Consider the following 72,089-nt stretch of genomic DNA (forward strand, 5'->3'; position numbering starts at 1 on the left):
GCATCAGTCAGATAATTCTCCCCTTTTAGAGGTTTTAACTTTTTGTGATTTTTCCAACAAAATGATCTCTACTGACATGGCGGGATGATCTCTATAGATGTGGCTGGATGATCTCTTTTAACAGGGCTGGATGATCTCTATAAACATGGCTGGATGTCCCCTATAGAAATGGCTGGATTTCCCCTATACACATGGCTGGCTGATCTTTATGAACATGGCTGGATGTCCTCTATAGACATGGCTGGATGTCCCCTATAGACATGGCTGGATGTACTCTATAGACATGGCTGGATGTCCTCTATAGACATGGCTGGATGTCCTCTATAGACATGGCTGGATGATCTCTATGAACATGGCTGGATGTCCTCTATACAGTGGCATAGCTACCATAGAGGCAGGGTAGGCAGTTGCTATGGGGCCCGTGCAGGAGGGGGGTCTGGGGGAGAAGGTAAGAGCGTGTGTCCTTCTGCTTAACCCGTTATGTACTGCAATATGTAAGTGACCCAATGTTTACTTACATGCTACAACATAAAAAAGGGTTAACAAGCAGAAGACAAAGATCTCTGCTTCACTGCACTGATAACCTCTGTTCTCCAGCTGCAATCAAGTAGGAGAGGAAAATGTGCAGAGCTCCCTGCAGAGGTAAGGGGTTAGCAGTGCACCAGCAGTAAAGCATATATATACACTCACCGGCCACTTTATTAGGTACACCATGCTAGTAACGGGTTGGAACCCCTTTTGCCTTCAGAACTGCCTCAATTCTTGGTGGCATAGATACAACAAGGTGCTGGAAGCTTCCTCAGAGATTTTGGTCCCTATTGACATGATGGCATCACACAGTTGCCGCAGATTTGTCGGCTGCACATCCATGATGCGAATCTCCCATTCCACCACATCCCAAAGATGCTCTATTGGATTGAGATCTGGTGACTGTGGAGGCCATTTGAGTACAGTGAACTCATTGTCATGTTCAAGCAGAAATCGAGACTCATCAGACTAGGCAACGTTTTTCCAATCTTCTACTGTCCAATTTCGATGAGCTTGTGCAAATTGTAGCCTCAGTTTCCTGTTCTTAGCTGAAAGGAGTGGCACCCAGTGTGGTCTTCTGCTGCTGTAGCCCATCTGCCTCAAAGTTGGACGTACTGTGCGTTCAGAGATGCTCTTCTGCCTACCTTGGTTGTAACGGTTGGCTATTTGAGTCACTGTTGCCTTTCTATCAGCTAGAACCAGTCTGCCCATTCTCCTCTGACCTCTGGCATCAACAAGGCATTTCCGCCCACAGAACTGCTGCTCACTGGATGTTTTTTCTTTTTCGGACCATTCTCTGTAAACCCTAGAGATGGTTGTGCGTGAAAATCCCAGTAGATCAGCAGTTTCTGAAATACTCAGACCAGCCCTTCTGGCACCAACAACCATGCCATGTTCAAAGACACTCAAATCACCTTTCTTCCCCATACTGATGCTCGGTTTGAACTGCAGGAGATTGTCTTGACCATGTCTACATGCCTAAATGCACGCCATGTGATTGGCTGATTAGAAATTAAGTGGTAACGTGCAGTTGGACAGGTGTACCTAATAAAGTGGCCGGTGAGTGTATATATATAGAAGACTTTTACCAGATTGATTAGATATATGTCCCTCAGGACATGGAAGACAATCATGGCAGCAGGAGTGATAGCTTTCTATTGAAGATCGTTGCGTTCCTGGATTACAAGCCTCAGAACATAAACCTGTAGGAATCTGTGGGCGAAAAAAAAAATAAAAATAAAATATATATATATATATATATATATATATCGTATTTCCCGGCGTATAAGACGGAAAATACGGATTTAACCCCAAAAAATCTTGTCGGGGGTCGTCTTATACGCCGGGTATGGTCGCCCCATATGGTGGGGGGCTCAAAAATGGCCTGCATACGCCGGAAAATACAGTGTGTATATATATATATATATATATAATATATACAGTATATATATATTCCAAGAACATAGTGGCCTCCATCTCCATAGTTGTTCCATAGACTTACACAAACTCTTCCTAGAAATGCCGCCCACGTAATCCACATGGAAATGGGCCTAGGTAAGAGAAGTGACCAAAAACCTTATCTATGAATCAATCTGATAAATATCTTCTCTCCCCACCCATAAACCTCAGGGTCAGCTGTCCCTTGTGTACATATCAGTGTACCTACTGCTGTTCTCTCTTTAGCTTCTCAGTAGCAGCAAAAACAGCATCTCAGTGCTTAGTGTAACCCTTTCCTTGCTGGGATTCTGCTGCTTCTGTTTCTTTCCTTTCTGCTCACATAGCACATTACAAGCTGCTAGGGTGGGAATGAATAGAGTTTAAATTCAAATAATATAACGGTGTGCCGCACAATAATCGTCCCTTGTAATAGGGCCTTACTTTTTTGACCCCATTATCTGTATACTGGTATATATCTGTCTTGTGGTGTCAATAAACGGCCAGTTTGGTGCAGTGGGATGAGAAGATGAACAAGTGCTCCTCTAGCGTCTGAGTGTTCAGAGACTGACCGATCATAAGATCGAGTCAGCAGAAAAGCGGTATATAATGTTTGGAGTTTTCTCCTCACCTTTGCGTGCCTCCATGTTATCTTCTGTGGGAATATAGACAGCTGTTTATCTTCTGGCACTAATGGATCAAATCCACCCACATTAACCCGATAGATAATATACTCCTCACAATTCAATTGCTTTTCTTCTTTTTTTACCCAGTTCATAATATCTAGATTTTCAGGCAGTTCTCCTTTCTCATTAAAGGTTAAATATGAATTGTCCTGGCCGTAAAGTTCAATTTTATTCAGAAAGGTTCTCAGCTTGGAAAAACAAAACATTTGGCTAGAAATCACTAACTCCAATGGTCTGAGACTCCTTAGTCTATAACTATTGCCAGGACCAAACCTGGTTTATTCTACATTATCTGTACTGACCACATAGCATGCACATTATTGCCGGACACAGTTGTGAATTTTCTTTTACACTTTTACACTGTTCAATTTGCAGTATATATGTTAGACGTTATCTTGATTTTTCAGGTCAGTACAATTACAAAAATACTCAAACTTTTTTTACAAAACTTTTTTTTCTCTCTTTTTATAATGTACTACAGTGTTTCTTCGAAAATAACCTAGGGTCTTATGTTATTTATTTCTCTAAAAAAAAGGCAATTGCTTATTTTCGGAAACACATGGTATTTCCCTACCCCCTCTGTAGTTGAGCGTATACTATCTCTAGTGGCGCCGTAGAAAACTGACATGTCAGTTTTCTGCGCCCGCTATTCATAGCTGCCTATTAATCGATAGCTACTCTGCCTATTGCTGTTCGGACATCACCCATTACAGACTTAGGCTATGTTCACACAACGTATATTTTCGTAAAAGTACGGCCCTTGTTGACGATTGCAACAACAGCCATGATTAATACAAAAATATACGTTAATTTGCCATCTATGGAATCCCGGTTGGAGCGTATACTATCTCTAGTGGTGCCGCAGAAAACCCTGTCAGTGCACATTATGGAGCGAGCGGCTCCGGCGCTAAAGATCATCCGGCCAGTACTGCAGTACAGGCCGGGATGATCTTTTCTGAGACCGGCCGTTCTGTGACCCGGCCGGATCACGGAATGGCCGTTCTTATACAATGTGTGACCATAGCCTTAACGCACAGTTCTGTTACCTCCACTCATTTATCCATTTATTTCTTTTCCTGCCAGGACCCGGCGTAATTTTACTAGTTTCTGTCCTTTTTATTGTACTGTATTATTTCCATGATCATTATATGTGATTTTTTTATATTACAATTAAATCTGCATTTTGTATTGTTATTTTACTATGTTTCTTTACCATATGACATAGCGATGCTGTGACTTAGAGGACTATATCATTTTTGTTTGCATGTGCCAGGATGAGTTGCTTCATTTTATTTTTTTGGGACCCTGTCTAATCTGAACATGACCCTGAAAACACTCCGGTCCTCTACACAGAAAGTAATTTACAGTCTCCAGTAGCTCTTTCTGTCTACTGCATGTAATGACTTGCTTTATCCATTTTAGTTATCTGCTAATTTTCCTTTAAATCTTAATTATTTCTCATTTTCGGATGACATTTTGGGGGATTTAGAACCAATTACCAGATTTCCATAGAGTTTTTTAGTCTCAACATACATTGGTCATCCTGGAACCAATTAATATCGTATGTTGAGGGACGACTGTAACTGGTTTACATATTATACTTTTTTTTTATCTTGTTGCACTCACTTTATGATGGAACCAAAATGAGTTCCATTGTTTTTCTCCAGTTCTCTTTAAGAAGATGAACAATTTGTGGAGAGCGAGAGCCAGACTCTTGACAGCCACATACACATTGTAGGTTCTTGAATCTCCAGTGTAATCCAATAGCCCTCCATATGTCTCCTTCCCGGTACAGTTATGAAGAGGTAAATTATCAAATTGTGAAAAGAGATCATTTTTGTTACGATTTTCTGAGAAGCATTGATGGAAATAAATCCAGATGTCTTCCAGTAACTTATCATCTGGTCGGTTGGATGGACGATAAGTAGATAAATGCTCCTGTAATCCAGGGATTTGATGTAATGTAGGAGAAAACACCAAACTGCGATCCAGTAAACCATCCAAACCAGGGTGCATGAGTTCCATGGCAATTGACCATGATGCCATAAGGATAATTGTTCTTTGCTTAAGAATAGAAACTACAGGACCAAGTGATCTTATAAAATGTATTGCCAATGTTCCACAGAAAATAACAATCTTAGAAGATGGAGATTTAAGGACTAGGAAATTTGCAGAATACTCTATTGGATCAATTTTAAGTGTAAATTCAGTACAAATCCCATATTGGCTTAATCTTCGGGTAAGATGTTGAGCTTCACGTTCTCCAGGGTCAGTGCCCGCGGCTATGATCCCGACCCAGTTCCATCCAAACTTTTTAACTAACTTTGCAGTGGCTACATGTTGTGTCTCATAGTCCTGGACCGTGCGGAAAAAGTTTGGATACAGCTTCCTATTGCTCAGAAGTGGATCTCGGGCTCCATAACTGATCTATAAGTGTAAGATTAAATAAAACATAACCGTTGAATATAAAAATAAGAAAAAAGTTACAATATAATAAAGATACAGTACAACTGCCTCCTTCCTCCTCCAAGGAGGCAATATGCAAAGCACACACAAAAAGATTTTTTCCCAATGCAATTTATAATTGAATTCCAGTCTTAAAACAACAAGACATTTCACCACAGTGCATCATAGCAAGAACGAGGAAGGAAAGTTCATAGTCAAAGGCTCATTACTGAGCTCATGTAGTCCTCATTGGATAGGTATCTTGAGAGAACGTCCACGTTCACATGCTGTGTGACGTTTCGAGAGCAATCTCTCTTATTCAAGCATACAATGTGAGATACCACTACCACCATTAACCCCTTAAGGACCGGGCCTAAAATGGCCTTAAGGACCGAGCCAAATTTTATGAATATGACCTGTGTCACTTTATTCATTAATAACTTCGGGATGCTTTTACCTATCCGGCTGATTCTGAGATTGTTTTCTCGTGACATATTGTACTTCACATTTCTGGTAAATTGGAGTCGATAAAAAAGACCAAAATAACATGAAAAATTGTGAAAAAATGCATTTTTCCAACTTTGAAACTCTTCTGCTTATACAGAAAATGGTTATGCCACATAAATTATATATTAAATAGCATTAGCAACATGTCTACTTTATGTTGGCGGCATTTATTAAACTATCTTTCTTTTTTTTTAGACAATAGGAAGCTGAATACATTAGCAGCAAATTTCCAAATTTTCAGTAAAATTTCAAAATCAGATATTTTTAGGGACCTGTTCAGGTTTAAAGTGTATTTGAGGGGACTGTATGCTAGAAAGTCCCACAAAGCACCCCATTTCTGAAACTGCACCCCCCAAACTCTGCAAAAGCACATCCAGAAAGTTTTTTAACCCTTTAGGGGAGTCACAGAAATAAAAGCTAAGTGCGTAAGAAATTTGAAAATTTAAATTTTCTGTGCAGAGATTTTATTGTAATCCAATATTTTTCATGATTGTAAACCTATTAGCAGAGAAATGCACCCCAATATTGATTGCCCCATTTCTGCAGTTTATAGAAATACCCCATATGTGGCCCTATTGCGCTATTTGACACAACCACAAGCCTCAGATATAAGGGAGCGCCTAGTGAATTTCAATGCCTCCATTTTATTTGGTCATTTTTGACTGTACCACTTCAGGTTGGCAGAGGCTCTGGGGTGCCAAAACCTAAAAAACACCCCTAAAGGGACACCATTTACAAAACTACACCCTTTGATAATTGTAACAAGGGGTGCGGTGAGGATCTGGACCCCACAGGTGCTTCACAGATTTTCAGAGCAATATGGCGTGAAAAAAAGAAAAAAAATGTTTTTTACACTAAAACGTTGTTTTAGCCTTCAATTTTTCATTTTCACAAAGGGATAAAAGTAATAACAACCCAATAAACGTGTAGCGCAGTTTCTCCCGAGTATGGAAATACCCCACATGTGGACATAAAGTGCCAAGCGGGCGCAGCACGAGCCTCCAAAGGGAAGGAGCGCCAATTGGCTTTTGGAAGCTGGATTTCACTGGAATGGATTTCAAGGGCCACGTCGCATTTACAGAGCCCTTGTGCTGCCAAAACACTGGAAACCCCCCACAAGTGACCCCATTATGAAAACTACACCCCTCAAGGAATCTAACAAGGGGTGCAGTGAGCATATGGACCCCACTGGTGACGGGCACAAATATGGAACAATGTGACATAAAAGGGAAAATTTTCATTTTTTCACTTTCACGGCACAAATGTGCCCGTTATCAAGGGGTCCATATCCTCACTGCACCCCTTGTTAGGTTCCTTGAGGGGTGTAGTTTCCAGAATGATGTCACTTGTGGGGGGTTTCCAGTGTGTTGGCAGCACTAGGGCTCTGTAAATGCGACATGGTGTTCATCATCCATTCTGGCCAAATCCATCCTCCAAAATCCAAATGGCGCTCCTTACCTTTGGAGGCTTGCCCTGTACCCACATGGCGCTTTATGTCCACATGTGGGGTATTTACGGACTCAAGGAGAAATTACTCTACACATTTTGTGTGTTGTTTTCTCTTTTAACCCCTTGTGAACATGAAAAAATCAAGGCTAGACCAACATTATAGTGTAAAAAATGTAATATTTCATTTTCACGCCACATTGTTCCACATTTGTGCTTGTCACCAGTGGGGTCCATATGCTCACTGCACCCCTTGTTACATTCCTTGAGGGGTGTAGTTTCCATAATGGGGTCACTTGTGGGGGTTTTTACTTGCTTGGCAGCACAGGGAGTTTGTAAATGCAACATGGCCCTTAAAATCCATTCTACCCAAATCCATCCCCAAAAAGCTAAATGGCGCTCCTTCCCATTGGAGGCTCGTCTTGCGGCCATATAGCGCCTTAAGTCCACATGTGGGGTATTTCCGTACTCAGGGGAAATTTCTCTACATGTTTTGTTTTGTTTCTTCTCTTTTAACCCCTTTTGCAAATGAGAAATGTCAAGACTAGATCAATGATGTTGTGTAAAAATTACAGTTTTTACACTTAAACATTGGCCTAGCCGTGAATTTTTCATTTTCACAAGGGTTTAAAAGAGAAATAAAAACACAAAACGTGTAGAGCAGTTTGTCCCGAGTAAGGAAATACCCCACACGTGGACATAAACAACATGCGGCCGCAAGACGGGCCTCCGAAGGAAAGGTGCGCTATTTGGCTTTTGGAGGCTGGATTTGGCTGGAATGGATTTCGAGGGCCATGTCACATTTACAAAGACCCTATGCTGCCAGGACAGTGGTAAACCCCCACAAGTGACCCCATTCTGGAAACTACACCCCTCAAGGAATCTAACAAGGGGTGCAGTGAGCATATGGACCCAACTGGTGATGGGCACAAATGTGGAACAATGTGACGTGAAAGTGAAAAATTTCGTTTTTTCATTTTCACAGCACAAATGTGCCCGTCATTAAGGGGTCCATATCCTCACTGCACCCCTTGTTAGATTTCTTGAGAGGTGCAGTTTCCAGAATGGGGTCACTTGTGGGGGGTTTCTAGTGTCTTGGCAACACAGGGCCTTTGTAAATGTGACATGGCATTCCCCATCCATTCTAGCCAAATGGCGCTCCTTCCCTTCGGAGGCTTACCCTGCACCCGCATGGCGCTTTATGTCCACATGTGGGGTATTTCCGTGCTTGCAGGAAATTGCGCTACATAATTCTTGTCTTTTTTATCTTTTAACCCCTTGTGAAAATGAAAAAATAAAGACTAGATCAATGATTTAGTGTAAAAATTTTAATTTTTTTTACACTTAATGTTGGTCTAGCCTTGATTTTTTTTCAGTTCCACAAGGGGTAAAAAGAGAAAATAAACACAAAACGGGTAGGGTACTTTCCCCTGAGTACGAAAATACCCCACATGTGGATATATTGTGCCATATGGGCACAGGGCAAGCCACCAAAGGGACAGAGCGCCATTTAGAGGCTGGAATGGAGGATGGAGGCCATGTCACATTAACAAAGCTCCTGTGCTGCCAGAACAGTAGAAACCCCCCACAGGTGACCCCATTCTGGAAACTACACCCCATAAGGAATCTAACAAGGGGTGTAGTGAGCATATGGACCCCACTGGTGACGGGCACATATGTTGAACATGTGCTGTGAAGATGAAAAATACAATTTTTTTCACTTTTACAGCACTAATGTGCCCATCACCAGGGGGCCATATCCCCGCTGCCCCCCTTGTTAGATTCCTTATGGGGTGTAGTTTTCAGAATGGGGTCACTTGTGGAGGGTTTTTACTGTCCTGGAAGCACAGAAGCTTTGAAAATGCAACATGGCAAGTCTCTAATGAGAATGGTGGCCATGCCTATTTAGTTAAGGAAAAGGGACAATTTTAATTTATTTGGGGGTATTAGGCCAATTATTAGTTTATAAGGTTGAAAAGGACAGGATTCCATCAAATTCAATCTGTGTTGATCCAGAGGAAGGCAAAAAACCCTCGTGAGGCAGAAAACAGTAGCCTCATCACAGGGGAAAAATTCCTTCCCGACTCCATATTTGTAATCAGAATAAACCCTGGATCAACGTGACCCCTGAAATAAGAATAAGGGACAGAATTTAGAAAATTTAGATCTCCAATGACGTGTGGTACACCTTGAAGCAATCCTTTATGCAGAGGCCGGGGTGATTAGGACAGGTGTCACACTGGTAAATGGTGTCCTTCCTGATCCCCCTTTTGTGGGACACTCTGCACTTCTTTTGGGATCTCCCCTTTTTTCCAGTGTGTGAGACTTCACCTGGAAAACGTCCCTGTACGATACGGGGTCCTTCATATCCAGAAGCGCTGGGGCCCGCTCCGTGGCTGCCGAATATCAGGGCTTTGATCACTGCTTCCTGGAAATCAAGGAATTTCCCCGGGTGGCCGGCACATCGGTACAGCACAAAAGCGTTGTACATCGCTGTTTGTACCAGATATACGGCCACCTTTTTATACCACGTTCTGGTTTTTCTCGTGGCGTTATATGGCTTGAGGACTTGATCTGAGAGGTCAACTCCTCCCATATACTGATTGTAGTCAAGAACACAATCAGGTTTGTTTACCACGTTTGTGGTACCACGTACAGTGACAGGGGTGGTGCTATTCCTGTGAATTGTGGTCAAAATAAGGACATCGCGTTTGTCCTTATATCTGACCAACAATGTTTTCACAGGCATAGGCCTTGCTCTCCCCCCTTTGCATTAGTTGTCTAACAGGGTGACTTGGGAGGCCCCTTTGATTTTTTTCGGATCGTGCCGCAAGCTACAGTAGCTCGGGCAGCGAGGGACCGAAACAGGGGGATGCTGGTATAAAAGTTATCAACGTACAGGTGATAACCTTTATCCAGCAGTGGGAAGATCAGCTCCCAAACGATCTTCCCACTAACTTTGAGGATGGGGGGGCATTCTGGGGGCTGGATTTGGGTATCCCTACCCTCATATACTCTAAATCTGTAAGTGTACCCTGAGGTACTCTCACAGAGTTTGTATAGTTTCACGCCATACCGTAATCTTTTATTGGGAAGGTACTGGCGGAAATGGAGTCTTCTTTTGAAGCTCAGGAGGGACTCATCTACTGAGATGTATTTCTCTGGGATATACATCTCAGTAAATTTGGCTGAGAAGTGCTCTATGACCGGCCGTACTTTGTACAGTCGGTCATATGAGGGATCATCTCGCGGGGGGCACCTTGCATTGTCATTGTAATGCAAAAATTTTAGGAGGGCTTCAAATCGAAACCGTGCCATGGCCATACTGTAAAGTAGGGTATTATATATAATATCCCCACTCCAGTAATGCCCAATTGTGGGTTTTTTTTACTAGGCCCATGTGCAGCAGGAGCCCCCAAAATTTTGACATTTCGGCTGCATCAACAGGGGTCCACGCCATGGGCCTAGCAAAAGAAGAGGAGGGGTTCTGGGCTAGAAATTGGTGCAAGTTTGTTTGCGCCACCATCAAATTTACAAGGTCATCAGAGAAATAAAGCTTGAAAAAATCTATTTCTCTGAGACCTGTGGGGTTAATTTGGATTCCTGCCGTTGCCATAAAGCCAAGAATCTGGGGCTGATAATTTTGGGGGTCTGGGGTCCAGATGGGGTCACCTGTCTGGGGGGCAGGGGGCAGGATGGGGTCACCTGTATGGGGGGCGGGGGGCAAGATGGGGTTACCTGTCTGGGAGGCAGGGGGCAGGATGGGGTCACCTGTCTGGAAGGCGGGGGGCGGGATGGGACGACGTGTCAGGGGGGCGGGGGGTGGGGTGGGACGACGTGTCTGGCGGGAAGCCCGAGGTGTCCTCCTTGGACGCTTAGGTCGATAGTCATCGTCACTGGATGATAATGATGATGAGGATGAGGATGAATGGAGGAAAGAAGGATCCCCCCATTCTACTGGCCGTTTCGGTGTCGGAGGCAATAAGCGCGTATGCCTCCTCTGCCGAAAACACTCTCTGGGACATTATTATACGGGGATTGGTGTATGGGGGGTATGTAAATGTGATGTAGTGTAGTGGTGTAGTGTAAAACTTTATTTCAAGTAGTGTAATGTGTAATGTAGTGTTTTATACGTGTTTTTCACAGTAAGGGAGGAAAAAAAACCTACGCCAAAAAAGGAGTTGCTGATAAATGCCGCACTTATGTGCGGTACTTATCAGCAGACAGTGGCGGTAGGATATAGAAAAAAAAGGGGGGGGGGGAAAGGGGCAAAAAAAAACCTACGCCAAAAAAGAGGAGTTGCTGATCAGCGGCGCACTTACGTGCGATGCTAATCAGCACTCAGCGGTGGAAGGGTGCTAAAAAAAGGGAAAAAAGAAAACTGGGGGAAAAAAAAAAGACCTCTTTACCCCAAAGCCACTGAATAGTGTATTATATACACTAATCAGCCACTAGGGGGCAGTACAAGGTACCTGGCCGAAGATCGACGAAAAAAGCCAACGGGAGCCGAGCGGAGCCGAGGGGAGCCGAGAACCACGACCGAGAACCATGAGGACGCCGCGGGACCGCAGAACTTCCGTCCGGACGCCGGGATCCGGTGAGTATGGTGCCTGCACACCACACACAACTTCTCTGCACCTCTCAGCTACCTAGCTGAGGGGTGCAGAGAAAAGTAATAATATTTATTTTTACTGTGATCGCCGCCATTGGCCGGCCGGGGCTGGCCGGCCAATAGCGGCGATCTGGGGGATGGCACCGTGGCCTCCTCCTCTGTAAACACTAATGGTGATTGGTGCTGTCTCGGACCGGAAAATCACTGTACTTGGCTGATTTGAATAAATCAGCCAATTACAGCGATCGTCAGCAAGGGGGGTGTAATCCACCCCCCGTGCTGACAAGCTACGATGGCCTGCTGTATGTTACAGCAGCCATCATTACCCGATCGCCGTGTGTTTACACACAGCGATCGGGTAAACCGCGGACGTAAATGTATGCCCGTTTGCGTTAAGGCACGGGTTTTGGGGGCGTACACTTACGCCCGCGGTCGTTAAGGGGTTAATAACCGGGAAGTCTGGCGAGACTATTTCCCATGCTGAAAACAAATCTAGATATAGGTCAATTAGAAACTGTTGCACTATAGATGATCAATACATCCAATGGTTTTTAACACCTTTTAGTACTAATTTATTTGAAAACTAAGCCTAAATATGGGTAAGATGACATCAATACAACCTCATTACAGAAATACATTATAGTTACATTGCTCATTGAGCCCATTTGGACTCAGCATTTCCAGTGACTGTAACCAAGATATTTCTCTACGTAACAGTCTTAATTTAATCTCTTCATCTTTGTTACTTTAGATCTCCTCCAGCACAGTCCATCTGAGTTCACTAACGCCATGTCTGAACTAAACAAAATGTTTAGACTTTTCTGATAGTGGCAATGTGTTCATTTAACCTCACCTTTATAGATTTCTAGTTGTGGCCCACATAGGCCAATCCACATGGCATATTATCTCCGTGGTTGGGAGAATAACAGGCCAAAATTTGGGTTCCTGTCTGATAATTTTTCAGTATTTGCGAATCACATTCTCATCTTAGAGTCCCAGTCAAATGTAGAAATGAATATGGGGCAGTCATCTTGTTTTCTCTTTTCTCTCTCCTGAAACAGACTACTCCTATCAATACACCCTTCTTCTTCACCTATCCTTCTCAGCTCTTCATTATCATACCCTCTTTTAGTATATTTCTCAAAAAGGTTATTTTTATGGATATGGTATTACTGATTGTTGCTACATAGTGTATACCACACGCTCTGATGAATTGGCATGGGGAATACCTTTCAAAGTCTGGGGGCCATGTCCACTACTACACATAAGGACATTGTTTTTTATCTGTAGGTTTGGAGTCGTGGACCTCAACATCAAGATAATGAATACATTCCACACCGCACTCTAATGGTACTTTTACACGGTGCGATAATTCGCCCGATCGCATGATTAACTATTTTGAATGAACGATGTTTATTTTATAACGATCAGCGTTTAGACGGAACGATACATCATACGGAAAATTCGCTATGCGATAGTTTTGGGATCGTTTAAGCCTATCTCACACATAGGTGAAATTGCTGAAAGAATGTTTACACGGAACGATCTGCGAATTTTTTGAGAACGATCAACGATGATTTAAGAACATGTTGAAAGATCAAAATGAACGATTTTTTGCTGGTCGTTTAATCGTTCGCTGCGTTTACACGTACGATTATCGTTCGAATTCGACCGTTATCGTGCAATAACGAACGATCAATCGTCCCGTGTAAAAGTACCATAAGGACCCTATTACACCAACAGATCTGATGACAGATTATCTGCCAAAGATGTAATGCCAAACCCAGGAGTGGATTTGAAAAGAGGAGATATCTCAGTCTTTCCTTTATGACCTGTTCTCTGTTTATAGTCTGTTCCTGGGTTTGGCTTCAAATCTTTGGCAGATAATCTGTTGTCAGATCATTTGGTGTAAGGGCCCTATTCCACTGGACGATTATCGTTCGCATAATCGTTAACGATTAACGATCTCAAACGACCGCTATTGCGAAAGATCTGTAAACGTTCACTCATTTCCATGGAACGATAATCGTTACTTATGATCGTATTTGCGATCGTTTCTTCTTCGCTATTTCTTCGCTATTGCGTTCGCATCTACTGCGAACAACCAAACGATGTCTTATTCAATGCGAACGTTTTGCGAACGAGCAACGATAAAAAATAGGTCCAGGTCTTATAAGGCGATCAACGATTTCTTGTTCAGTCGTTAATCGTTAACTGCATTTCAACCGAACGATTATCGTTTAGATTCGAACGATTTAACGATAATCGTCCGGTGGAATAGGGCCCTTAGGGTACCATAAGAAAAACTCAATAAGGAGATCAAAGTGTCTTTATCACCTGCCCATAACAGGCACACATCGTCCACATACCTTGTCCAAACTCTTACATGAGTACTCAGTGCATGATCAACATACTCTGCAATGGGATGAAAGATGGATTTAACCCCCGATACTAGTGGTTGACCCGGAGGCTGATTTACGGAGGAGGTATAGTAGTGGGACAGGTGGATAGTTATTAGTAAGAGCACTCTTTATCTCAGCATCAATGACACCTTCATTGTATGCATCTTCAATGATGACATCAAACTCTTTCTTGAAGACATTTGTAGGATTGCCTTTCAGGCTTTTATACACATGGCTATCACCGAGCTGCTTCATTGCTTCCCCAATATATTGTTCCTTAACCATTACTAGGAATGAGCGAATATACAGTAAGGATGAAGCAAAGCGCTTCGTCCCTATTTGTATTCTGGTCATTGGGCTGCGGCACTTTGAAGTGTGATCCGCCCCACGCCACTCCACCGTAGGTGCTGCGAAAAGATGGATCCCGTCCATCATGAGCGGCGCAGGGCGGATCACACTTCAAAACGTTGCAGCCCGATGAGCGGAATACAGATAGGGACCAAGCGCTTCTCTTCGTCCTTACTGTATATTCGCTCATCTCTAACCATTACCACTATACTTCTTCCCTTGTCTGCTTTTTTAATAACAAAGTCATTATCGTCCTTCAATTCTCTAATCACCCTGCCTCAGCCTCAGCTGTAACAACTTGTTGTGACATCATAATACTGCATTTTCAATCTTATGTTACGGCAAAACTTTGAATGTCCTGAGTGAGAACAAAACTCAACCCTTTATGAATCAATGCCGTTTGTTCAACAGTCAAGGATTTAGACAATATGTTGATTACCAGTTCACCTTCTTGGGAGGTTTCTTAACTTTCAGTCTGGTTATGACAGGAGGTATTTGCCTTATTGGTTGCCTCTACAAAAAGTTTTTTTTCCAGGCTTCCTTTTGATAAGGGATGAGCGAACTTTTGAAAAGTTCGGTTGGGTTCGATTCGGCGAACTTTCGTGAAGTTCGGATTCGTACCTAAAACGAACCTTGCTAAGTGAAATATTCAAATTTTCGATAAGCGTACGCATATCTCCTGATATTCGAATATTCGATAAGCGTACGCATATCTCCTGATATTCGAATATTCGATCCCATTAAAGTCTATGGGAACAAGTATTCGATTATTGAAAAACATCTATTCGACCACTTGGAGGTCACCAAGTCCACAATGACACCTCAGGAAATGATGCCAACACCACTGGAATGCATATGGGACAGCAGGGGAAGCATCTGACACCCCAAAATCGCAGTATAAACCAGATATTAACAGTTAGTTACTATTTGTGTATTATATTATATTGTTGTTTTTATAACTATGTCCATTTTATTTAATTTTGATTAGATTTAGGTGATTTACTATATTCACACTTATCACATTCATTATCTATCATCTTGTTACACTACTACTAGTGATTTCCCATCCGTCTTCTAATAACCCTGGCATTCTACTGCATGTCTTCACCCATATTTTCTATTTATTTAGCCATCTTATATTACCCATATTTTGTACTCCTGTCTCTCTTGGGTGTTTTCATTTATTGACAGCAAACAAGGCTACTGGGTGTTTCCATTCATTGACAGTAAACAAGAGTACTGGGTGTTTCCATTCATTGCAGCAAACAAGGACACTGGGTGTTTCCATTTATTAACAGCAAACAAGAGTACTGGCTGTTCCCATTCTCTGACAGCAAACAAGGTTACTGGGTGTTTCCATTCAGTGACAGCAAACAAGGCTACTGGGTGTTTCAATTCAAATATTTAGTAGCAAATCTACAAATGGTAGTGCAAGCATTCTGCTGACCAAGTGCTTTGTGCTGCTGATACGTGCTAGACGTCTCGATCTAAAAAAAAGAGTAGTACAGTATGTGTGTTCATCCAGTGCTACATGCTGCTACATCATACATAAATACACAGGGTGGTACAAGCAGGCTGCTGTGCTACTATAAGGCACTCTGTTTACCAAGTGCTACGTGCTACATAATACAGCCGACCAGCTTTACTTATAAAATATTCATACACCCTTTAATAACCAGGTAATTCACCTGTATAACATCGACTTATGACTTTATTACCAGCGATTTTGGGGTGTCAGATGCTTCCCCTGCTGTCCCAGTTGCATTTCAGTGGTGTTGGCATCATTTCCTGAGGTGTCATTGTGGACTTGGTGAACCTCCAAGTGGTCGAATAGATGTTTTTCAATAATCGAATACTTGTTCCCATAGACTTTAATGGGATCGACTATTCGAATATCAGGAGATATGCGTACGCTTATCGAATATTCGAATATCAGGAGATATGCGTACGAATATCGAATATTCCAGATTCGTTACGAACTTTCGCAAAGTTCGGTTCGGTGACGAACCGAACTTTTTGCGAAGTTCGTAACGAATCTGGTTCGTTTCGGTTCGGTTCGCTCATCCCTAATAGTAACAAATCTTTTACTGTTATGAGGCCTATTATCCTGAGCTTTATAGCAGTAGATTTGTCACTATGGCACATTTTGCATATTTTGATCATAGTTGGGAACCTCAGGTAGAAGCAAGCTAGTTAACGTGGCTGGTACAATACCCTCTAAATAGGTATTCAAAAACCCAGGCAGTATGGTGAAATCCCGGGTTTATGAGATCATAGCAAAATATTATCCCAACCCCATCCATCTGCCATTTCTTGCTACAACCTGTAATGTTCTGAAAAAATTAGCTGCGTTACTGCGGTACTTCTTTTGCTTCTTCAGTACCCGTCTTCAGTTGTCTGTGCACCCGCATTGCCAACGTTGCAGGACATCATATCACTCAGTCTTAGATTTCAATAGCCGCATACGTTAGTGATGCTTATTTAACCAGCATTGTGCTGGCATCGTGAACCTGGGCCAGCAGCACGGATTACTGTGACAGCTGAAACTTGCTGGCATCATAGCAGCTGCAGGGGCCCTCATCACCAAGGGAGCAATTGCGCAGTGTGCACCCCCTAATTCCGGCCCTGTATGCATGTGACCAGGTGGTCTGGGTTGTACTCATACCAACCTGATGTTCCAGTGGCAGCTGCAAGCCATTCTGGAGACATCAGTCAAAGATAGGTCCTAGATTGTTTGGGTTATTGATTGTGGTAATGGGTAGTCCCAGACACTTTGGCAGTAAGGGGCCATGTAATTGTTCTATGCATATTCCGTACTTGACAAGTGTTGACAAAGCATCCCAGCCGTATCATCAAAACAGAAAACAGGTGTGCCACTGCTAGACAATGTTTGTATTTCATCATTCGGCACTGAGGTATTCATGGTAAATGTTCCTATTCTCCCCTGTATTCTATTCCAGACCTGTACTATTCACCATTTCTATGCTGAAAACCGAGCACATTGAAAGCCAATAGGAAATATTGTACTGTATATTGTATGTTTTTTATTGGTGCAAGAAAATCCCACTGCCCTGGCCTACCAGAGGCTTATTCCAGAACGTACCGCCTTCCCCCAATGGAACGTCTAGTTACCATGCAGTTTATCCACCAATGGAGGTGAGTCTCAACTTCAGGCCTTATATATAGAGGGTAGTCCTTAGTTGGTCAGTAGTATATCCTGATAGTGTTCTTGACAAGTCCTCCTCAGAGCCTTGCCCTTGTGGCCAGTGTCTCCTACAGGATGATGACCTGTTACAGTAAAACCCTAAAGAGAGGCAACTACCATTAAGGGGTTCTACAGGCTTGTCTACGTCATGGGTGACTGAATGTTCTCTACAAGTAGTCTCAGGAAGTCCTTCTACTGTCCAGGATTGTCCCCAGTGTGTTGGCTAAGTTGCATATAAAGCCGAAGTTCCTTACTCATATTGTTCGATCTCCTTGGGTAATCTTGAGGGATTAGCTTCATCCGGTTATTAAACCCCGAGGCCCGTATTCCTGGATATGGCACTCTGTTATCTCTTCTGGCAATAAGTGGTATTCTCAAAACCATGGGTACGAGCAAACCCCTGATACCCGGCAAATATTGTATATGTGTCCTATTTTATTTATAACGGATTTCCAGATAACAGATGTGTATACACACACACACACACCTTACATAAAACTATACGTACCTTTAATGAAGAGCGGGGTGCAGATCTTTAGGTGATAAATGTGGGAGACAGGGGTCAGAGACCTGCACTTTGTCTGTGAATATCCCTTGCCCTCCCTTTCTGTTGTAACAAGTGCTCCTAACCCCAGAAGCCAGAGGCTTTTCATAGTAAGCTCATTTAAAGGGATACCCCACTATCAGAAAATTGTTTTTAAATTAAACTATCACCCCAAGATATGACTTTTTAATATAATATGATTACCAATAATACTCACTTTATAATTTTCTGATGTCACAGGAGGCTTGGCTGGATCTTGTCTCCCACCCCCCCCCCCCCTGAGTGATTCACTTTCTCATCCTACGTCTCTGAGCAGAGAAGGAGTGAAAGAAGCGGATGCTGCAACGTCACTGAGACCTTTGTTAGAGCTAATGTGAGGTGCAAATGAGGGTGCAGGTGCGGTGCAAGTGATGACTTAAACAGTGCTTTAACTTTACTTGAAAAATAGCTTCAGTGCAATACAAAATACCGGATGGAACAATACTGGTTACAAGTGCTAGTGCAGAAATACTTGACAATACTTCTGATAAGAACTTTGAGGTAGACTTAAAAAGAGTAGAAGAAATGGAGACTTGTGAGCGAGGGTAGTGCAGAGGCCGGGCAGGAGCCCTTGTCTAATTAGTAACAGTACTCTGCCGGGATGTGTGAAGAAATAATATATCTTCAAGAACTTCTCGTAATCACGTTTAGATATAGCTTTGATATCTGACCAACGTCTGCCTACACAATATTGGAGACCGCCTTGTGAGGTAGTACAAGTGCTAGGCCTTTGTCTCTAGGTTGAGTTCCCACTAAAGACTATGCCCGAGTGGACGAGCGTATCTCAGTAAGGTGCCTTGGCTCTTAGCATCTTTGTCTTATTGGGGATCAGTCCCTCTGCCTTTGCATTAGGGGTGACTGTCCTGGCTGAAGAAATCCACGGCGTAAACAAGGGTGGTCCTAGTGTCCAGTTACTCCACCTCTAGGGTTCTGCACTGCATACTGGCTGTTCTAGCTTCTCACTGAACTGAACTCCACTGCCCTGAACCAGAACAGAACTACAACTTCTACCAGAACTCACTCCAGCCAGGAAATTCCTACCTTATATAGGGTGGTGTGACAGGAAGTGGGAGTGAGAGAAAAGAATCTTACAGAGTGTTTGAAAATGTAGTTAAACAACACATAAAACATAGCTTAACCTTGTATCCACTGCAGCTGTGCAGAGGGGGAGTGAGACACCTAATGGCTGAAAAGGAAAAACACAACTGCCAGCACGTGGTGTGACACCTGTGAGAGTTACTTTACCTGGGTGGTATAAGAACTTAGGGAACCACTTGTGATGAAACACGACATTGACAAAGGTTAGAGTTTCATTGCAGGACTGTCACAACACTGCAGTAAACCGTGCAAAAGCTTGTTGGCATCATAGCAGCTGCGGGGGGCTCCTTTGGTGATGGGAGTCCTTGGTAATTGCCCTGTTTGCACGCCCGGACTACAAGAATAATCACAGAATAAAGAAAGGGCACAGTGGTAATTTAGATTTATTTTACTATATTTCACAGTTTTAAACATATTAAAACATTTTCCCATCCTGTAGAACCACATCAGAGAAATTACTGTATCTGTGGAGGACTTTTTCTTATTTCTCTCTTTGTACTTTTCATTTCAGACTTTATCAGGATATTATAACATTTAGGCAAAAACATACAACACAGTATTCCTCCCCCTGAGGCCAATATGGCGAATATCTCTACAGTGACCATGTGTTTCCCTGTACTGCTCAGATAGGCCGGGATGGCACAGATCCAGACACTGCAGAACACCAGCATGCTGAAGGTGATGTACTTGGCTTCATTGTAGATATCAGGTAATGTCCTCACCAGGAAAGCTAGAACAAAGCTCACCGCTGCCAGAAACCCCATATAACCCAACATGAGGTAAAAGGCCAAGACTGACCCTTCATTACACTGAATGATGATCTTCCCAGGATAATCCAGGTTATACTCCTGATATGGAGGAGACAGTGACAACCAGATAACTGCATTCAGGATCTGAATAGATGAACAGACCAACACTACAGTATAAGGAAGCTTAACCCCCACACACTTTCTCCAGGGACTGTCAGGTCTGGTGGCCTTGAATGCTATGCAGACTATGATGGTCTTGGCCAGGACAGAAGACACGGCTACTGTGAAGAAGACCCCATAGAAGACTTGTCTCAGCATGCAGGTTATATCCACTGGGCGACCGATGAAGAAAAACACACAGAGTAAGCTGAACATGAGAGAGTTCAGGAGAACGAAGCTGAGGTTCCGGTTATTGGCTCTGACAATGGGAATGTTCCGGAATACTGTGAATATTCCAATTATAAATAAAGTTATAAGAGAGAGTAATATGGAGATGATGGGAAAGACTAAAGCAACAACATCAGTCTCATAGGACAAAAACTCATAATCCCTCGGAACACATTGGTTTTTAGCCACATTGGGCCATTCATGGTCAGGACATCTCTCACAGTTATCACTGTCTGGGAAAGTATAATAGATCATTAGAAAATGACTTTTGATTGAAAAAAAGGAAATTTTTTTTCTCATATAATTTAATAAAAGATGAGCAATACTGCTAAATAACTTATTCTTTCTTTAATCAAATGAAGATATACTAGAATAATACATAATTACATAAATATTTTGCCGACTTGCTTGAACAAAATCAATAAAGGAATTATCCCACCAAATATATTGGGGGAAATTTATCAAGGGCTTTGCACCTATTTTTGGGTGAATAATTAGATTTTTGACCCATCTTTGGTCTAAACTCTATTTATGAACCAGTATTCCACAGGCGAATATTTTTTAAATGCCACTTTTTAAAAAAAATCTGCCTGTATTCTCTCAAAAGTATTCACGTAATCCGGGATTATCGCCCCCCCAAAAAAAGTTGCACAAACAGGTGAATATGCAATTTTTGCATTTTTACGACTTTTTACTAACATACATTTACTAAGGCAGTGCTACATTTTAATAAATCAGTGGGGGACATTTATGAAGTCCTGCGTTTTTAACGCCAAGCTTACTAATCTCTCCACAGCTTCGGAGCTCAGGAGATTTATGTAGACGCGCATTGCCTTTACATAAATCCCGAGCGCTCTGAGCCTGTCCGTGCGAAAATTTTGAATCCACCACTGGAAAAATTATAAATGTGGCGCACGCAGAGGCCGCGCCCCCTCTGCATGCTGCCGCAACCCCCGTGACGCCCCCTCTCTGCCCCACTGGCGAAGGTGGCACAGATGGGGCAGATGTGGAAAAATATTCACAAAAATACCATTTGCAAATATTTTTACGCCAATTTGCCCCATCTGCGCCCAAAAAAGGCATTTACACCTTTTCATACATGTCCCCCCTATATGTGTAAAAGACAGAGAGTGTGGACACGCTGTACCATTCAACCGGTTTGGCTTTGGGCCACACCAGGGAGCGGAGTATCAATGCCCCCTAGGTCGTCACTCTTATACCACTCCAGGATGCAGAAGCTGCGCTCCTTCTAGATTACACCAGGTCACTCTACAAGTGCAGTCCCATTGTGAGCAGCAGCTGGTCTTCAAGGACCATACAAAGTTCATGCAAGGTACCAAGAAACAGGCCGAGTTATTGTGATCAGCAAGAGAGTCAACACAGCACCAGAGATGAAATGGGTATCGTGGTCAGGTGGGTGAAGGGTCAGGGCAGACAGCTTCAGAGGTAGGTCAGACAAGTTAAGTCGGCAACAGGAGAGGCACACGGTACAGACAGGGTACAGACAGTAAGCGTGATCAGAAGAACAGACACAAGTCAGAATTCACAGAAAGTCAGCAGAATAGCAGAAATACACCTTCACTTGTAATGTAAGAATCCAACAACACTCATACAAGGGGGTGCAAGTGGAGATATTTTACATAGGTACCAGAGGAATTTGATAGACAGAATCAGGTGGAGACAGGCTGTCCCTATACATTCAGAGCACATGGTTGTGTGCACACCTTAGTGTCATTGCAACAAGCAATAGAAGGAAGCAGAGACATATGGACACAGGTGGAGATCAGTAGCCTTAGGACCAGTGTGGAGGCAAGCAGGTGAGGGACCAGGACGTCGCCATCAGCGGTGAGTATTGTCCGGTACCAATTGATATCAGGTGCCCCCTGCTGTTCCTAGTTCTGTTGATTTCTGAGTACACCTTCCAGTGGACCTTCAAGTCCCATTACTGGCCACTAGAGATGAGCGAACCTGGAGCATGCTGGAGTCCATCCGAACCCGAACTTTCGGCATTTGATTAGCGGTGGCTGCTGAAGTTGGATAAAGCCCTAAGGCTATGTGGAAAACATGGATATAGTCATTGGCTGTATCCATGTTTTCCAGACAACCTTAGAGCTTTATCCAACTTCAGCAGCCACCGCTAATCAAATGCCGAAAGTTCGGGTTCGGATGGACTCCAGCATGCTCGAGGTTTGCTTATCTCTACTGGCCACGTCTTTTCTACAATTGTATATCATATACTTCTTTTATGCACTTCCATAAACCTGTACAGGTAAAGATAGAGACGATAATTCTACATTGAAATGTATCTACCATTATGAAGGGAGTATAAAAAACAAAAAATAAATAAAAAGGATAAAATGTTGGGGACAAAAAAGAAGAAAACTCAGGGAGATTAGATCTGGCAGCTCTATGAGATCTAGTGAGATCTCTGGAGCTGTGTATTAGGGATTACTTTCTACACTGGTACAGTATACAGTATAACAGAGCTGTGGTAACTAGGGAGTTACCAAGGGCCAGAGTGCAATGCACTGCTGGGAAATACTGCAGCTTCCTGGTCACATGATCACACTGTGACCCGCCCACAGACCGTGAGGAGACCAGAGCTACAGAGAGTGAAAAGAGTAAGGTATGAAGGTGATGGTGACTGTGACTGTTTCCATATGAATCATTCCAGTACTTCATTTTGTGGGATAACCCAGTTACAGAAGTCTTAGTTGGAGGTGAGTCTAGAATAATGCTTCTCATACTATGAGGAAACTCACATCTCTTGCTGAGGCCCGGCATGGCTTCTAGACATTCCCATTTTACCAGGATAGACCTATATATCAGGACACTAGAGGATGGGTGAGTGAAGCTTCTGTATACTGCTCCGATACATAACTAACATCTACAGATATTTTAGAATACCAGTTACGCAGCTGTATATACTGTATAGTACGTACATTTGTTGGTGTATATATAGTGTTGGTCTTGTTACTGTTTGCTTAATAATGCTTCTACCATATGACTACTGAACTTACATAGCAGCACACCCTCTCTATGTCTACAAGTCATATCTCTACCTGTCAGTCACCCTTGTATCTATGCAGCATTTGCCAAACAGTTCAGGGGTCCATTTACCTATATCTACTAAATGCTCTCAAGATGCAGCGCCACCGAATGGGATACACCGGCGGTAGCAACATCCTGTCCACTCCTCTGCTGTGCTCCATGCTCATCCTGGGACTCCCTGTGTCTTCCTGCATCTTCTTCCTTCTGCTGCAGTGGCATCTCTGGCCACTAGGGTGTTGATGTGGACAGCTGCTCTGGATTTATAGAGGCAGCTTGTCTCCACCTGCTACTGCCGTCCACCGATCCAGAGACATCTGCATGAATTAAACTAGCTCCACCTGCCCCTGCCTGACTGAGCATTGTTGCATTCCAGCACACATAGTAAGGGTAGCTTCACACGTACCGACTCACAGGGTTAATAACGCTGCAAGTCGGCTAGGTCCTTGCAGATCACTTTCACCACATACATGCAGCGGTCTGAAAGACCGCTGCGTGTATGTAATTCTGCCGGACGCTTAACCCCCTCTGCTGCCGCCCGGCTCCTGCTCCCATTCTGTATACATTACCTGTACTCGCTGCACGGGGTCCCGGTGTACTGCTCTCCTGCCCGGCCAATCAGTGGCTGCAGTAGGGCAACACACTGATTGACGGGCGGGAGAGCAGTACACCGGGACCCCATGCAGCGAGGACAGGTAATGTATACAGAGCGGGAGCCGGGTGGGAGCTGAAGGGGTTAAGCGGCCGGCAGAATTACATACATGCAGCAGTCATTCAGACCGCTGCGTGTATGTAGTGAAAGTGATCTGCCAGGACCTAGCCGACTCGGAGCGTTATTAACGCTGCGAGTCGGTACGTGTGAAGCTACCCTAAAGATGCGCGTCTCCTCTTCCTGCTGAATTCCTGCATATCCTGACCTGTGTCTGTTCTCTGGGTTACACTTCCTGCCTGAACCTCTTCCTTTAACGCCTGCCTTTCCCGTTGCCACTTGCATTGTCTGACCTGTCTTGAAGCCGCTTACCCCCTGGTACTGCACTGACTCTCTCACTGACAACTCAGCCTGTGGACCATGTATACTCAGCTTGTTACCCAGTGCCTTACACCGACTCTGTCTGGTCCTTGGAGGCCAGCTGCTCCCCACACCAAAGACACAGTGCACAGTACAATCAGTCTCTTTTGTTATCACGGTGCAATATAAGTTAGCTTGAGAGTAGGCTAACTGAGATCCCTTGGTAATACTTTTGACGTTTAGGCTTTATTCAAACACCCGTAGTGCAGCCCGCAACCACGGACCCGCGGCCGGGGCCCGCACTACGAATGTGCATCTGTAGTGCTCCGTGCTTCACAGAGCACTACATTCACACTTCATTACCCTAGCGATCCGGTGCAGGTGCAGTGACATGGTGGGCCCTCTCCTTCTAGCCTAATGCGTCACTGCGCCTGCGCCGGATCGGGTCGCACCTGGATAACAAGAGGACCCTTGAAATCAATGATCTAATAATAAAGCTGAATATAAAGTTACTTGTCATATTTGTGAATTCTCCTTCTGAGCATTGGAGACAGTCATAGCAGCAGATGTGTTGTTGTTCCTGGAGAATCTTTCTGGTTCCTGGCGGACAGGGGTCACTGCATTGTCCTTTTGGTATCTAGAAATATAAATGATTAACTATAATGATTAATTATAATGATTTTTATTTTAAAAAAAAGTGTCAGAGTGCAACAGTCTAGTGGTGGTGACTCAGTATACACTATTGTATACTACTTGTAATAAGGTGGGAAAAATATTTACTTTTTTTTTTTTTATAATTCTCAAGTCTTCCCAAACTTATGAGCTGCTGTATGTCCTGCAGGGAGTGGTGGATTCTTTCCAGTCTGACACAGTGCTCTCCGCTACCACCTCTGTCCGGGACAAGAACTGTCCAGAGCAGTAGCAAATTCCCTTTAGAAAACCTCTACTGCTCTGGACAGTGCCTGACATGGACAGAGGTGGCAGCAGAGAGCACTGTGTCAGAATTGAAGGAAAACACCACTTCCTGCAAGACATACAGCAGCTGATAAGTATGGGAAGACTTGTGATTTTTAAATAGAAGTAAATTACAAATCTATATAACTTTCTGAAACCGGTTGGATTGAAGAAAAAAAGATTTTCGATGGAGTAACTCTTCAGGGTGCTCTAGGGCTGGGCGATATGGCCAAAAAGTAAAATCTCGTTTTTTTTTGTTTAATTTTGTACGATTCTCGAATCGTCTAAATAAAGAGAACATTTTTCTCCCTGTAACGTCAGATACTATTTTAATGACATTTGAGACAACAACTCTATTGCTTCCCAATGTATCAGAGCTCCCCCTGTGCCCCCATGTAGTAGACAAGCCCCCTCTGTGCCCAATATAGTATAGGAGATCTTCTATGTGCCTCCATCTAGGTAGGGTGTAGTAGTGGAGGTATAGTGTATAGGGGGTGTAGTAGTACAGGTAAAGATGAGGGGTGTAGTAGTACAGGTAAAAGATGAGAGGTGTAGTAGTACAGGTATATATAAGGGATGATTGGGGCAGGTGGGGGTGACTGGGGAAACTGAGGTAGCTGGGGGTGACTGAGGGTGACTGGGGCGACTGAGGGAAACTGGGGCAGCTGGGGGAAAGGGGCAGCTGGGGGAAACTGAGGGGGACTGGGGCAGCTGGGCATGACTGGGGGATAGCTGGGGGTGACTGGGATAGCTGGGGGTGACTGGGGGAAGCTGGGGGATAGCTGGGGTGACTGGGGCAGCTGGGGGTGACTGGGGGAAACAGGGACTGGGGCAGCTGCTGGTGACTGGGGCAGCTGCTGGTGACTGGGGCAGCTGGAGGTGACTGGGGGGCTGTGGGATAGCTGGGGCTTACTGGGGGAAACAGAGGGGGACTGGGGCAGCTGGGGGTGACTGGGGCAGCTGGGGGTGACTGGGGCAGCTGGGGGTGACTGGGGGAAACGGGGACTGGGGCAGCTGGGGGGGACTGGGGCTGCTGGGGGGGACTGGGGGAAACAAAGGGGGGCTGGGGCTGCTGGGGGGGACTGGGGGAAACAAAGGGGGGCTGGGGCAGCTGGGGGGACTGGGGGATAGCTGGGGCTGACTGAGGCAGGAGTGCATGTGGCAGGAGTGATTTTCGCAAAAAATCAATCAATTCTAACATTCTGGGCGAGTTAATCGAATTAATTTGATTAATCGCCCACCCTAGGGTGCTGGTAGTTTTAATGCATCTATGCATGCTCCCAGTTTAAATTCTGTGGTCTTTATATCACTTTCTGAGGGTTTTCAGGTGCACCAGGCATCCTCCCCTCTGGGGAAATGCTTGAGTTTCCTGTTGACTTTAATGGGTTTGTTACTCAAATTGAGCACTTGAGCATCAGAAAATTGACTTGAGCATTTGAGTATTTTAGGAATCGCTCATCTTTAATACAGAGTACCTGTCAGAATAAAAACATTTAGACATATTAAAAGTTGGGATTGATGAGGATCTCAATGCCGAGATTCCTACTGATCAGAAGAATAAGAGGGAAGTAGTACAGTAGCATATTTCACTTTCCTACTGTCAAGCATCTCTGCACAGACAGCCCCATAGACTTCTTCCCGATCATTTTCCTGATCAGTGGGACCCTGATGTACTTTTCAAATAAAATGGTGACACATCTTTATGAACATACGGGAAACAGATCACTGATCTCAGGGAGACTAGCCAAAGATGAGACTGTCAGCTGCTGGTTAAAGCGCTCAATGCAGTGAAATCCTAGGTGCATTGCTCCCAGGGAAATATAAATATGCAAAAAAAAAAGCCTGTGGAGCCTCATTTAAGAGTCTCAGAACATAAGACTAGCCAGATATCACTTCAGGAAGGACCAAGCCACGGGATCGCTCCTGTGGGAAAACAACCACCAAAACCATCTTATTGAGTGGCCCTATAAGTCAATGTAATGACAAGGGAAAAACCAAGGTCAGGTATCCATCCACATACGGCTGTTTCGGTGTGTTGCTCCTCATTATTGTGGAGGAGGATTCTGGCTAGGTGGGAGCAATGCTTAGTAGAGTCATACGGGAAACAAATCACTGAGGGATATCTGGCTAGTCCTGTGTTTTAAGACTCTTAAATGAGGCTCTTTTTTACATCTTTATGAACATAAAAAAGAGCTCTAAAATTAAATTTGTGATTCCACTGTGCACCACCTGGTGTTGATCCATTATTTAACCTCAGCAGCACTGTCTGGGTCCCGCTCATGTGTGCTCCTCTGCTGTACTCTGTGCTGATACTGGGGCTGCTCGCTCTCGTGCCTTCGACCATCTTCTTCCTCCTTCTTGTCTCTGCTGCAATGACACCTCTGGCCACCAGGGTGTGCATGTGGCAACAACATGCTCTAATTTTATATGGCCGTCCCTACCCATTCCCCCCTGCCTAAGCGTTGTTGCATTCCAGAACATGTAGTGAAGTTGTTTGTCTGCTCTTCCTGCTGACTGCGTCAAGGAGGAGTTAGCTGAACTTTGTCAAGGTGACCTTAAGACTCAAGACTTGATAGAAGAACGGTTTGGAGAATATTGCCTACTGCCAGGAGAGATCATGGAGTGCCAGATCCAGGAAAACATGCCCGGGCTTATACCAGGGCTGTGAAGTTGGAGTCGTGGAGTCGGAGTCGGAGCTAGTTTTGGCTGGAGTCTGAGTTGGAGTCGGAAAAAAATGTACCCAGCTTTAAAAAAAATCTTTAAAAAATGTAGAATTGAATTTTGATATGAATTTTACAAGTTTTGCTCATGAATATATATTATGAGAAACATTCTAATAGGACATAGACCCTATTGCATAAGGAGCATGCGTCCATGCATGCTCCCAGTTAAAATTCTGTGGTGTTTATATCACTTTCTGAGGGTTTTCAGGTGCACCAGGCATCCTCCCCTCTGGCAAATTAACCAACAAGACACAGTGATCACTGAACTATGATGTGGGGGGGCGTGGCTTAGCACTTGTACTGAGCAGCCGCATGTGAGCACAGCTCCGCTACGAGCTCTCTTACATCATACATCCTGAGGCTTACCCTGACTTCAAAAGAACCCCACTCACCCTACACATCATGGGGAAGACCGGTAAACAGGATTCAGCCCGCAGCAAGGAGCGACCAGCAGTGGAAAAGCTCAGAGACTTTGCCAAAGACAACTCCCAAGATGGCGCCGCTGCGCCATCACACGAGTGGAAGCATAAGGACACAGCATCAGCGCAGCACTCCACAGATCCCTCTGAAGCAGCAGGCGAGCCGGAACCCACACTACGCCAGGTAACTGACCAGCTGCTTTTGGCAATCACCTCCTGCAAAACAGCCCTCACAGGCAAGTTTAAAGAAGTTAAGATTGATGTGGGGTTGCTCAGAGAGGACATGCAGAACCTGAGGGGCAGAATAGTGCAAGCGAAGGGGCCGCATAGGTGCGCTGGAAGATGATGTGAATCGCAACTGGCTATGAGTAAGCAAAAGACAGATGATCTAAAAAATAGACTCCACAGGAACAATCTTCAGATTATTGGCCTCCCTGAGAGGGCGGAGGGCCAAAATTCCACTAGCTTTAATTGAAAAATGGCTCAAGGAGACGTTAGCTGGAGCGGACTTCTCCATAGCATTTACAGTTAAACGGGCACACCAGGTCCCTGCAAAGTTGCAATGCAAAGTTCTCTGTATTCCTTCATGGCTGTTAAATCCAGACTGCGCGAGTTAGGTCTCGCATATTCTATGGCGTACCCAGCCCACCTGCGAGTAGTGGATGGAGACCGGGCAATTTTCTTTACAACCCCTGAGGAGGCAAATGACTGGGTCCGGAGGCAACGTCGCAGAACACCATCCCGCTGACAAACTGGACTTGGTGTCGCTCGGGTTGGCTCCCAAGGTTTGAGGCTTACACCCCGTACCATAGTTCGTTTACTTTCCATATAGTTTTACCTACTTATTGCTCCTCGGTTCTTTAGAAGTACTCACTACTCCCTGAAAATGGTGAGCTCTACCCCACTGACAGAGCCACTTGATTACCAACACACTACCCTTGTTTGTATTCTGAGGACCAGTCCGAGTTAATAGTTCTACTAATATTTCACCATTGCCAAAGCTATGTTTCTCTAGTTCCTGCCTTTCATGGACGCTACCGGGTACTCTGCCTGCATTTTCCCTTGCTCCAGACTTGTTGCCTCACAATATATAGTATGGGATTGCTGCTGACATATTACATCATTATCTTCATTAATGGCTTATTGAAATCGATTACTACCCAAATAGACCCACAGGGCAGATACGTTTTTATTCATGCCTACATTAATAATGATGCTTATGTATTGCTTGGTTCGCATAACCCTCCCCCTGCCATGCTAGAGGTAGCTTTTGCAGCTACTTATCCCCTGGCTGAATGTCTTTGTTTTGGATATTATAATTAGGGATGGTCCGAACCTGCTTCGGTTCGGGTTCGTACGAACCCGAACTCTCGGAAATGATTCCCGCTGTCTGCCCGCTCTGTGGAGAGGATGGATACAGTGGGAGGACCACCTGGAAAACTGGGATACAGCCATAACCATAGGCTGTATCCCAGTTTTCCAGGCGGCCCTCCCGCTGTATCCACCCGCTGCACGGAGCAGGCAGACAGCAGGAGTCTGATGCCGAGCGTTCTGGTTCATACGAACCCGAACCTCGGCAGGTTCGGACCATCCCTAATTATAATATGGTCCCGAATGTAGAGATGGATAGGTTAAACCCCAACAGGGCGGCGACGAGTAGACCCATCTCCGACTCAACAGAATCACCTCTAGCCCACCTGATTACTGAGTTGGGATGGATTGATGGGTAGATTACATCAGGGGTACACTGATGGTCTGGTTCGCTGGGACACCCTTAAAGCCTACCTTCGGTCAACTATTTTCTTCATTAAAAGAGACACGTCACGCAGAGAGATAGAACTAGCAGCCCAATGTGCCACTCTGGAACAGGCTTATACGGCCGACCCCACTGAAGCCAATAGATTGCCGTGGCTCAGTAAGGGCCGAGAATATATGTACCATCTTAACTTTAAAATGAACAGGAAATTATTTTATACTCAACAACATTTCTTTGAACATGGAAATCAATCTAGCAAACTGTTGGCCCACCTGATTCATCAAAACACTGCATCCCAAGCTATACTAAAGGTCAGATCAGAAGCAGGGGACATTCTTGTGGACTCTAACCTAATAGCAGATAGATTCTCCCAGTTTTATAGTTCTCTTTATACTACACAGGTTGACTATACAGACAGTGACCTGACGCATTATTTAGACACCATTATTTTCCCGACGATACCACAGGAAAATGCCCAACTTCTCAAGAAAGACATCACCAAGGCTGAAATTCTAACTGCAATTTTCGATATGCCACGAGGGAAGGCATCGGGCCCCGATGGGCTGCCATTCGAGGTCCTGGCTAGATACTCAGAGGAGCTGCTCGATCCCTTGCACGCCATGTTGTCAGACACCTTCCAAATTGGTATACTCCCAGACACCATGTATGATGCCACCATTGTGGTTATCCTCAAGCTGGACAAGGTCCCGGAAGACTGTGGCTCCTACCGGCCTATATCATTATTAAATGCAGACTATAAAGTATTAACTAAAAACCTAGCCACCCGACTAAATTCTGTTATTCTTTCCATCATCCATAGAGATCAATCTGGCTTTATGCCTATTAGATCTACCTCTGACAGCATCAGGTGTGTTCAGGCGGCGGTGCAGACTGGGGTGGTGCTGGGAGGGGACTTGGCCTTGACCTCGCTTGACGCGACCAAGGCCTTCGACTCCGTAGAGTGGACCTTTTTGTTAGAGGTCTTGAGACGATTTGGGTTTGGGGATAACTTTATAAAATGGGTATCTATACTGTATAGCTCTCCCAGAGCTCAGGTAATGGTGAATGGCCTTTGTTCTCCCCCATTCGAGCTTGGACAAGGCACCGGACAGGGGTGTTCTCTGTCGCCGCTACTTTTTGCGGTGGCGATGGAGGCACTTGCTATCACCATCAGAGTGGACCCTCATATAGTTGGTATGCCCTTTGGACCTGATGAGGATTGCATCGGCTTATACGCCGATGACATGGTCCTTTTCATGTCCAGCCCCGAAGTTATGCTTCCATGCTTGATTGATGTCATAGACACGTTTAGTAACTTTTCGGGCCTCCAAATAAACTGGTCAAAATCCGTCTTTTGCCCCTTATTAGCCAAACAATGGCCTCAGATTTTCTGTGGCCTTAGAGTGGTCTCCCAATATCAGGGGTGCAAATATATAGAGACACAAGGCTAGAGCTAGCCGGGAATATAATGACCCTCATTCCACTGGTCAGGGACAAATTTAAAGCGTAACTGTCATGTTTTTTTTTAATTGCAGAAATCAGTAGTATAAGCGATTTTATGAAACCCTGTAATAGGTTTCATCAGCCAAAAAAGCCTCCTTCTGTACTCAAGAAGCAATCTCCCAGCCTCCCCCCCTGACTTCTTATCTGTGCATTATCAGGCAAACACGTCTTCATTACAGAGAAGCCAGTGAAGACGGGTTCTGCTCTCTCCATTGTAAGCCTATGAAGGGGGGAGGGGCCGAGGGAGATGGGGGAGCAGGAAGAGGTGACATGAAGGTCAGCTGTTTGTAGACTCTCTGGGCACCTAAAACGCTAAATTCAGGTGTCAGAAAGGTCAGTGCTTATCTATGAACTTACTGAGAGAAGATTGCAGGGTGTTGTGCTTTGCAGAAATCCTCCGTGCTCAGGCACTCCTAACAGCCCCTCCCCTCTCCATAGCCACATAATGGAGACAGAAATCCTGCTTCATTTGATGTGAGGGGGGGAGGCTGGGAGATTGTTTTTTCAGTACAGAAGGAAACTCTTTTAGTGCATAAAACCTATTACAGAGTTTCTTAAAATCGCTTGTACTGTTGATATTTAATGTTTTCAGAAAAATGACCCTGAAATGACAGTTATGCTTTAAGGTATAGAGTTCCCTCCCTCTAACGATTCTGGGCAGTATTAATTTAATTAAAATGGTTATTCTGCCCAAATGCCTCTATATTTTACAACATGCCTCAGTCCCTGTCCCGCTCTCCTTTTTAAAGATTTTAACCTCTTTAATGCCTTCCTTCATGTGGGGTAATACTAGGTCAAAATTAAAATTGACCGCTCTGCAACGGCCCAAGACTGATCAAGGGTATACACCTTTATTATCTGGCTGGACAGCTGAGAATGATTCGCCCCTGGGTACTCTTGGTGATACTGCCCACTACCTGGGAATTACCAATATACAACTTCTACTGGGCGACCATGTAGACACGACAAGACCTCTCCTTCCCATACATAAATTGGACAGGCATAATTCAAGAGCTGCAAAAAAACTACACAGGTACAATGACATTATGGACGACCTGCCACTGTGGGACAACCCCAACTTCTTCCATATCACCAGTGATTCTTGCACTACATGACCTATATGACTCTGAAACACTCAAAACATTCTATGCTCTGCAGACTGACTACCACCTGCCTAGACACTCACAATTTAGATACTTTCAAATACGTTACGCCCTGAACGACCCATTCCCATCCCCTAGATGACCAATATCTACATATCCGCTGATCGGAGTCCTGCGCTCCCAGGGCCCAAAGGGTTTAATATCATTGTTGCATACGCGCCTAATCACTCTTAAAATGACTAACACACCCCTACCTAAAGAGCAATACTGGAAACGCTGTATTCCCTCTATGACAGACGAAGACTGGCAGGAGCTTTTGGAATCTCACACCCATGTTTTACCAGCATCCAACAAGATGATACAGCTTTATATTATACATAGTAGCTATCTAACTCCAATCAGGTTAGCACATATGGGTAGGATGACGACCGATGAATGTCACAGGTGCTACTCTCCCTGAGCTGACTTTTGGCACTTAATTCGGCAATGCCTGTTTATTTATGATTATTGGCGAGCAGTCATAGACATGCTGGAAGAGGTGCTTGGGAGACGGATACTACTACACCCACTGATTTGTCTGTTTGGAGTGATCGGAAGATAAATGGAAGCATCACAAGCGTATTTTCCTCAGGGAAGCCCTATTTTTAACCCGTAAAGTTATTGCATTTCGGTGGATGGATCCGCGACCACCCACTCTGTCTAAATGGAAAAAAATGGTGAACTCCACAATTCCATTAGAGGAAATAGTCTTCAGTAAAAAGGGACATCCAAATAAATTTTATAAGGTCTGGGGGGCATGGTGTTCCAGCCTGCTAGCAGCTTATTCCCCATCCACTTTTAGGGTGCCTTCACACCTACCGGATCCGTAGCGGATCTCACTTCTGCGGATTCGCAGCGAGATCAGCTGCAGATCCAGTACCATTTATACCTATGTTAGTACATACCCGCAACGGGATTGACATCCCGCTGTGACTATGTGCTTTAACCCCCTGGCGCCCACAGCCCCGCCGCTCGCATTAGCTCCGCCACCGGCATCCTCTATCCCCGCCTCCATCATCCCCGCCGCCCGCATCTTCCATCCCGGCCCTCCATCATCCCCGCCGCTTGCATCCTCCATCCCGGCCCCCCATCATCCCCGCTGCCCGCATCCTCCATCCCTACCGCCCGCATCCTGCAGCCCGAGAGCATATACATTACTTGCTCGGCGGCGCGGCTTCAGTGAGGCCCTCGACTCCGGTCCTGCTCAGCCGAACAGCGCACGGCAACACTGATCGGCTGAGCGAGACCAGGAGCCTCACTGCAGCCGCGCAACAGGTAATGTATGCTTTCGGCGACGGGCTGCAGGATGCGGGCAGCGGTGCTGATAGGGGGCGGGGATGGAGGATGCGGGCGGCGGGGATGAAGGGGGGCCGGGATGGAGGATGCGGGTGGCGGGGATGATGGGGGGCCGTGATGGAGGATGCGGGCGGCGGTGCTGATGGGGGGCCGTGATGGAGGATGCCGGCGGCCGGGCTGATGGGGGGGCGGGATAAAGGATGCGGGCGGCGGTGATGATAGAGGCGGGGATAGAGGATGCCGGTGTTGGGGCTAATGCAAGCGGCAGGGCTGTGGGCGCCAGGGGGTTAAAGCACATAGTCACACCGGGATGTTAATCCCGCTGCGGGTATGTGCTAACATAGGCATCAATGGTACTGGATCCGCAGCTGATCTCGCTGCGAATCTGCAGAAGTGAGATCCGCTACGGATCCGGTAGGTGTAAAGGCACCCTTCTTATGTTCAGTTAAGAGTTAAGGTTTTGAATGTAATACCAACACTCATTTGAATGTATAATGTATGACTGTTGGCGGATGAGTAATCCGCTGCAATGTCCTCTAATTTGATGTATTGCATTTATTGTTCTCTTTTCATTGATCAATAAAACAAATAAAAATAAATAAATAATTGAACTATGGTGAACATGAAGCCGGTCAGCGCGAGGAGTAGGTGAGTAGTAGTAGTGTGCTCTCCTGTCATTTCTGCGGCTGGGCGGCGGGGGGATGATCCGTGCCGTGATCCGTACTATGACATGTCCTATTTTTTTGCAGTGCGGGTCGTGGCATGGATTATGTGAATGGACACATTCACTTCAATGGTCCTTAAAATTGTTTGGGGTTACTGATCCGCAATTACGGACAGTTTCATGGGACGTGTGAATAAGTCCTAAGTATTTTAACATTGTTACTGTTATTGCATTGAACATATTTTCTAAATAAAGTTAAGCATTGTTTAAAGTGGGACTCATCTCTGCCGCCGCAATTGCACCTACTAACCAAGGTCTTCTTGCCGGGCATCCGGGGTTGGGTGTTACCCACTGTAACAAATAGCCCCCAAAACACCAGAGCCCACCAACTGGTTCAATACCGGTCCCAGCAACCCAGGCCACGGCATGTACACTCATCCCCACCATGGTCCATCTAGGGGACAGTTTTGGAGAAGCATGAGGATTTTTCCTCACAGCAGGTTAGCACCATGAACAGCTTACAGATGGCACTGGAGCATGGCTGTGGGGAATGCAGAGGAAACACCTCGCAACAAGGACAGTCTGTCCATGCCTCTGGGCAGACTCATTCATATGAACAATTACATGCTGTACTGCTTGAGAAATGACTGCTAAATTGCCAGAATTCTCACCAGTGCTCTCACCATGACTTCTGGGTGGCCATCCTGTTGGACCCTCACTATAATGACAATATCGTGAACTGTTCAGGGATAACCAGGTCTTCTCATATCTTACAACACTGATCCCCAGGTCTAAAGAGATTTCTCCGACTGACTTTGAACGGCATGCACTCTACACTCCTTCTAGGACAGGTATGTTGTCCCTTTTATACACTATGCTCAACCACCTACCGATGGATGAGAAATTGCCCTATATGGCACAGTGGGAAGCTGATCTTCATTTATCTTTGTCTCCTATTCAGTGGAAAATGAGCAGCGAAATTCTCAGCAAGGGTAGCTGGCATGTTTCCTTGACAAAGACTGCTCTTAAAGTCCTGCACAGAGCCTACTATGTACCTGCTAGGCTTCACGCCATCTATCCAGATGTTTCCCCGCTGTGCTTTAGAGGGTGTGGTTAGGGTGATAACGGACGTGATAGGGCACAACTATCCACTGACACCCCAAGCTTGTTTATTCGGTGTCCGACCATCCAAGATGCCGAATCAACTGTTTAACCCCTTAAGGACAGAGCCTGAAATGGCCTTAAAGGGGTAGTCCGGCGCAAAACATTTATTCACTAAATGACGTACAGTACATTACAAAGTTATATAACTGTTATGTTGTAGAACTTTGTAAGGTGCGTTATTTAGTGAATAAATGTTTAGCGCCGGACTACCCCTTTTAAGGGCAGAGACACATTTTATGAATATGACCTTCGTCACTTTATTCATTAATAACTTAGGAGTGTTTTTACCTATCTGGCTGATTCTGAGACTGTTTTCTCGTGACATATTGTACTTTACATTTCTGGTAAATTGGAGTCGATACCTATAACGAATCTTTTTATGGAAAAAAAAATAAATAAATAATGTGAAAAATTGTGAAAAAATGCATTTTTCCAACTTTGAAACTTTTCTGCTTATACAGAAAATGGTTATGGCAAATAATTATATATTAAATAGCATTAGCAACATGTCTACTTTATGTTAGCAGCATTTATTGAACTATCTTTCATTTATTTTAGACAATAGAAAGCGTAAAACATTAGCACCAATTTTCCAAATTTTCAGTAAAATGTCAAAATCAGATATTTTTAGGGATCGGTTCAGGTTTAGGCTATGTTCACACTGTGTACGAGTCCTGCCGCATTTCGTACGCCGCCGTACATGTACAGCTGAAACTACGGGCGTGGGAAAAATAGACATGCGCCCGGTTGCGTACGAGCCGCGAACATACGCCCGTAGTACAGTTATGCTTCCCTAGCTTGTTTCGAAGCGATCTGAGGCAGGTCATTTACTTGGAAATCTTCGCCCAGCCCCGTAAACCACACAGAACCTTTTGGATCGAAAAATCAAGTTCAATTTGGCTGAAATAAGTACTCCGTACGGGACCGCATTGGAATCCACGGCCGTGAGTTTCAACATTTCCGTCCTCAAACAATGGTCTTGTTCATTTTTCACGGCGCGTATACGATCCGGCCGTAAGCTCATACGTAGTCTGCATTGTGCGGCCGTATATCGTATACTTTCAAGCGAACGCATCAACCTCAAAACTACTTGTGTATATTCGCGGTTCGCACTACGGCCAGAATCATACGCAGTGTTAACATAGCCTTACCCAAGTGTATTTGAGGGGACTGTATGTTAGGAAGTCCCACAAAGCACCCCATTTAAGAAACTGCACCCCACAAACTCTGCAAAAGCACATCCAGAAAGCTTTTTATGGAAAATCTGTTTTTATTAATCTCTCACACGAAACACAAACAGTACATAAGTACATACACAACGTGAATAAAGGATATACAGCAGCAGTGAGAGAGTTTTTTTCCATTTTAAGACCCCTAGAGGTCGCAAATTCCACCAATTACCACTTAAGGTGAACATATAATTCCATAATAATCGCTCCACAACCTAGAAAGCGCAACTACTGACGTAAGGCCACAGCGGCAATACCAACATAAAGAAAGGATTGAAAGAAAGAAAAAGGAGGGAAAAGTCAAGTCAGGACAAAGGAAAGGATAAGGAGGGGGGATAGTAAGGAAGGACAAAAAGGGAAAACACGCAGGGGGGGCAAGACGAGACAGGGGCACAGGGTGGGGGGGAACAACATATAGATCCTCATCTCTCCCCAGATCGGTACATGATACCTGCATCTCAGGACAGGGGTTCGGTCACATCCAGACGCCGGCAACACCATAACTTTGGGCACCTTCGGATATCAACCGTTAGCAGTGGTCAAAGCCGCAAACTCAGGCGTATCCATAAACTGATTCCATGGAAACCATGTTGCAGTGCATTTAGCGGACCGGCCATGTTCCTCAGCAATGAGTTCCTCCATCCTGCCCGTTTCCCTTACCTCCGCAATCCATTCAGTTAATGTGGGGACATTTGGGCTCTTCCAATGACGGGGGATGATTGCGCGGACAGCTGCGATAAGATGTCGCAGAATACCCTTTTTAACCCGAGAAATGGAACCCGGTAACAAGGACAGTAATGCCACCTGAGGCGTGTGAGGGATTCTCTTACCAGCATACTTTTCATAGATGTTGAAAACAGTCGTCCATAATGGTTTGATCTTGGGGCACGACCACCAAATATGTAGAAGGTCACCCCGATCAGTGAGGCAGCGCCAACATCTATCTGAGGACTCTGGGAACATGGCACAAATTCTGGTCGGCACATAGTACCACCTGGAAATAATCTTATAGTTCTTTTCTTTGGCTCGCGACGCCATGGAAAGACCATGAGTCAGTTCACAGGACTTTAGGACAGAGCTCTGGTCTAGAGAAATCCCCAAGTCCGTCTCCCATTTATCGAAAAAGGAGGCCCTGCCAGCATTACAGAGGTGGAGGAGTACTTGGTAGACTTTGGAGAGGGAATGAGAAATAGGGGACGCAGAGAGTACCATGTCCTCAAAGTCCGTCACAGAAGAGTTGTAGGGGCAATTCAGAAAAGCAGATCTAACAAAGGAGGATAGCTGCTCATACTCCAACCAAGAGAGGGCACAACCGGTTCCCCTATCCTGCAAGGATTGAAGTGAAAGCAACGCCCCTCCTTCCATTACATCTCTCAGGCGTAGCCTGGCGCCCCGGGGCCATATCAAGAAAGTAGGGGAGCGGAATCCCGGGGCAAAAGCCGGATTTTGTAAAACAGGCATCATAGGTCCAAGTCGCGACCCTATGGGGTATTTAGCTATCCAATTGTCCCACACAGCGAACACATGCGCTGCTAGATACGGCCAACAAGGGACCGAACAGCGGTCTCCAGGGAGCAACCATGGAGCCAGCACCAAATCGACAGCGGAGAGAGAGAGCTCGAGCGCGACCCACCGTTTCCGGAGGCCGGAATGCGCCCAGTCCAAAATATGTCCCACTAGAGCCGCTTCATGGTATAATCGGAGGTTTGGGAGACCCACGCCACCGAGTTCCTTACGTTTAGTCAGAGTCATGAAACTGGCGCGAGGTTTGGAGGCACCCCACAAAAATTTAGATATGGCTCGTTGTAGTATGTGGAAAAACTTGGACGGGACGCATATCGGGACCGCCTGAAAAACGTATAATAATTTGGGCAGAACATCCATTTTAATAATCTGCATACGGCCAAACCAAGAGACAGGCTTAGGAAAATAGAGGTTCAGTTCTTTTTCAATCTTCCCCACCAGAGGTTGGTAATTCAATGCGAAGAGAGTATGTAGGGCAGGAGAAACATAAATTCCAAGATACTTAATACAATCAGTGCGCCATTTGAACGCAAAAGCATTCCGAACGCTAGAAAACTCTGGTTGGGGAAGACTGATATTCAGCCCTTCTGTTTTTGTAATGTTCACCTTGAAATTGCTCAAGGATCCGAAGCGCTCGAACTCCCTCAAGACCTGGGGCAAGGTCGTGAGTGGGGAAGAAACATATAAGAGTAAATCGTCCGCGTAGAGGGCTAGTTTGTGGCAGTCCTGCCCAACCTCTACGCCTTTAATGTCTGGATTAGAGCGTAACGCGACCGCCAGATGCTCCATAGTGATGATGTAGAGTAAGGGAGACAAGGGACAGCCCTGTCTAGTACCGTTATGGATAGAAAAGGGAGTGGACAAAATGCCATTAACCCGGACTCTCGCCGTTGGGATCGTGTATAGTGCCATGATTCTATCTATGAAGGACGAGCCCAGCCCCATGTGGACCAGAGCTGCCCTGAGGAATCTCCAATGCACCCTATCAAATGCTTTTTCGGCATCAACAGAGAGAAGGCACACTGGAGACTTCTGGCGTTGGGCATGGGAGATCAGTGCAATAGTCCTAAGGGTATTGTCCCTCGCCTCCCTTCCAGGCACAAAACCCACCTGATCTAAATGGATGCAATCCGGTATCACACTGGCCAGTCGCGTCGCCAACACCTTAGAGTATAACTTAACATCACAATTAATGAGGGAAATTGGTCTAAAATTTTTGCAGTAGACAGGATCTTTCCCAGGTTTAGGCAGGACTACCACATGCGCCTCAAGGGCTTGTTTGGGGAACGAACAACCCCCCGAAATACTATTAAAGCACTTCAAGAGGATTGGCATCAGCATTGTCTGAAACATCTTGTAGAAGGCCACTGTAAAGCCGTCTGGGCCCGGACTCTTCCCACTTTTAGTATCCGACAGGGCTGATTTTACTTCCACCTCTAAGAAATCAGACTCCAGGGAGTCCATGTCCTCAGATGAAATAGACGGAATGGCCGTATCCTGTAGGTAAGTATGTATTCTATCATCTAGAGTATGAGTAGGCATGTCAGAGAAGCTGCCCTTAATGTCATACAAGGAAGCGTAGTATGTACGGAACATTTCAGCAATCAATTTCGGATGGTGTACCGCTGCACCCGATACTTCTTTAAGATGAGAAACATAAGTGGTCGAGGAGCGAGGGTGAATAAGCCTCGCCAACGCTCGTCCTGCCTTGTTTGCTTGTTCATAGAGAAAACTCCGATACTTCGCCCTCTGGTATGAAGAATTGCGCAGCAAGAGGTCTTTCAGTTTTTCCTTTGCCAGTGCCAATTCCACACCTACCTCCGCTGACAATGATGTTTTATGGGATTTGGAAAGGCTATCAATTTTAGAGAGCAATTTTTGTATGCCTGCCCCCTTTTCTTTTTTCAGTCTGGCTCCCTGCTGAATGAGTACTCCCCGGAGGACGCACTTCAACGCCTCCCATTGCAATGGCGGAGGAGTCTCGTCCAACTCATGAGTGGCTATGAAATCACTAATAGCCCTTGAAATGGCCTCTTTACACACAACATCTTTCAAAAGCGTCTCATTCAAACGCCATGTCCACTCCCTGGGCACCACCCCAGGCAGACAAAGAGTGAGAAAAATAGGGGAATGGTCAGACCACACGGCCGAACCAATAGTCGCTCTAGGATCCATGGTCAATGCACGATGGGAAATGAAAAACATGTCCAATCGAGCATAAGAGCCATGCACATCGGAATAATGAGTGTAGTCTTTCCCAGTGGGATTCAAGACCCTCCATATATCCACTAGTCTATGCATGGTCAACAGTGAGTGGACCTGAGAAATAGACGAGCGCGGTAGTGAAGATCTGCCCGAGGAGGTGTCCACAGCGGGGTCCATGACCAGATTAAAATCCCCACCCAGGATCAAAACCCCTTCGAGGAATGATGCCACAGAGTTAAGTATGGCCCGCAACCTAACCTGTTGATTAGTGTTGGGGAGGTAAACATTGCGTATTGTGTAGATATTACCATGGATGTCCAGTTTAAGGAAAATATATCGGCCCTCAGGACAAATCAGTGAATCCACGACCGTATGTGGTAGGGTACGGTGCAGCGCTATGGATACCCCCTTAGATTTAGATAATGGGTTAGTGCTATGGAACCAGTGGGGGTAGTAAGTTTTCCTGAGGCTGGGAACATGGCCGGTCTTGAAATGCGTTTCCTGCAAAAACAGGATCTGTACCTTTTGTCTATGCATGGAGTAAGTCACCTGAGTTCTTTTTTCTGGAACATTGAGGCCTCTGACGTTGAGAGACGCGATCTTGATGGACGCTGACGACATCTGGATGTGACCGAGGAGACGTGCTAGACTCAAATAGGAAGGATAAGGGAAAAGAAACGTATTAGTATGCACTCAAAGGAACAAGAATATAGTCCCGTACAGAAAGGTAGGGTAGTAACTAAACAATAGGGAAAGAGTTGACAAAAAAAAAAAACAAAAACAAAAAAAAAAACAAAAAAAAAAAAAAACACAACAGAGACAAAAAGGAAAGGTAAGACAAGAAAAGAAAAGGCCTAAAATAGACCAGATTCTAACCGGACACTAGTCCAGAGAACAAGAAAACCCAACAGGGTGTATAGAGACGCACCAGGCGTTCAATCTAAGAGGGGACGAACTAACCAAAAAAGGCAAAAAGAGCAAAGTGCAGCAGATCTCCCCCGGTATAGAATATTAGCAAAAAATATGGCATTCCTCGCCAGCAGGGAGAGGAGAGTACCACCTTAACTGTAAAGTATAACATACAAACAAACACCCCCACCCCCCCCCCCCAAAAAAAGAACATTAGTTTCACACACTAAATCCCCTGCAACCGTACTAAGCATATCCCCCCCACCCCCTTCAGGCCGTAAAGGAACGAGGTTAATGAAGCGAGCCTCTGACACTTAAGTCAACAATGACCAGGAGGTGGTAGCATGAAAGCGGGCAAAAGACCACAGTTACTGTCCAGTCTCAATCCCCAGCCTCTGAAGGCGGCCTGACACGGCGTGGAGGTTGTCGAGTTGGAAGAACGGGGGTAGGCAACCAATCCGGAAGGGACATATCTGGTAAGTCCAATTCCTTCAAGAACAGCGGTAGATCCTCAGGTGTGGACAATTCATGCCTACGTCCGTTCCTCCTCACCACAAGTTGGAACGGAAAGCCCCAGGAGTATAGGATATCCCGCTCACGTAGCACTTCTAACAATGGTTTCAGGGCTCTCCGTTGCGACAGGGTAGACCTGGATAGATCTTGCAGAAAGACAAGCCGGGCTCCATCGAAATCAACACAGTCCAGGTTCCTCACAGCTCTCATAATGTCATCCTTGATCCGATAATGATGCAACCTGCATATCACATCTCGCGGCCTATTTACATCAGTTGACATGGGGCCCAGAGCCCTGTGTGCTCTGTCGATCTCGAAATCTTCGGTAACAGGGCGATTCAGAAGTGAAGCGAAAACACCTTGGAGTGTAGGGATAAGGTCTGCTGTTCTAGTAGCCTCCGGGAGCCCCCTTATGCGGATATTGTTCCGCCTATTGCGATTCTCTGAGTCCTCCTGTAAGCGGTAAAGGTGCTGGATATGGCGGTCTTGCACAGCCAATGTAGCTTGGACATCCTCAACTGTGGCAGACAACGACATGTGATCAGAGGATAAGTCTGTAACTTTAGCATCCACGGCCTGCACTTCAGCCCTCAAGGTGCCCAGCTCCTTTTTATAAGCACTTTCAAGTCTCTCCACCAGCTTTTCCATGTCTGACCTCGTAGGCAATAATTTAACATGTTCTCGCCAGTCCCAGTGTTCCTGCCCCTCTCTATGAGCCGCCATGTTAGGCTGTTGCTGATTAGAAGTGCGTGTGGAGCAAGATGGCGGCGCCTCCTCTGTGGGAGTGAAAATGGATGCCGCAGGGGACAAGGAAGATCTGTCCATATCTTGCAGGGCTGAGGGAGCCGGGTCCCCGATCCACTGGGCCTCAGGCTCTATGGTTTCAGCCCCCAACTGAGGCAAGGAAGAGGTGGGAGAGGCCGCAGCCGCACGGCCGGGTGTGTGAGGTACCGGTCGTGGTATACCGCGGGCTAGTGCTGCACCGATACCCGGCGCCGGGCTGGCGGGTGACCGGACTGCCGACCGTGGGTCTCCCCCGATGAGAGGCAGGTTAGACGAGGCTCTGGGCGTGGGGACAGTGCGGTCCGATGTGGATGCAGCTGCAGCAGGTACCTGGGAGCTGGCAAGTTGGGAGCGCCGCGTCACGCGAGGTCCGGGGCTGCGCTGGCGCGCGCTGTCTGCTAGGCCTCCAGCGGGGTCCGGTGTCAGGAACCGGTCGATACTGCCGCGGGGGGCAGGGGGAGGCAGGGAACGGGCGCCGGTCCTGTTCCTGCGTCTGCCGCCGACCATCTGGTACAGGGGAAAGGAGATCTGTGGCGAGGAATAGCCAAAATCAGGGAGTCTGCTTGCGGAGCTCAAGATCTAGTGTGCTCTCTCCTCCATGGCCAGGCCACGCCCCCCAGAAAGCTTTTTAACACTTTAGGGGAGTCACAGAAATAAAAGCAAAGTATGTAAGAAATTTGAAAATTTTTATTTTCTGTGAAGAAATTTTATTGTAATCCAATATTTTTCATAATTATAAACCTATTACCAGAGAAATGCACCACAATATTGATTGCCCCGTTTCTGCAGTTTATAGAAATACCCCATATGTGGCCATTGTGCACTATTCGAAGCAACCACGAGTCTTAAATATAAAGGAGCGCCTAGTGAATTTTAACGCCTCCGTTATATTTGGTCATTTTTGACTGTACCACTTCAGGTTGGCAGAGGTTTTAGGGTGCCAAAACCTAAAAAACACCCCTAATGGGACACCATTTAAAATACTACACCCCTTGAGGAATGTAACAAGGGGTGCGGTGAGCATTTGGACCCCACAGGTGCTTCACAGATTTTCAGGACAATGTGGCGTAAAAAAGGAAAAATTTTATTTTTTACACTAAAACGTTGTTTTAGCCTTCATTTTTTGTTTTTACAAGGGGATAAAAGAAAAAAAAGACCAAACGTATAGCGCAGTTTCTCCCGAGTATGAAAAACCTCACATGTGGACATAAAGTGCCAAGCAGGCGCAGCACGAGCCTCCAAAGGGAAGGAGCGCCAATTGGAAGCTGAATTTCACTGGAATGGATTTCAAGGGCCATGTCGCATTTACAAAGCCCTCGTGCTGCCAAATCACTGGACACCCCACACAAGTGACCCCATTTTAGAAACTATACCCCTCAAGGAATCTAACAATGGGTGCAGTGAGCAAATGAACCCCACTGGTGACGGGCACAAATGTGGAACAATGTGACGTGAAAAGGAAAATTTTCATTTTTTCACTTTCACGGCACAAATGTGCCCGTCATCAAGGGGTCCATATCCTCAATGTACCCCTTGTTAGATTCCTTGAGGGGTGTAGTTTCCAGAATGGGGTCACTTGTGGGGGGTTTTCACTGTCTTGGCAGCATGAGAGCTCTGTAAATGCGACATGGCGTTCATCATCTATTCTGGCCAAATCCAGCCTCCAAAATCCAAATGGCGCTCCTTCCCTTCGGAGGCTTCCCTGCACCCACATGGCACTTTATGTCCACATGTGGGGTATTTACGGACTCATGGGAAATTGCTCTACACATTTTGTGTGTTTTTTTCTCTTTTAACCCCTTGTGAAAATGAAAAATTTAAAGGCTAAACCAACATTATAGTGTAAAAAATGTAACATTTGTGCCCGTCACCAGTGGGGTCCATATGCTCACTATACCCATTGTTACATTCCCTGAGGGGTGTAGTTTCCATAATGGGGTCACTTGTGGGGGGTTTCAACTGTCTTGGCAACACAGAGACCTTTTAAATGCAACAAGGCCCTCGAAATCCATTCCAGCCAAATCCAGCCTCCAAAAACCAAATGGCGCTCCTTCACTTTGGAGGCTTACCCAGCACCCGCATGGCGCTTTATGTCCACATGCTGGGTATTTTCTCTACACATTTTTTTTTAAATCTTTTAACCCCTTGTGAAAATGAAAAAATCAAGACAAGAGCAATGATTTAGTGTAAAAATTAAACATTTTTTTACACTAAATGTTGGTCTAGCCTTGATTTTTTCTATTTCCAAAAGGGGTTAAATAAGAAAATGAACGCAAAAGAGGCTGGAATGGAGGATGGAGGCCATGTCACAAGCTCCTGTGCTGCCAGGACAGTAGAAACCCCCCTCAAGTGACACCATTCTGGAAACTACACCCCATAAGGAATCTAACAATGGATGCAGTGAGCATATGGACCCCACTGGTGACGGGCACATACACTCACCGGCCACTTTATTAGGTACACCTGTCCAACTGCACGTTACCACTTAATTTCTAATCAGCCAATCACATGGCGGCAACTCAGTGCATTTAGGCATGTAGACATGGTCAAGACAATCTCCTGCAGTTCAAACCGAGCATCAGTATGGGGAAGAAAGGTGATTTGAGTGCCTTTGAACGTGGCATGGTTGTTGGTGCCAGAAGGGCTGGTCTGAGTATTTCAGAAACTGCTGATCTACTGGGATTTTCACGCACAACCATCTCTAAGGTTTATAGAGAATGGTCCGAAAAAGAAAAAACATCCAGTGAGCAGCAGTTCTGTGGGCGGAAATGCCTTGTTGATGCCAGAGGTCAGAGGAGAATGGGCAGACTGGTTCGAGCTGATAGAAAGGCAACAGTGACTCAAATAGCCAACCGTTACAACCAAGGTAGGCAGAAGAGCATCTCTGAACGCACAGTACGTCCAACTTTGAGGCAGATGGGCTACAGCAGCAGAAGACCACACCGGGTGCCACTCCTTTCAGCTGGGAACAGGAAACTGAGGCTACAATTTGCACAAGCTCATCGAAATTGGACAGTAGAAGATTGGAAAAACGTTGCCTGGTCTGATGAGTCTCGATTTCTGCTGCGACATTCGGATGGTAGGGTCAAAATTTGGCGTCAACAACATGAAAGCATGGATCCATCCTGCCTTGTATCAACGGTTCAGGCTGGTGGTGGTGGTGTCATGGTGTGGGGAATATTTTCTTGGCACTCTTTGGGCCCCTTGGTACCAATTGAGCATTGTTGCAACGCCACAGCCTGCCTGAGTATTGTTGCTCACCATGTCCATCCCTTTATGACCACAATGTACCCAACATCTGATGGCTACTTTCAGCAGGATAATGCGCCATGTCATAAAGCTACAATCATCTCAGACTGGTTTCTTGAACATGACAATGAGTTCACTGTACTCAAATGGCCTCCACAGTCACCAGATCTCAATCCAATAGAGCATGTTTGGGATGTGGTGGAACGGGAGATTCGCATCATGGATGTGCAGCCGACAAATCTGCGGCAACTGTGTGATGCCATAATGTCAATACGGACCAAAATCTCTGAGGAATGCTTCCAGCACCTTGTTGAATCTATGCCACGAAGAATTGAGGCAGTTCTGAAGGCAAAAGGGGGTCCAACCCGTTACTAGCATGGTGTACCTAAAAGTGGCCGGTGAGTGTATGTAGAACATGTGCTGTGAAAATAAAAAATGCAATTTTTTTCATTTTCACGGCACAAATGTGCGTGTCACCAGGGGGCCATATCCCCGCTGCCCCCCTTGTTAGATTCCTTATGGAGTGTAGTTTCCAGAATGGGGTCACTTGTTGGGGGTTTCTACTGTCCTGTCAGCACAGGGGCTTTGTAATTACATCAATGCAAGCCTTTAATTGGAATGGTGGCCATGCCTATTTAGCTGGGGACAATTTCTAATTTATTTGGGGGCATTAGGCCAATTATTAGTTTATAAGGTTGAAAAGGACAGGAGTCCATCAAATTCAACCTGTGTTGATCCAGAGAAAGGCATAAAACCCTCGTGAGGCAGACGACAGTAGCCTCATCACAGGGAAAAAATTCCTTCCCGACTCCATAATGGCGATCAGAATAATCCCCGGATCAACGTGACCCCTGAAATAGGAATAAGGAACAGAATTTAGAAAATGTAGAACCCCAATGACGTGTGGTATGCCTTGAAGCGATCCTCAATGCAGAGGCCGGGGTGATCAGGACAGGTGTCACACTGGAAAATGGTTTCCTTCCTGATCCCCCTGTTACGCCACACTCTGCACTTCTTCTGGGGTCTCCAGCTTTCAAGTGTGGGAGACGTTACCTGGAAAATGTTGCCTTGGTGCCATACGGGGTCCTTCATATCCAGAAGCGCTGGGTCCGCTCCATGGCTGCTAAATATTGGGGCTTTATTACTGCTTCTGATATTTTCGGATTGTGCCGCAAGCTACAGTAGCTCGGGCAGAGAGGGACAGGAAGAGGGGGTGCTGATATAAAAGTTATCCCCGTACAGGTGGTAACCTTTATCCAGCAGTGGGAAGTTCAGTTCCCGAACGATCTTCCCACTAACTCCGAGGATGGGGGGCATCTGGGGGCTGGATTCGGGTGTCCCTTCCTTCATACACTCTAAGGGTACACTGCAGAATGGCGAAGGATAACCCTTTGTACATTCCACAGCTGGCACCCGCCGGCGGACTGATGCGGGCGCGTGCGTCTCCGCTTGTGTCAGACTACATTCTATGCACAGGCGGATTCTATGGAAGGCGTGTTCATTCTTTTGGATGGACGACGGAATCCGCATGTGCATAGAATGGAGTCTATGACACGGGAGGAGACACGCGCCTCCATCAGTCTGCCAGCGGGTGCCAGTGCGGGATGCACAAAGGGTTATCCTTTGCCATTCCGCAGTGTGCACATACCCTAAATCTGTAAGTGTACCCTGAGGTACTCTCAAAGAGTTTGTAGAATTTCACGCCATACCGTGATCTCTTATTGCGAAGGTACTGGCGGAAAAGATGTGTCTGGGGGGGCAGCATACGCTACGCTACCCCCAGACACGTCACTGGATGATAAGGATGAATGGAGGAAAAATGGATCCCCCCATTCATCCGTATAATAGTGTATTCCTCCTCCGCCGAAAACACCCTGGGGGCCATTTTTATATGGGGATTGTTATATGGGGTATGTAAATGTGTAATGTAGTGTAGTGTAAAACTTTATTTCATGTAGTTTTTTACGGGTTTTTTGACAGTAAGGAAAAATATACCTACGCCAAGAAAGGAGTTGCTGATAAATGCCGCACTTATGTGCGGTACTTATCAGCAGAAAGTGGCGGTAGGATATGGGGGGGGAGCCCCTACGCCAAAAAGGAGGAGTTGCTGATCAACGGCGCACTTACGTGTGATGATAATCAGCAGAAAAAAAGTAAAAAAAAAAAAAGAAAAACAAACAAAAAAAAGTAGAATGAAGCTGCCGAAGATTTCCGCAGTTAGACAACGGGGAAACCCAAGACCCGAAGATTTCCAAAGTTAGAAGCCAGGAAGCCGACGGGAGCCGAAGTTAGATGACGGGAGAAGAGGACTTCGTGGGTCACATCAGTATAGTACACACCTGTTCTGCACCCCTCAGCTACCTAGCTGAGGGGTGTAGAGCCCGGGGGGACACTTTGTTAACTGTTTGATCGCTGTGATGTATCGGCCGGCCCATCACGGCAATCGTGGGGGTGGCACCAGCGCCATCTTTTGGGGGGTCACTAATGGTGATTGGTGCTGTCTCGAACAGCACCAATCGCCATTGCTTTCCCGGTCACCGGTTCACTGATGACCCAGAAAGCTGTTTTCAGCTGCTATCGGTGGATCTGAATTGATCAGCCAATAGCAGCAATTGTCGGCACGGGGGGGGGGGGGGGAGTTAATCATGCCTGGGGCTGACAAGCCTAGATGGCCTGCTATACATCATAGCAGGCCATCTTCCCCGATCGCTGTGTGTGTACACACAGCGATCAGGGAACCATCGGGCGTAAATGTACGCCCGTTTGCGTTAAGGCCCAGGCAGCGGGGGCGTACATTTACGTCCGATGTTAAGGAATTAAATTGCCACAATTCATCCTCCTTGCGGCACGTATTCATATAACCTCTTGTTGGAAACAATCCCATTTATATCTGGACAGAGTCTTAGCTAGAGTAAATAATATCATGCTCTCTGAGAAAATTGCTGCTATCCGTGGTGACATGGTCGCCCTATATGAGAAGACCTTGTCCCCCTGGTTTAACTCCTCCTATGTAACTGATATCTCTAGTTAAATACATTTCTCTATTAGAACTTATAGAATTCCAGATAACATACCACATTGTGTTTCCATGTTATATCTGATTCTCTAATATTGAGCTCATCTGGATATAATGGTTCAAAGCTTCCAACATGGTTCAATTTAAATTTTGTTGCTGATTCAGAGTCTCCGACTATCCAGTTCATAAGTAATATCGGTGTTATCCATTCTCCTTTCTCATTATAAAATGGTCTTATATTCAGAATCTTTTGGTAACTGGCCGTTTTTATGAACTCTGTTAACTTCCAAAGTAAAAACAATTATTGTGATATGATAACAATTACGTTCTATGACAGTATGATAGTTATTGTAGGTCAAATAGTCCATAGCTTTAATAGTAACTAGGTCAAAGACTCCAGTGTGATTATACTAAATAAACTAGAAATAGCAAAACAAAAGACCATTCATGCTGTGGGAGTCCAAACAATGGAACCCTCACCTATCCAGACACGGACATAATTGTCCCCAGAATGGATGCAGCACACCTCACATGCAAGAGTAGCTCTCCAGTCATTCTCAGAAAGGTTTGGCAGCCCAATAGAGAATGAATGAAGGTCTGGTGTACTCTGTGCTTGTTGGGCTCCATTAATTTCCCACTAATTTATCTGGTCAGTGAGGGTCCGACTGCTGGGATAGCCACTGACCAGCTAAACTAGATAGGAATACCTATTTATTATTACCTTACCTTATAGTAAGGATTACTGGGTGCAATATGACTTTATTCTTATAGTTACTGCATGACAAAGAGGGGACATTATTGCTGTAGGAAGTCACAGGGAGCATTATTTCTCTAAGGGGGTTACAGGAGGGCATTATTTATGTATGGGACAATGTTATTCTATAGGGACTTAAGGACCACCATTACTGCATAGGAGCACAAGGTACATTATAATTGTATGAGGGCACAATGGAAGCTTTACCTGAAGGCACCTGGTGCTAGTGAAAGCACTCAAAGCAGTGAAGTCCTAGGTGTATTGCCCCCTGGGAAACATGAATATGCAAAAGAGGAGTCCGTGGAGCCTCATTGAAGAGTCTCAAAACACAGGACTAGCCAGATATCCCTCTGGGAAGGACCCAGCCAAGGGGAAGCTCCTTTTAGGAAACCACCAAAACCACCATATTAAGTGGCCCTATAAGTCAATGTAATGACACTTAATATGGTGGATTTGGTGGTTTCCTAACAGGAGCTGCTCCTTGGCTGGCACTGTATGGAGAAATATTGGTTATATTGGTCCATGTAGTAGATACAGCACATGTGGCGGTGGTATGAAGAGGTCTTGAATAGCACTGTTATTATTGTATGTACTGTATAATTATCTGGGGTAGGGCTGACATATCTGAGTAAAGGGTTTCACAACAGAGTAATATCCAGATTACAGGGTGTAGCTAACCTGTGTTTTACAAGTTGTTAATAGCATGTCTTTGGGCTTGTGTTTTTATAGATCCTAATAACACCTCTGGGTTCAGCTCTAGTGCGTTTAGGAAAGTCTCTCACTAGAATCAGCAGCATCTAGTCCCTGTCAGGAGGCCTGGCCTCCAGGCCTGGCCCAGGCATAGACTTTTGCAGGAACCACTCTGTCTCTACTCTCTCAGAACACCAACTACTCTCCTCCCACCAGGAACAAGGCCTTAAGTAGTGGTGGCCGGGACTAAGCTTCCATTGGCAGGGAAACTACTGGAAGGAACAGGGCCTAAGTGTGTGTTAGGCTGTGTGGTGTGAGATACGCAGGCTAATGATTGGACAACAGAACAAAACATAGCATATACAGTTAACCCTTTTGTAAACCTTAAGCTGTGCAAGGAATATGGGAAGTAAGACACCAAGTGGTGAAGCAGCAATAGGCAGGCTTCAGCCCAGAGTGTGACACATAACAGAGGTACCAGATGACAGGTGGTGCTAGGACGTAGTGGCACACCTGATCTGGGGCACTACACTTCTTTCTGCTTATATTTCCTGACTTTGACCTGCGTGTTCTGATTTAGTATCTTTGCTTCATACAGTGTGTGATCTCGGCTTTTTTAGGGTATCTCTGGTTCGGTCTTGGTTCTGCTTTGCTCTCTCAGTTGTGACCCCTGGCTGTATCTGACATTGGTTTTGGTTCTGTTTCTTGGCTTATCTGTTCTGAAATTCTACAGTTCTCTCCTAAATTTTCCTGAGCACCCTGAGACTGCCTCTTTAATGTTTTGGCAGGCTTCTGGAATGTCCCACTGCAGGATTAACAGTATATAGGTTTGCTTTTGAAGGTATTCAGTCTCTCCTGGCTGTCATCATACATAGTAGCCTTAATTGGAAAAAATTCTACTTAAGACCCTATTACGCAGAACGATTATCGTCCGTATTCGGTTGATATCGGCCGTTACGCCTGATAATCATCCTGTGTAATAGAACACACGTTGCAGTCGTTTGTCTTTCAACATGTTAAAAGACAAACGACTCATATAACAGTGATCTGCTGCCATCGCACTGTTGAATAGGGGCGGTAATGAGCAGGGAACAAAGAGCAAACGAGCGCTGTCAGTGATCGAACGGGCAGCCCCTGCACCTCTCCACGCCCCCCCCCCCCCTTCCCGCCTCTCACCCACTCTTTGCCCCCGCATGCAATAGCTGGCAGCTCTTGTCTGCTCCTCTTACTCGCCCCATGTAATAGGGGCTTTACGCCTAACCTATCTGGAGGTTTAATTGCCGTTATTTACAACAGTTTGTCATCTCACTTAGCTCCTAAAACTCCTAGTTGTCTCTTGGCGTGGGAGAAGGAGCTGGGAGTACAGTTCTCTCACCTTGATCAAAAGAAGTATAAGGAAACTGGGAATGAGGCTGACAGAGAGATGTATAAAAGTATACAGAAGGAGGCAAAGCAGATTATAAATGCTGTTAAAGCCTCAAAAGAAGAAGAAATGGCAAAATCTGTTACTGCGGGGAATAAAACCTTCTTCAGATATATAAGTCACAGCAAGAAGAAGAAGAATGGCTGCAGCATTACTAAAATAAGTAACGGGGAGAATACGTTTATTGATGGAGATAAGGAGGTCGCTGACTATTTGAATTGTTACTTCTGCTCAATGGTTTAAGAAGGAGGCCTTCACAATCACAGGATGGCTGGACACAACATTGCCTCCAGCTATATGGGTATGAGGAACTTGCCCGTTTAAAGTTAAATAAGGTGATGGGCCCAAATGGTGTCCATCCCAGGGTTCTTAAAGAACTCAGATCAGTGATTGCTGCCCCCCTGACAGATCTGTATAACCAATCCCTGCTAACAGGAGATGTTCCCGATGATTGGAGAACAGCCAATGTTATACCAATCCACAAGAAAGGGAGTAGTGAGCCTGACATCTGAAGTAGTGAAAATGATGGAAGCTCTTCTAAAAAAGAAGATAATAGATCACCTAAGAATCAACAATTTGATGGATCCAAACCAGCATGGCTTTACTGAGGGCCGATCATGTCAGACTAATCTCATTGATTTCTTTGATTATGCCACAAAAGTGCTGGATAAAGGTGGTGCTGTGGATATCGCCTATCTGGACTTCAGCAAAGCCTCAGATACAGTTCCCCATAAAGAGCTGATAGAGAAGTTGGAGAAAATTGGACTTAATCCCTGGATAGTTCAGTGGATTTGTGGTTGGCTGAAGGATAGATATCAGAGGATATCAGTGAAGACGTGCCTGCTCCTCACTCCCCCCTCCCTGCACGTTTGAAGTGAACTCCGAATAAAGCTACTAGAAGACGTATACTACCGGTGAGTGCCCGCTTCTTTCTTTCTCACCTCATTCACATTACGTTCCTGTTTTAAGCGGAGCACCCCGGTTTCGTCCGAGTAGCGCTAGCTGCCTGTCAGAGGTCCGAGTTCCCAGGTGTGGGAGATTGCTTGGGTGGTGCCGTCCACCTCTCTCCAAATAGTATAGATATCAGAGGGTTGTTGTTAATGGTGTATATTCCGAGCAGAGACTGGTTACAAGTGGTGTGCCACAAGGGTCTGTCCTGGGTCCTATTCTTTTTTAATATGTTTGTAAGTGACATAGGAGAAGGTTTGGTAGGTAAAGTTTGCTTGCTGACGACACAAAAGTGTGCAATAGGGTTGATATTCCTGGAGGTGTTAGTAAGTGGTCCAAACATTGGAAATTGAAGTTCAACGTTTCCAAATGTAAAATAATGCACTTGGGGAGGAGGAATCCTCTATCCGAGTATCACTTCGGCAGTACTGTGTTGGAAAAGACTTCAGAAGAGAAGGATTTAGGGGTAGTGATATCTGACAGCCTTAAAATGAGTCACCAGTGCAACCAGGCGGTGGGGAAAGCTAATCGTATGCTGGGGCTTTATAGCTAGAGGTATAACCAGTAGGAAGAGGGAGATTGTGATCCCGCTGTATAGAGCTCTGGTGAGGCCACATCTGGAATACTGTGTCCAGTTCTGGAGACCTCACCTAAAAAAGGACATTGATAAAATAGAACGGGTCCAAAGACGAGCTACAAAAATGGTGGAGGGTGTGAGGCATAGACCATATCTGGAAAGACTTAAGGATTTGAATCTGTATAGTCTGGAGGAAAGAAGAGAAAGGGGGGACATGATTGAAACCTTTAAGTATGTTAAAGGACTAAATAAGGTTCAGGAGGGAAGTGTTTTTAGTAAAAAACTGAGCTCAAGAACAAGAGAACACAGTAAGATTAGTTGGGGAAAAGATCAGAAGCAACGTGAGAAAATATTAAAAGAAAATACTAGGGCAGACTAGATGGACCCAAATAAGGGCAGACTAGATGGACCCAGTGGTCTTTTTCTGCCGACAATCTTCTATGTTTCTATGTTTCTAAGAATATACTTTGTCACTCACATGGCTTTATGAAGTGCGTGAGAGTCCAGGAAAATCCTTTCAACCTCCTGACCAGGTGGTACCGCACACCGGACTAGTTACACAAAATTAATCTGCTGGATAAGGATAAGTGTTGGAGGTGTGGGGTACATGTGGCCACTTTTTCTCATATTTGGATGGATTGCCCCTCCTTTGAAACTTACTGGGAAGTCATATTAGATACCATAAAGAAGGTTACAGGGAAATGTATCCCCTTCTTGTTAATTCTTCTATGGGCTCCTACTCCCTCCCTCCTGCCTAGCAGGCATGATCCAAAAATTGCTTATACCGCTCCATTGGAGGTCTACTGAAGCACCCTCTCCTCTCCAACACAGGAGCCAGAAGCAACAAACTCTGCAAGCTAAGTACTTTTATATTGTATTGTGAGCGAGTTTTGGAGCGTGCGAGTTTTTGATCTGAAGTGTGTTTTTGTCTTAAGTGTGGGACTTTAATATTCTGGGAAGGAGTGTATAACATACCTGTTACTGAGTGATATCTGTCCTTACTGGGTTTATAGATAACAAATCCCTGTACACATATAGTATATAGCAAGGTACTATAGATTAGTTTATCTGTATTTATTTTCCTAGGGGTTATATACATTGTATCTGGTTTACTTGGGACACATTACTATAGCCTGTATATACACAAGCTTGCTGGAGGTTACACAGGTGGAAGGGGAGGGGACTGATTGCTAATTAAGAGTTGATAAATTACATCTGTGTGAACCCTCCCAGTCTCTCCAACACAGGAGCCAGAATCAACAAACTCTGCAAGTTAAGTACTTTTATATTGTATTGTGAGCGAGTTTTGGAGCGTGCGAGTTTTTGATCTGAAGTGTGTTTTTGTCTCAAGTGTGGGACTTTAATATTCTGGGACTTAAGATTCGGGGAGTTTTAGAGGAAAACAAATTGTTTATTTGCTTTTGAACACATTGTTTGCTTTTGTTGCTTGTTTGTTTTTTCTTTCTTTATACATAATATCCCCATATAAATGAGCGCCATGTTTGACAATGCGGCCCAATCTTGTGCGATGTATGCAATCCTTGATCAACCGATCGAGGGTGCATAATATTGTGGGAGATGTGTGCATGTTGCTGGTTTGGAAGCCCAGATCCTGAATCTAAATGAGCAGCTGCAACGATTGAGATGCATTAGCAAACTGGAAAGGGGTCTGGTGCTCACTGAGCAAGCACTCCAAGGGGTAGATGGGGAAGAGAGTGATAGCATGGAGGTGCAGGAGGAAGAGGCAGCTAGTTGGGTCAAAGTTAGAAAAAGGGGTAGAGGGAAGAGTGTGAGGGAGGCCAGTCCTGATCTGGCACACCCCAACAAGTTTGCCAAATTGGCGGATGAGGGGGATGTTGATTCAGGGGTGGCATTGCTGCAGCAGGACACTGCCTCTGAAAGCCAGGGGGGGTGTCTGCTCCAGTAAGGTGGGAAACAGGAGTTCAGGGCAGGCCAGGCAGGTACTGGTAGTGGGGGACTCAATTATTAGGGGGACAGACAGGGCAATCTGTCACAAAGACCAGGATCGTCGAACAGTGTGTTGCCTTCCTGGCGCTCGAGTTCGTCACATCGCGGATCGGGCTGCCAGATTACTGGGAGGGGCTGGCGATGACCCAGCAGTCATGGTGCACATTGGCACCAATGATAAAGTTAGAGGTAGGTGGCGGGTCCTTAAAAACGATTTCAGGGACTTAGACAGGTAGCTTAAAACTAGGACCTCCAAGGTGATATTTTCCGAAATATTACCTGTACCACGAGCCACACCTGAGAGACAGCGGGAGATTAGGGAGGTAAATAAGTGGCTCAAGAGCTGGTGTAGGATAGAGGGGTTTGGGTTCATGGAAAACTGGGCCGACTTCTCGGTCGGTTACAGGCTCTACGGTAGGGACGGGCTGCATCTCAATGGGGAGGGTGCAGCCGTGCTGGGGGAGAAGATGGCTAAGAGGTTGGAGGAGTGTTTAAACTAGGGACCGGGGGGGAGGGCAACTACAATATAGTAAGTAAAGACAGAGTAGATGGAGAGCTGGGCCTAGATTATGGAACTGGGGGTGGAGCGGCGGGAGGGGTTAGAACAGTCACTAGTGATAAAAGGAAAGGGAATATGGACAAATATATTAAATGTATGTATACTAATGCTCAAAGCCTCACTAATAAAGCTGAGGAATTAGAACTCATAATGATTGAAGAGAAATATGATATAGTGGGGATAAGCGAGACATGGCTGGACGAGACCTATGACTGGGCCGTTAATATCCAGGGTTATAGTCTATTCAGAAATGACCGTAAAAATAAGAAAGGGGGAGGGGTCTGTCTATATGTTAAATCATGCCTTAAGCCTATTCTGCAGGAGGATATATGTGATAATAATGTGGAGTCTCTTTGGGTAGAAATAAGGGGAGGGACGAAGAATAATAAAATTCTTATAGGAGTGAGTTATAAACCTCCAAGTATAGTGGAAGAAACAGAAAATCTTCTTATAAGACAAATAGATGCGGCAGCGAAGCAGGGGGAAGTCATTATTATGGGGGACTTTAACTACCCAAATATAAACTGGAAAGCAGAAACCTGCAGCTCCAGGAAGGGAAGCGTGTTTTTGGAAATAGTAAAAGATAATTACCTTTCCCAACTAGTACAGTAACCAACAAGAGGGGGGGCCCTTCTGGACCTGATCTTAACCAATAGGCCCGACAGAATATCAAAAATAGAGGTGGGGGGTCACCTAGGTAATAGTGACCATAACATAGTAAGTTTTCAATTATCCTTCAATAAAATTATTAGTAGAGGGGCTACAAAAACATTAAATTTCAGGAAGGCTAATTTCCAAAAACTAAGAGAGGACCTTGGCAACATAGACTGGGACAATGCCTTCAGAAATAAAAGTACACAAGAGAAATGGGACATATTTAAGAGCATCCTGGGTAAATCGTGTGAACGACACATACCATATGGGAATAAACGTAGTAGAAATAAGAGAAATCCAATGTGGTTAACTACAGCTGTAAGGGGTGCAATAAATGATAAGAAACAAGCATTCAGACAACTAAAACAAGAAGGTAGTGGGGAAGCATTGAGCAACTATAGACTGAAGAATAGAATGTGTAAAACGCAAATAAAAGAAGCAAAAATAGCAACAGAAAGAAGGATAGCCACAGAAAGTAAAACAAATCCCAAAATGTTCTTCACCTATATAAATAACAAAAGACTTAAAACCGAAAATGTTGGTCCCCTCAAAAATAATCTGGGTGTAATGGTGGAGGGGGAAGAGGAAAAGGCCAATCTACTAAATACATTCTTCTCTACTGTATTCACAGAGGAGAATCCCATAACAGACGACATGACTAGGGATAATGTTAATCCTCCCATAAATCTCACCTGCCTAACACAACAAGAAGTGGGGAAACGCCTTAAAAACATTAAAATTCATAAGTCAGCGGGCCCAGAAGGTATCCATCCTAGAGTTTTGCAAGAATTAAATACTGTGTTGGACAGACCGTTATTCCTAATATTTAAAGATTCTATTACGACAGGGATTGTTCCACAGGACTGGCGCATAGCTAATGTGGTACCAATATTCAAGAAGGGGTCAAGGAGTGATCCTGGAAACTTCAGGCCCATAAGTCTAACATCTATAGTAGGTAAAGTATTTGAGGGGTTTGTAAGAGATGCTATACTGGTGTATCTTAATGAAAATGATCTTATGACGCAGCACCAGCATGGATTTATGAGGGATCGGTCCTGTCAGACTAATCTGATCGGCTTCTATGAAGAGGTAAGTTATAGACTGGACCTGGGGGAGGCTGTGGATGTTGTGTATCTGGACTTTTCAAAGGCATTTGATACTGTGCTGCATGAAAGGTTCGTCTATAAAATGAGGATGCTGGGACTGGGGGAAAACGTATGCAAATGGGTAAGTAACTGGTTGTGTGATAGAAAACAGAAGGTGGTCATTGATGGAACATATTCAGATTGGGTTTTAGTTACTAGTGGAGTACCTCAGGGGTCAGTGTTGGGTCCACTTCTTTTTAATATTTTTATTAATGATCTTGTAGAGGGGCTACAGAGTAGAATCTCCATTTTTGCAGATGATACTAAACTGGGTAAAGTAATCAGTACAGAGCAGGATAATATCATATTACAGAGGGATTTGGAGAAGCTAGAGGCTTGGGCGGAGAAATGGCAAATGAAGTTTAATGTGGATAAATGTAAGGTTATGCACTTGGGCCGTATAAATAATAAATACAGTTATGTGCTAAATAATAAAACACTGGGTAAAACTACTTCCGAAAAGGACCTGGGGGTATTGGTGGACAGTAAACTCAACTTTAGTGATCAGTGCCAGGCAGCAGCTGCCAAGGCTCATAAAATAATGGGATGCATCAAAAGAGGTATAGATGCTAAAGATGAGAACATAGTTTTGCCTCTTTATAAATCACTAGTCAGACCACATATGGAATACTGTGTACAGTTTTGGGCACCGGTATATAAGAAGGACACAGCTGAACTAGAGCGGGTGCAGAGGAGGGCAATGAAGGTCATTAAGGGAATGGGTGGGTTACAGAACCAGGACAGGTTATCACACTTGGGGTTATTTACGCTAGAAAAAAGACGTCTTAGGGGCGATCTGATCACAATGTACAAATATATGAATGGACAGTACAGAGATTTTTGTAGTGGTCTTTTTACTCCTAGGTCTGTAACAATGACAAGGGGGCATCCTCTACATCTAGAGGAAAGAAGATTTCATCATCAGCATCGACGCGGGTTCTTTACTGTAAAAGCGGTAAGACTGTGGAACTCTCTGCCACATGATGTTGTCATGGCTGATTCATTAAATAAGTTCAAGGGAGGCCTGGATGCTTTTCTTGAACAATATAATATTACAAGTTATGGGCATTAGATTTCTGGTGATACGTTGATCCGGGGATTGTTCTGGTTGCCATTGCAGTCGGGGGAGGGGGGGGGGAGTTTCTCCCTTTGGTGGGGCGGTTGTCTTCTGCCCCATAGGGGTTTTTCGCCTTCCTGGATCAACACAGTAGGATTTTCCCAGGTTGAACCTGATGGACTCTTGTCTTCTTTCAACCTTATTTACTATGTTACTATGTTACCCGAGTTCGCCACTTGGTTGCTCAAGGCAGACACATTGTGCAGGATGGAGTAACTAGTGAGCTGGTCCCCCTGGAGGAAGTTTAGGGAGTCTCTGAGCCCTAGTAGATAACCTTTTACACCTCTTACTAACCCCCCCCCCCCCCACACACACACACACACACTCACACACCTCCATTCTAGTAGACTAAAAAGTGGAATGTGCCTTTCTTGCACATATTGGTTCATGTTGCGCATGCCTTAACAAGTGCCTGATTTGTACTGTTTATATTTGGTAACCAGCAACCAGTTGGTAACCAGTAACCAGCAACCAGTTCTAGTGCTTATTCTTTCCCTCTTCCTCTTCCTTCCCCTAACCTCATCCTCTCCTTTCCTTTCCCCTCTTCCTTCCCTTCCCTCCTCCCCCATCACCTTCCCTCCACCTCTCCCTTCTTTTCCTGCTTTAGCAGAATTTATGATAGTGTATACAAATATGTTGTTAGGGTACTTCACCGTTTTAGTAAGGGTAATTTTATGACTCTTATTATGATATGTCCCTGGTTTTATTGTTATATGAAAAAGTTTAAAAAACATTAGAATTGGAAAAAATAGTACACAGGAGAAGTTGATCTGTTAGATGAAGTCCTCAAGCCATACACTGCCACAAGGAAGACCAGGACGTGGTAGAAGAAGCTGGCTATGCACATGGTCCAAACTGCATTGTGCAATGCATGTCGCCATCTCGTACCAATATGGAGTTATACTGGCCTGACAGTTGACAAGTGTGAAAAGTGAAATTCTACTTTTCACCCATTGCAGCACATTCAATCCAGTAGAATAGACTTATGAAATGCTCATGCACCCTACGCCCCTAAATACATTCTTTGGGCAGTGTAGTTTCTGTAATGGGGTCCTTTTATGGGTGTTTCTCTTTTAATCTTCCTGAGAATGTCTGCAACTGTCAGCCAACGCCGTGCATATCTTCTAATATAGGCCTCAAATCTGCATGGTCCTCTATCCCTTGATGCCTTGTGCCCACATGTCACTTTATGTCCATATATGGGGTACATCTAAACTCTGGAAAAAAAAAATTCTTTTTCCTTGTGGAAATAAAAAAAAATTCTAGGCTAGACCACTGTTTTAGTCTAAAAACCCTAATTTTTTAACAGCACAATGTTCCATCAACGTCCCTTTCACCGGTGGAATTCATATGCTCCTTAAACCTCTTGTTACATTCCTAGAGGGGTGTAGTTTCCAGAAAAGGGTCATTTGAAGGGGTTTTCCACTGTCCTGGTAGCACGGGGGTTGTGTAAATGCAACATGGCATCCGTCACCCATTCCAGCCTCAAAGTGGCACTCTGTCCTTTTCCGAGGCTTGTCCTGCATCCACATAGCAATTTATGTCCACATGTGGGGCATTTCCGTACTCGAGGGAAATTGCTCTACTCTGTTTCTTTTCTCATCAAACCCCTTGTGAAAATGAAAAACTCCAGCCTAGACCAATGTTTTAGTCTAATTTTTTTTTTTCATTTTCACAGAACATTGTTCCAGCTACGTGCCTGTCACCAGATGAATTCGCCCAGAAAGTTAGAATTGATTGAATTTTTTGAGAAAATCGTTAAATTTGATTTTCACAAAAAATCATTGTGGGCAGAGAGGTGTCGGGCGGGACTGGAGAGAGGTGCAGGGTGGCGCAGTGAGGTGCAGGCCGGGTGGCGCGGTGAGGTGCAGGCCAGGCAGCGTGGTGAGGTGCAGGCCAGGCGTGCGGTCCGGAGAGATGCGGCACCGGTGGCCTCCAGCGTTTTAACAGAGCCGCTGCTGACCTGCGTCCCGCTCCCCTCCCGGCTGCACATGCATGTCACCTGTCTGTGGAGGAGGCTGCCGGGACTGCAGGATAAGGAGATAGAGTCGCTGTGGGTCTTGCAGCTGTACAGTGGGTTCGGGGGGTGCACGATTCCGCTGTACAGCTCCAGAACCCCCAGCGACGATCTCTCCTGATTCTGCAGTCCCGGCGGCCTCCTCCACAGACAGGGGACATGCATGTGCGGCCAGGAGGGGGAACATGTGTGCCAGGGTGAGAGGAGGAGGAGGGCTATGTGCACTCCTGCCTTAGTCACCCCCAGCTGCCCCACAGACCCCTCAGTTCCCCACAGCTGCCCCACACACCCCTTAGTCACCCCCAGCTGCCCCACACACCCCTCAGTCACCCCTAGCTGCCCCACACACCCCTCAGTCACCCCCAGCTGCCCCACACACCCCTTAGTCACCCCCAGCTGCTCCACTCACCCCTGAGTCACCCCTAGCTGCCCCACACACCCCTCAGTCACCCCTAGCTGCCCCAAACACCCCTCAGTCACCCCCAGCTGCCCCACACACCCCTTAGTCACCCCCAGCTGCTCCACTCACCCCTGAGTCACCCCCAGCTGCCCCACACACCCCTCAGTCACCCCTAGCTGCCCCACACACCCCTCAGTCACCCCCAGCTGCTCCACTCACCCCTGAGTCACCCCCAGCTGCCCCACACACCCCTCAGTCACCCCTAGCTGCCCCACACACCCCTTAGTCACCCCCAGCTGCTCCACTCACCCCTGAGTCACCCCCAGCTGCCCCACACACCCCTCAGTCACCCCCAGCTGCCCCTGTCCCCCTCCGTCAGCCCCAGCTGCCCCTGTCCCCCTCAGTCTCCCTCAGCCACCCCATTCACTCCTCAGTCTCCCTCAGCCGCCCCGTTCACCTCTCAGTCCCCCCAGTCTGCCCCAGTCACTCCTCATCTATTCCTGTACTACTACACCCCTCATCTTTACTTGTACTACTACTACACCCCTCTTCTTTACTTGAACTACTACTACACCCCTCTTCTTTACTTGTACTACTACTACTACACCCCTCGCCTTACCTATACTCCTACACCCCTCATCTACTATACCTCTACTACTACCCCCTACCTAGATGTAGGCACAAAGAAGATCTTCAATACTATATGGGGGCACATATTTGGGAAAACTACTTATATGGGGCACAGGGGAGCACTGGTACACTGGGAAGCAATACAGTTGTCTCAAATAGTATCTGACGCTGCAAGGAGAAAATTGTTCTGTTTATTTAGCAAAAAGAAAAAAAAATCAAGATTTAAAATCGAGAATCGTCCAAACCTTTTTTTTTTAAATCGTGATTTTATTTTTTGGCCATATCGCCCAACCCTAATTTCCACTGTCCTAGTAGCACGGGGCTTTGTAACATAGCTTTCATCATCCATTCCGGACCAAATCCAGCTTCCGAAAGCAAAATGGTATTCCTTCATTTTGGAGGCTTGGTTTGTGGCGGCATGGCACTTTATATCCACATGTAGGGTATTTGCTACATGTTTTGTGTTTTTATGTTTTTTATGTTTTGGCTCCCCAGAGCCTCTGCGTGAAGTGATGCTGTAAAAAATGTAATGGAGACTTCAAAATTTATTAGGAGCCCCTACATATCTGCTCCTTGTGGCTGAGTCAAATAGCGCAGTATGGCCACATATTGTATATATTTTTGTAAACTCCAGAAACAGGGCAATACATATTGTGGTGCATTTCTTTGGTAATAGGTAAAAATTTTAGTATTAATTTTGTTATAATTCTATGATTTAAAGATATTGGATTACAATATAATTTCTGCACAGAGGTCCCCAAAAAATCTGTTTTTGAAAGTTTTGTTAAAATCTGGAAAATTGATGCTAATTGATGACTTAGCAGAGTTGAGGGGTAGTGATATAGCAGAGTTGAGGTCATGACATAGCAGAGTTGAGGGGCAGTGACATAGCAAAGTTGAGGGGCATTGACATAGCAGAGTTGAGGGGCATTGACATAGCAGAGTTGAGGGGCAGTGACATTGCAGTGTTGAGGGGCAGTGACATAGTAGAGTTGAGATAGTGAGTTGAGGCAGGGGACCGCAAGTGAGCCGCAGGGGTACCGTGGGGCAGCGCCGAGGGGTACAAGTGAGATGCGGGTGAGCGCCCGGAGGAGCGAGGGTGAGCGCCAGGGGGCTGTGGGTGAGTGACACACAGTGGGAGTAGGGGGGGCACAGACTGTGGGCGGCCTCGGGTGAGCTCCAAAGCTGGGGGGGACACAGTGTGGGTGACTGGGATGGCTGCTGTTAGAGAGGGAGACAGTGACAGCTGCACTGATCACTGTCTCCCTCTCTACCAGCAGTCACCCCCTATCAGTGTCCTCCTTCACTTCAGTGGGCAGGGTTAGAAGTGCTAACTCAGCCCATTGAAGAGACGGAGGACACATGATCCCAACACGGAGGGTGGGGGCAGCAGCAGGGAGTGGTCTCGGGTTGGACTGAGATTTGATGATTCTATGCGTTTAGTAAGGATGAATGCATCTAGATGACAGCAAAACTGTGTAGAATCCATAATATGTTGATATTGGAAAGATGGAAAGCTATGAGTGGAAATACCCTTTTAATGAATAAAGTGACACATGTCATATTCATAAAATTTTGGGTGTGGTCATGAAGGGGTAAAGCAGTGGGAAGCAGGGGAAGATTACATGAAATCCTATCATGTAATAAGACCAGTTCCCTCTCAATACACTCTTGAAATAAATCCATGCAATCTACTCTAGATCAGTAACTTTATCAGAGGGGTGGCGGGTGGCTGGGCTAGAAATGTTTGTATATTAGGGGTAGTAAGACCCCCATTAATCTGAAGCATGAGCAGGGAGATATGTTTGGCTTTAATACTTCTCTCCTCATGTTTCTTTTTAGAAGACATATTCTATAGAAAGTTTATGGAGTCCACCTCCAGCAGTGAGGAGAGAGGCGGAGAGAGAAGTGCTTAGAGTAGCATCACTCACTGATCTGGATCTGTGAGGTCTCAGCACTCAGACCCTGACTCAGGGGCATTGCTAGGGTCTCAAAACATCCGGGGCACGGGCCCTCTGAGTGCCGTCATAAGAGACCCTAAGCTCTATTAGCAAACCACTGCAAGAGTGGCCCAGGCAGCTCCTTCCCAGCTCCCCCTGTACACACATACTCTGGGAGGTCTGCCCTAGCTCCTATCCTCTAGGACAGTGTTTCCCAACCTCTTCTACCTCAGGAACTCCTACCAGATAATGTTCTTCAAAATGCAAAATCCTCATTCAGTGACTCACAGGTGACGTCTTCTTTGATCTGAGATGTTCTGTCTTCCTCTCCATCTAGCCCTGGCCTCCATGATGATTTCTTCCAGCTACAATTTATCTCTTAAGACCCTGCCATACAAACATATTAGGCTCTGCACTTTTCCTTCAACTTCCTTCCCTTTCCCCCTCCTATAGGGTCCCATACAGTAATAATTCCACTGCTTGGTGCCATGCACAGTAAAGTGAGTAGATTTCCCCCTGTATGTAGGATCCCCTGCTTTGCCCCTGTTGCTCCAGTAATAATCCCCTGTTGTGCCTCCATATAGTAATAATGCCTTCTGCTGTGCCTCCATATAGTAATAATGCCTCCTGCTGTGCCCTATAAAGTAATAATGCCTTTTGCTGTGCCCCCACTTAGTACAAATGCCCCCTGCTGTGCCCCCACTTAGTACTAATGTCCCCTGCTGTGCCTCCATATAGTAATAATGTCCCCTGCTGTGCCTCCATATAGTAATAATGTCCAGTGCTGTTCCCCACTACATAGTAATAATGCCTCCTGCGGTATCCACCAGTTATAAAGTACACCCCTCTGCCTGTAATTAACCTAACTCCTCTACACACACACTCCCCCACCTGATCTCCCCCCCCCCACACACACTCCCCCATCCCCCCCACACACACCTGACACCTTCCCACCCCCATCCCCCACACTCACCCACACCCACACTCCCCCACCTGCCCCCCACATACACACTCCCCTACTCCACACATACAGTCCCCCCATACTACTCCACACATACACTCCCCACCTGCCCCCCCATACACACACTCCCCACCTGACCCCCACGCACTCCCTTCTGCCCCCCCACACACTCCCTCACCTGACCCTCATCCCCACATACTACTCTACACATACACTCCCCCACCTGCCCCCCTACACTCCCCTACCTGACCCCCATCCCCGCATACTACTTTACACATACACTCCCCCACATACTACTCCACACACTCCCCCACCTGCCCTTCCAAACACTCCCCCACCTGCCCCCCACACACACTCCTCCACCTGACCCCCATCGCCACATACTACTCTACACATACACTCCCCCACATAATACTCCACACATACACTCCCCCACCTGTCCCCCACACTCCTCCACCTGCCCCCCACACACACACACTCCCCCACCTGACCCCATCCCCACATATTACTCCACACATACACTCCACCACCTGCCCCCCCACGCACTCCCCCCTGCCCCCCACCTGACCCCCCATCCCCACATACTACTTTAAACATACACTACCCCACATACTACTCCACATATACACTCCCCCACCTGTCCCCCCCACACTCCCCCACCTGACCCCATCCCCACATACTACTCCACACATACACTCCCCCACATACTACTCCACACATACACTCCCCCACATACTACTTCACACATACACTCCACCACATAGTACTCCACACATACACTCCCCCACATAGTACTCCCCCACCTGCCCCCCCCAACACACACAAACACTCCCACACCTAACCCCCATCCCCACATACTTCTCCACACATACACCCCCCCACCGGACCACCATCCCCACATACTACTCCACACATACAGTAACCTTAGAACCCCCCCCCCCGGGGGTTACAATACACACCCACGTGCCGCAGTCTGAGGTGGAGGAGTGCGGCAGGAGAGAAGCCGGCTGTGGCCCACTAGTGGACGCGTCCCTGGAGCGCAGGAGAGAGGCGGGACCGGAGCGTGCGGCCGCCCACTGCGGCCCTCCGTCCCATTGAAGAGCGGGGTGACGTCACTACAGTGGCGCCCGGACGTACATAGGGCACGAAGTGATGCCGGCTGATCCCGCGGCCCGCCAGCGCCAAAGTAACAGCAGCCTGGGGCCTCTGATAGTGGTCTATCACAGACCCGGCTGCTGTTATTTCGGCACTGGCGGGATCAAAAAGACTTTCGGGGCTAGGCTGAAATCATTCGGGGCTTTAGCCCCGAATGATTATGCCTAGCGATGCCACTGCCCTGACTGATCAAAACATTGGACATTTCTCTATGACCTCTTACATTGGATGTTGATAGCAGCTAATGAGCTTACTTTGTAGTCTATTAGGGCTCAGCGCATGTGCATAGTAATAAACATAAAGTACATAGGAAGGGTGGGTGGGCATAGGTACAATAAATATATTTATTTTTCTCACCTTGTATTTGTACTTAGATAGTTTTGTAATACTGAGTTTTCCATCTTTATTAAGAATCAAGTTCATATTGTGCAAAGCCTGAGCCATTAGATAGACCGCAGTACACACTTGGAAAGGCATTGTGTCTTCTGCATAGTTAAAATTACCTGAAATAAATTGTTTCTCCTCTGAGCAATTATTAAGAGGTATATTGTACATTGCTGAAATAAGTAAATTCTTTAACTTATCTTTGGAGAGGCATACGAATGTCAGCATCCAAATAGTTTCTAGTAACATGTCAGAAGGTCGGTTGGATAACTGCACTTGAAGAAAATAGTTTTGTAATCGTAATGTATTGTACCTGGGGATTGTAAACACTAACACATAGTTTAAAGCTGACGTCTTGGAAATTCCATACTGTCTTGTAAGAGACCATGAAACTGCAAATATTAAAGTCTTATTTTTAAGATAGTGATCTGCATTTGAAAAAAAGTGGTAGTGCATTTCACCAAGGGTGCCGCACACAATAATAACATCGGTAGAACAAGTCTGTAGGGTCAAAGGAATTTTAAGTGTGTTTTTATAAGTCATCAAAGCAATGAATTCCACACAGATTTGATGAGATGCGAATAGTTTAGTCAGTTGTTGTACCTCTCGTTGTCCACTGTCATCATCTGTTGTGATGATTCCAACCCAGTCCCATTGGAATCTTTTCAGTAGGGCCACCAATGCTCTGTATTGTACTGTGGCATCTGGGACTGTTCGAAAAAAGTTTGGGTAAAGCCTTTTGTCTTTTAGAAGAGGATCTGTGGCTCCATAACTGATCTAGGATAGAAAAGGAAAGGTAAAAAGTAATTCATAGACGAGATGTCAGGGTCCGGGCCACGTGCTCGGCTCCTGACACTAACGGAGTGCGTGGCCAGCCCATCGGATACGGTTGCTGAGGGCACGCCGACAGCATCCCTAGCTGCTGGCTAGGTTACTAGGGGCACGGCGGTGCCCTTTGATCCTGCCGCAGCCGAGGCCATCATGCCCCCGGCTGAGCGGCTCAGCTGCTTGCGGCCCACACCACCACTCAGTTTAATGTATGTGTTCTGCGGCTGAAGTCCCAGAGCCCCATAAGTATCCTCCTCATACCTGTTTTCCCTGCCTGCAACAGAGCCTCATACCCGGAGTTCACTCTTGACCTAGCGACTACTCCTGATTTGTATTCCTGGTTCCCTGACTTTGTGACTTGACTTCTGACTACCTCTTGGATCATGTTTTTGTACTGCACAGACCACTATTTGCCGACCCGAACCTCTGACTTTCAGCTTTTGTGTTTTTGTCTGTCTGGTCTTTGTTTAATGTACACCTATTAACCCCTTGCCGCAAACTGACGTTTGGGAAACGTCATGTAAAGCAGGTAGTTCCCGCAACATGACGTTTCCCAAACGTCATGGCTTCCCTGCCCCCCCCCCCCTTTGTCCCTAGGTGAGATCGGGCAGCAGGAGGAGGCTATGTCACACTATGTCCTCCTGCTGCCACTGCCCGGAGGGGAGCCGCGCTCCCCCCCGGGCAGTTAACCCCATAAACGCCGCGGTCAATGCGACCGCAGCGTCTATGGGGAGATTCAGTGTCCCCCGCCGATCGGGCGGCGGGGTGAGGCTGCAGAACTCTGCCTCCCCCCACCGCCACTCAATATGTGTCCCACTGCCCCCTCCCCTCGTCCCCCGATACCGGCGGATTGCCGCTACTACCGTTTTAGCGGCGATCAGCCGGTACCGGGCATTACCGGCGCCGCCGATAGCTTTCATCTCCCCCCACCATGAATCCACGATGTTTGTTCGCAGGGATGGAAATGAATTAGTGATCAAAGCCCCATGCTCTCCGCCACCGGAGGTAGCGGAGAGCATGGGGCAGTGATCGGGGATCCCCCCCGGGTGGTCACGGAGCAGGCGATCGGCGGTATATATTATATACCGCCGATCGCCTGTTCCCAGTGCTAATCAGCACTTTTTATCCCCTGTCACCATAAATCATTGGTGACAGGGGATAAAAAGTGTCACCGTGCCCCCCCAATTTGGTCTCTGTCACTGAACTATGATTACTGTGATAGAAAATATCACAGTAATCATAGTAATACAGTGAAAATGAATGTATAAAGTACAAAAAGTGAAAAACATACAAAAAAATAAAACACACACTTTTTATTATAGTAATAATTGCAGTTTACTCCCAGATTACCCCCCCCCCCCCCCAAATTACCCGTAACCACCGCAGGTTGCCCATATCCACCCCAGGTTGCCCATAACCACCGCTGGTTGCCCATATCCGCCCCAGATTGCCCGTATCCGCTCCAGATTGCACGTATCCGCCCCAGATTGCACGTAATCACCGCACGTTGCCCATAACTACCGCACTTTGGCCATAACCACCGCACGTTGCCCATAACCACCGCACGTTGCCCATAACCACCGCACGTTGCCACTAACCACCGCACGTTGCCACTAACCACCGCACGTTGCCACTAACCACCGCACGTTGCCCATACCCACCGCACGTTGCCCATAACCACCGCACGTTGCCTGTAACCACCCCAAATTGCCAGTGAGCCCCTCCAGATGGTCCGTTATCAGCACCGATTGCCCGTAACCCCCCATATTGCACGTAACCACCACACGTTGCCTCTAATTTAGTGCTAATTGGCGCTCCCTTCCTTCTGAGCCCTCCTGTGTGCCCATACAGTGGTTAATGCCCCCATATGGGGTACCGTTGTACTCAAGAGAACCTGCGTTACAAATTTTTGGGTGCGGATTCTCTCATGTTCCTTGTGAAATTGAGAAATTTTAAACTAAACAAACATATTATTGGAAAAATTCGAGTTTTTCATTTTTACTGTCTAATTTTAAATACTTTCCTCTAATACCTGTGGGGTCAAAATGGTCACCACACCCCAAGATGAATTCTTTGAGGGGTGTACTTTACAAAATGGGGTGACTTTTGGGGGGGTTTTCTTCTACGGACACTACAGGGGCTCTGCAAACGCACCTGGCGCTCAGAAACTTCTTAAGCAAAATCTGAACTGAAAATGCTAATTGGCACTCCTTCCCTTCTCAGCCCCGCTGTGTGCCCATACAGTGGTTTATGCCCCCATATGGGGTACCGTTGTACTCACGAGAACCTGCATCACAAATTTTGGGGTGCGGATTCTCTCATGGTCCTTGTGAAATTGAGAAATTTCAAACTAAACGAACATATTATTGGAAAAATTCATGTTTTTCATTTTTACTGTCTAATTTTGAATACTTTCCTCTAATGCATGTGGGGTCAAAATGCTCATCCTACCCCAAGATGAATTCTTTGAGGGGTGTACTTTCAAAAATGGGGTGACTTTTGGGGGGATTCTATTCTGCTGACACTACAGGGGCACTGTATACGCACCTGGCGCTCAGAAACTTTTTCCGAAAAATCTGCATTAAAAAAGCTAATTGGCGCTCCGTTCCTTCTGAGCCCAGCTGTGTGCCCATACAGTGGTTTACGCCCACATATGGGGGTACCGTTGTACTCAAGAGAACTTGCGCTACAAATTTTGGGGTGCAGATTCTCTCATGTTCCTTTTGAAAAGGAGAAACTTTAATCTAAACATATAAATTATTGGAAAATTAAAATTTTCGATTTTTTTTATGGCCTAATTGTGAATACTTTCCTCCAGCCCCTGTAGGGTTAAAATCATTATACCCCTAGATTAATTCTTTAAGGTGTCTAGTTTCTAAATGGGGTCACTTATGGGGGTTTCCAGTATACAAGCCTCCTAAATCAACTTAAAAAAGAACTGGTCCCTAAAAAAAAATCAGTTTTGGAAACTTTCCCAAAATGTGATAATTTGCTAATAAATTTCTAAGCCCCATAACAGCCTAAAAAAGTAAAATATGTTTCCCAAATTATGCCAGAATAAAGAGGACATATTGGTAATGTGATTTAGTAACTAATTTATGTGCTATGACTTCCTTTTTTAAAAGCAGAGAATTTCAGAAGTTCATAAAATGCAAAATTTTCAAATTTTTCATGATATTTTGATGTTTTTCACAAAAAACACACAAAGTAGTGACCAAATTTTGCCACTAATATAAAGTGCCATATGTGACGAAAAAACAATCTCAGAATCGCTAGCATACGTTAAAGCATCACTGAGCTATAAGAGCATAAAGTGAGACAGGTCAGATTTTGAAAAATGAGCCTGGTCATTAAGGCCAAAACAGGCTGCGGAGGCAAGGGGTTAAGGTTAGGGACTGTTGACCAGATGTCCGTTGTCACTTAGGGCAGTTGAGGCAATTAGGCGGGAACAGCAGGGCGGGTGCCCTGTGCCAGGGAAGCATCTGTCTATTGTCATCCATTTCCCTACACTCATACAATATGAGCAAATCTTGTGAATCAATATTTACAGCGAACCTGTAAATTTACTTTGTTAAAAAAATGAATTTTTTCCTAATTTGTTAACAAAATTTACAAAACATGGCAGCTGCAATGGCAGAGTAAGAGAGTTAAAAGAGAGGTGATGAAGAGGCAATATAGTAGCAGTGGAGAGGTTAAGGAGAGGTAGTGGAGTGTTGAAGTAGTGAACAGGTAGAGGAGAGGTAGTGAAGTGTTGGTGTAGTGTAGCAGTAGTGGAGTGTTGGAGTAGTGGAGAGGTAGAGAAGAGGTAGTTGACTATTGGTGTAATAGAGAGGCACAGGAGAGGTAGTGGAGTGTTGGTGTAGTGGAGAGGTAGTGGAGTGTGGGAGTAATGGAGAGGTAGAGGAGAGGTAGTGGAGTGTTGGAGTAGTGGAGAGGTAGTGAAATGTTGGCGTTGTGGAGAGATAATGGAATGTTGGAGTAGTGGAGAAGTCGAGGATAGAGATGAGCGAGCACTACTCGATCGAATAGTATACTATTCAATAGTTTCGTTTTCATATCCGATTGAAGATTCAAATCTTAACAAACTGCACTTCACAACCTTATAGTTGATAAGGTTGAAAAAAGACAATACATCAAGTTACCTACAGAAACCCTACTGCACTGACCCAGAGGAAGGCAAACCCTTCTTACGAGGCAGATGCCAATTGCCCCATCACAGGAAGAAAAATTCCTTCCCAACTCCAATGGCAGTCAGAATAATCCCTAGATCAGCATCCTATCACATGAAATCTAGTGCCCATAACCTGTAATTTTATATTTTTTAAGAAAAACATCCAGGTCTCCGTTGAATGTATTTAATGAATTTCTCATGACAACATCATGTGGCATAGAGTTCCTTAGTC

The 72,089-nt window shown here is 45.6% G+C and overlaps 1 protein-coding gene across 1 annotated transcript; it reads right to left on the bottom strand.

Annotated features, from left to right (window-relative positions):
* Positions 1-19,749: 19,749 nt before the first annotated feature.
* Positions 19,750-27,855, bottom strand: LOC138796453 (vomeronasal type-2 receptor 26-like). The gene is made up of 3 exons (XM_069976058.1): positions 27,742-27,855; positions 25,001-25,124; positions 19,750-20,663 (listed from the first exon to the last, which is right to left on the bottom strand). Exons 1-3 carry the CDS (start codon positions 27,853-27,855, stop codon positions 19,750-19,752), a joined length of 1,152 nt encoding a protein of 383 aa, XP_069832159.1.
* Positions 27,856-72,089: the final 44,234 nt, after the last annotated feature.

This window comes from Dendropsophus ebraccatus, chromosome 7, assembly GCF_027789765.1.
Source record: "Dendropsophus ebraccatus isolate aDenEbr1 chromosome 7, aDenEbr1.pat, whole genome shotgun sequence".
Classification (NCBI taxonomy): Eukaryota; Metazoa; Chordata; class Amphibia; order Anura; family Hylidae; genus Dendropsophus; species Dendropsophus ebraccatus.

Bases quoted from the DNA above. Each gene is read 5' to 3' on its own strand.
- LOC138796453 (XM_069976058.1), bottom strand. From the start codon at position 27,855: ATGTTGTTGCCACATGCACACCCTGGTGGCCAGAGGTGTCATTGCAGC. The intron at 25,125-27,741 runs GTACAGCAGAGG...TTATATTTCTAG, and splicing joins AGCCCCAGTATCAGCACAGA to ATACCAAAAGGACAATGCAG. The intron at 20,664-25,000 runs GTAACTTTATAT...ATACTTTCCCAG, and splicing joins AGAATTCACAAATATGACAA to ACAGTGATAACTGTGAGAGA.